At 38.6% G+C, this 58,711-nt stretch overlaps 3 protein-coding genes across 4 annotated transcripts; all 3 read left to right on the forward strand.

The window, feature by feature from the left end:
• Positions 1-1,087: 1,087 nt before the first annotated feature.
• On the forward strand, positions 1,088-16,459 carry LOC104084427 (golgin subfamily B member 1-like; the record flags this gene model as incomplete). Its single annotated transcript, XM_009588263.1, has 11 exons — positions 1,088-1,197; positions 1,483-1,651; positions 2,025-2,129; positions 2,407-3,218; positions 4,070-4,514; positions 4,674-5,375; positions 5,505-10,217; positions 10,311-13,292; positions 13,569-13,720; positions 15,191-15,486; positions 16,422-16,459. Coding segments are annotated over 11 exons (10,524 nt in total), but the record flags the coding sequence as incomplete, so codon positions are not given.
• A 1,402-nt stretch (positions 16,460-17,861) lies between these two features.
• Positions 17,862-24,003, forward strand: LOC104084425 (golgin subfamily B member 1-like). Its single transcript, XM_009588260.1, has 6 exons — positions 17,862-18,234; positions 19,373-19,540; positions 20,997-21,094; positions 21,445-21,579; positions 22,452-22,566; positions 23,381-24,003. The coding sequence occupies exons 1-6, from the start codon at positions 18,064-18,066 to the stop codon at positions 23,537-23,539; spliced, it is 846 nt and encodes a 281-aa protein (XP_009586555.1). The 5' UTR covers positions 17,862-18,063; the 3' UTR covers positions 23,540-24,003.
• A 4,438-nt stretch (positions 24,004-28,441) lies between these two features.
• On the forward strand, positions 28,442-42,720 carry LOC104084426 (actin, alpha skeletal muscle B-like). 2 transcript variants are annotated; one of them, XM_009588261.1, is made up of 8 exons: positions 28,442-28,600; positions 30,189-30,317; positions 34,739-34,849; positions 37,417-37,501; positions 38,742-38,903; positions 39,468-39,659; positions 41,088-41,269; positions 42,455-42,720. In XM_009588261.1, exons 1-8 carry the CDS (start codon positions 28,472-28,474, stop codon positions 42,596-42,598), a joined length of 1,134 nt encoding a protein of 377 aa, XP_009586556.1. In that variant the 5' UTR covers positions 28,442-28,471; the 3' UTR covers positions 42,599-42,720. The 2 variants fall into 2 exon arrangements, with proteins under 2 accessions (XP_009586556.1, XP_009586557.1); XM_009588262.1 differs by lacking the exon at positions 30,189-30,317 and having other exon boundaries at positions 28,472-28,600; positions 42,455-42,598.
• Positions 42,721-58,711: the final 15,991 nt, after the last annotated feature.

Consider the following 58,711-nt stretch of genomic DNA (forward strand, 5'->3'; position numbering starts at 1 on the left):
ATCTAAACCCCAGATACTAATTTGGTATATATTTATATTGTAAAATTATTCAATGAAGGCACCAAAAGGAACACTGAAGTAAATATTTATCAGAAAAGTTATTTCTAATATTTCCTGATTGACAAGTTACTATGTTTAATAATTTGTAAACCTTATTTTCACTAAATGACACAACTGATGTCTTACTCAAACTCCTTCAGGCTTGGTCCATTATTCATAATTCTTTATCTGTTAAGTTGCACATATATAAGAAAGAATTAATGTTTTAAGATGAAAGACAACCTTACAGTAATTATTACTTGAGAATCTTGTAACAAAGCCTTTCAATACAGGTAACGTTTGGTGTAGATGAAGAAGGGCAGCTATTGAGGGCGGTACAGGTGTGTTCTGCCTCCTCCAAAATGCTAGCTTATTTTCATTAGAGGTGACAAGTTTGCCATGTTTGTCCTATTTGCTCTTGATTCTGGATATGTGTTCTGCTTTTGGTCTTTGGTTGCTGTTGTCAGATTTTTTTTGTGGTTTTATTTTTGAATTGGTGCAGTGGATCTGGCTAGAGTAGGAGATTTGTACTGTGTTTAAAAAAAAAAAAAAAGCTGTGTGAATGAAGCTTGCTTCCTTTTTCTTTTCTCCACAATCCCCCATATGCAGGTTTTTGCATTCCTTCAACCTGAAAAAAAAAAGGCAAAAAAAAATTTGCAAGTTTGGTACTATCTTCAAACCAATGAGGAAAGTATTTTTTCAAAGCAGTAGCTTCCCCTGTTAAGATAAGTAAGCTGCCTTAACACAGTATAAGTGTGTGTGTTGTTTTGGGTATACAGCAATCATCCTTGAGTTCATGCTATCATAGCATTGCTGAAGGAGGTATTTCTGAAAGGTGGGTTGCATCTATTTGCACTAATATCACATCTGAACTTGTGATATTAGTGTTGTATTTTGCACTGATATCTGCTAAAGTGCTAGAATAATGGTCTCTATTACCATGTAGGATGTAAATCTCTTGAAGAGTCAGATTTTCATGACTCCAGTTATCTTACGCTGTTCTGGGTGTTTGTATGTGATAATCCTCTTCATTACTATTTTGTTGCAGAATGAAAATGAACGTTTGCAAACTCAACTCACGCAATTACGCAACCAACAAATGCGAGATGCGGAAAAGCATCAAATTCTGATCTCTGGCTTGAATGAGCAGCTTAAAGGGTAAAATAAAGGTTCTTTACAACTCCGTACAGGATTAGCTTTCTTTGCTTTAAGCTTAAACTTCTAATGAGAAGTATAATCTCTTAAAACACTTGGGGAAAAAAAAAAAAAAGAGTTGCTTGATTCCTGCTTCTGTTTGCTGTAATTTTATTTTTGTACTTGGAAGTTTAAATGGAAAGTGTAAAAATAATTATTCTTTTAGGAACATAGTTTGGGGCTAATAAATCTAGAAAGCTTAAAGCAAGCTTTGTTTTCAAAGTATCTAAATATGGATTTTCTTCTTAGATTAAGTGACAGAAATAGCTTCCTTGAAACTTCACTTGGAGAAAAAGAACAAAAACTGTTGAGCACGACAGAAAAACTGGAACAAATTGAAACTTTGAGGAAACTGCTTCAAGAAAAGGATCTTCTGAACAAAGAGCTTGGTGAAAAGTTTGTGCATACTGAGCAAAAAGTAAGTTAAAGTTATTGTTAAATAGTATTTAATTCATTAGAATTATGGCAAGCATTAGCCGTAATTTTCTATTTGTGTCCCAGCAGCAATATTGCTGTTTTCCATATATGAAGGTTTTTGCACTGTTCCTTTACAGTTTTGTTCACTTTATGTAATTGTTTTGCTTTAAGTTGGGTGTCAGGGTTTCTTAGACCCAACACAGAGCTTTGCATGAAAGTATTTATGTTTTATTGGGGTGATAAGTTATCCTCGTTTATTAATTTCAAAATATAGACTCCACTGTTATGTAAACTCAATATTCGAACTCTAACATCACAACTTTAATGTAATTCTATATGTTTCTATCACATTGACTTTTATTTTTAATACTAAGCTGAATGAAGCTGTAAAGAAGTGCAGTATTTATGAAGTGGAGAACACTGAGCAGAAAACAGTCATCAGTGATCTAACAGAAAAAGTTGCTACACTGAAGGAAAAGGTAACTCATTAAAACAAAATAAGAGAAGAGATTTTATGTTCTTTTGACATGGCCCATTTAAATGTCAGCAAAATAACATCATTAGCTGCTCAAAATTTCATACACTAAACTTTTTGTATGCTAAAACAATCTAAAGAATAACATGGCTATCTTGTGACTATACAGTTGAGTACAGATTGATTACCTTAGATACTCGTTCTACATGTGGAGTGTACTTCCATTCTCCCTCTAACATATGTTTGAAGTATTCTTGTAACATTATTTTCTTGATGTTTAGACTTTGAAACAAGATGGCGTGGTAGAGTCGATGCAGCTGGATCTGGACCAGACAAATGAAGAGCTTGACAAATTGAATACAAGCCATTTAGAGGAAAGATCTCAACTTATTCAAGATCTCCAGAAACGTGAAAGAGAAATTGATAATCTTAAAGAAACTCTGGCAGAAAGAGACAGGGAGATGTCTGTCCTGTCTTTGAATGTGACAGAATATTCTGAACAGGTTATCATCCTGAAGCGTCAAGTGCAATGTAAAGAGGAAGAAATACGAGGGATGGAAGAGGCTTTATCAAAGGCTGAAAGAGAAACTAATTTACTGAAAGAAGTACAAACAGCTGATGTAAGAGATGCAAGTGTGAAGATATCTGTCCTTTCTGAGCAAAGTAATACAATGAGACTAGAGCTAGAAAGAGTTAGAGTTGAGAATGAAGCTAAAACCAAAGAAAATGAGGAATTAATAAGACAAAGCAGTGAGAACAGCATTACAATTAAGGATCTCCATTCTGAAATCAAAGCCAACAATGTCGCATACCATAACAAACTTGCAGAGTGTGAGTCACAAATTACTTTGCTGAAAGAACAAATTAGTAAATCATCTGAAAAGCTACAAGAAACCGAGGATAAACAAAGAAAAGAAACTGAATATTTGAAATCTCAGCTTGAGGAAAACAATACTCTAAAGGAAAAATGGAACAATTTGCTTAAAGAGAAAGAGTCTAAAGCACAGACACTTGAAAATGAGTTAAAATCAATTAAAGATTCATACAACAAACTGGTTTTGGAAAATGCTAAAAAAGATGAAGAGTTGGCTGAGTTATCTAGGAAGCTTATAGAACATACTGAACATCAGGAAACAATTAAAAAAGAATTGCAAGAGAAACAAGAATTTATTATTTCATTAGAGCAGAAGCTTGGGGTTTTGGAGCAGCAAAATGAAGAGACTAAACTTAAATTAACAGGAGATCTGAAAGCCAAAGAGACATGTTGCAAAGAACTTAATAACCAATTAAATGAAATACATAAACAAATTAACAAGATGGAAATAGAGACACGGGAGAAAGCTTCAGCTAATAAGCAATTGCAGGCAGATCTTGAAGGGATAGAAGAAAAACTGGCAGAGCAAATAAAAGCAAATGAGTATCTGAAAAAAAGTATAGATATGGTGAAAAAAGAGAAGGAACAACTAATCAGTGAAAATGAGAATTTGTCCAAACTGCTGGATGTGAAAGAGAGAAAATCCAGGCTGTAGCAGAAATAGAGAATAAGTTATCCGTTAGCACTGCTGAGTATGAAAAAACTCTTTCAGTACTAAATTGTGATAAAAACACTCTGGCAAAAGAGATTGAACAACTTTCAATACTTGCCGAGCAAAAAGAAAATTCAGTTGCAGAACAGCTGCAGGAGAAAACAAAGGAATGTAATGTGCTAGCTGATCAGTTGTTTGAAACGAAGGAACAGACACAAAAGTTGCATGACCAAATGCAATCACTTCTCATTCAGCTGAAGGATACTAGAGAAAAAGAAATAAAGAAAGAAGAAATGTTAAATAATAAGTTATCTGAATGCAGTAGCCTAGTCCAAGAGCTCAGCCATAGTAAGGAAAAGAATTTACTACTGCAGGAACAAATTCAAAGCGTAACTTTGGATTTTGAAGCTGCAAACAGGTCTCTAGAGGAGAAGATCCTTCAAAATGATTCATTACATAAGGCAATGGAAGAGAGTAAGTTTTGTATTGTAGAGTTGCAGGATGAAATTAAAAATCTTAAAGATGAAAAAATAAAGTTATCTCAGTTGGTAGAGGAAAGAGACCTGACTGTAAAAAATCAGGATACAGAACTTGAGAAGTTTCATAGGCAAGTTTCTGAAAAAATGGAAGAAAGTACAGTGTTAAATAATCAGCTACAGATATTAAGCAAAGAAGTGGATGTGCTTCGGCATGAAAAGGAGGACTTTTCAAGCTTATTGAGCGAGAAGTCACGTGAATATGAAGTTCTTCAGTCACAGTTGGTACAGCAGCAGTCTGAAATTACTTCAGCAAGGCAACAAGCACATACAGCAGCTCTAGAAAATGAAAAATTGAAAGTAGACATTGAAACAGTTAATGTTATGGTAATGAAGAAGTCAGACGAAGTAGCTGCTTTAACTTCACACTTGTCCCAACAAAGTCATAATATTTTAGCTCTGAAGGACCAAATTGATGGCCTCTTGATTGAAAAAGAAAACTTAAAAATTGTCTTAGAAGAAAAAGAAACTCTCCTTTCTGAAAAGGAGGCTTTGATTCAGCAGATGAAAGATAATAAAATGGCAGGAGAAGGGCAATATATGCAAATAATTTCAGATCTGCAAAACCAAATACAAGCCCTAGGTTTTGAAACCAGCCAGCTTAGACACGCAATGCAGGAAAAAGAAAATGAATTTAAGAGGCAAGCCCAAGAATTAAAGTTATTAAAAGATAAATCTGAAGAGTCTGATGTACTTAGGGTTCAACTGTCTGAGAATATGGAGGTTATTTCTGACCTTCAATATCAGCTTAGAAAAGTGACAGAAAAATCATCCCAGTTGAATGATTCAATAATACAGAAGGATGAATGTTTAAAACAAAAGCTAGATGAATACATAGGTTTAAAAGCACAGCTTTCTGAGATACAGGAATCTTCCGTTTTGCAGCAGAAACAGTTGGAGCTTTTAGCTTCTGAAGCAGAACAATTAAAAGTACTTGTTTCAGAAAAAGAATTAACCATCAACAATATTTCATTATCTAGTGAGAATTTAAAGACACAACTTCAAGAGAAAGAGAATGAATGTGAGGTCTTAAAGAAACAGGTGGTAGAGCTGGAGGAAGTGAAAGTGAATTTACAAAAAGAAATACAACATCAGAAGAATGTAGTAATTGAGATGGACCAGTCCTTATCAGAAAAGGAGTCATCTCTTATGGAGAATAAAAGTCTCCTCAAAACTCTGAAGGAGAAAGCAAGGGAAGATGAAGAGAAGACAAATTTAATTTCTCAGCTCAAAAGTCAGGTACATGAACTAACACAAGAACTACAGAAATCTAAAGAACTACTCCATGAGAGAGAAAATGCCTTTTTATCCCTTCAGGAGAAAATTGAAGCACAGTATGAACTAAGAACTGAGTTGAATGCAGCTCTTGGGAAAAAAGAAGAAGTTATTGCTGGACTGCTTAATTCCTTAAAGGAGAAAGATACCAGTATACAGTTGGCAGATAGCAACATTAATGTTCTTTCTAGTGAGATTGAAGTTCTCAGAGGAAAATTAGAGAAAAGTGGTACAGCTGTGAAAAACCTTACTAAGGCATTTCAGGAAAAGAATGAGATGCTTGATATTAATCAGAAGAAAATTGATTCTTTGACAGTTGAACTTGACTCTCTTAAAAATGAACACCAAAAAGCACTAGACCAAATAAGTACATGGGAAGAACAACTACAGCAAAAAGAATTGGCTATGGAGTCTCTGCGTGTGAAGAGCACTGAACAGGCAGATAACATAGCATATTTGAAGTTAGAGTTGAACAATATAAATTCCAAATCATCTCAGGACTGCCATGACAATGCGCTTTTAATAGGTAGTCTGCAGTGCCAGGTAGAGTCTTTAGAGAAAGAAAAAAATCGGTTACAAGAAGATGCTGATAAGCTGATGGCTGAAAATGCACAACTTACTACATCTCAAAATCATTTGCAAAAGAAATTGGAAGAGCTCCGAGAAATCAATGAAAAACTAGAAACCAGTGAGAATTATTCAAGAATGCAGATAGATGCTGTCAAACTGCAGATGAAGACTGAAAAAGAGAAGTTACAGATGCAGGTTAGTGTGAAGGGTGAAGAACTTTCTAAATTAGAACTTAAATTTGAAACTCTTGAACAAAGTCTACTTGAGTCAGAAAACAAATGGGTGACAGAACTTGATAGGGCAACTTTACAAAACAATAATCTTGCTGAGCAATTGAGCAGTTTAGAAAGTGAAATGAAATCAAAGGACAGCAAAATCCAGTCTTTGCAGCAAGAGCTGGATCTTATAAAAGAGAAATTAACTCAGAGCTTATCTCCATTGCTTAGTAGTAGGCTTTCATGTAAAGAAAAGACGGCACAGACTTCAGATTCTGAACTGCAGCTAATTGATAGTAAAATTCAGTTGGAAAAATTCTCCACTCTGATAACCACTATTTTGAGCAAAGAAACAGAAGGAGAACAATTGCAACTGGTGCTTTTAGAAAAACAGAAAGAAATAGACACCATGAAAGATGAATTAAAAAGTATGCAATCACTTGAGAAGCAGAAGGAGTTGCTGAAGAATGAGATTGAAAAGATGAAGGGCAAATACAAATCTGAAATTGAACGTCTGTCAAAAGAAATGGTCACAGTCAAGGAAACAGTATGTAAACAACAGTCTCTCTTGCAAGAAAGGGAAGAATCTTTTGCAGAAATAAATAAGCAGGTTGAATTTCTTCAAGACAAGGTAAATAAATCAGAAGAAATAGTAAGAACCAGTCAAGAAAAACTGCACGTTGAAGGTAAAAAATTAGCGAGTCTCCTTGAAGAAATGGGAAAAAAAGATCAACTCATCGAAAACTTAACGTCCCAGGTAAATCAGCAGAAGGATTTAATTTCTGGTCTAAGCCAGCAACTGAAAGAAAAGGACTGTTCTGTTACCCAGCTCATGGAATCATTGTCTAATGAAATGCTGAAATTTTCTGAAGAGAGAAATACATTAAATACCAAACTGCAAGACCTTGAAGCTGTTCATAATAGTTCTGTAGGAGAACTAAAACGAGTATTGCAAGAACTTGAGGATTGTAAGAAAGAACTGGAACATAATCAGGGTACATTGAGCAGTAGAGAAGCTGTGTTTAAAGATTTAATGAATGAAAAAAAGGAGATGCAGTTTAATCTTGAGAAAATGGGCAAGGAGAAAGAGAATCTGAAAAAGAAACTTCAAGCAGCATTGATAATAAGAAGAGATCTAATGCAAAAAGTTGGAAAACTAGAAAAGAGTGGACAGGAAGAAATAGAAAAAGAGCAAAAAAAAGCAGAGGAGTTGTTGAAGAAAGTTAATGAGTTAACAGATAAGCTAAAACTACTTGAAGTACAAAATAAAGATTTTGAGTCTCATCTTGGAACTTTGAAGCAACAACTTTTAGAAAAAGATGCCAAAATAAGTGATTTGACTGAAATTTTGTCTTCAAAAGCCTCTTATTTAGAGGAACTTCAGGACAATATTGCAGAACTAAATGATGTCATTGCTGAAAAACAAAATATATGTGAGCAGAACCTAAAATCTTTAGAGGAAAAGGACTGCATGCTTGCTCACATGCAATCTGTGCTTGATGAAAAAGCCAGTGCATATGAAGAGGAACATTCTCAGCTGCTCTTAGCTCTTGAAAAAGTGAAGTCTGAACTTACGAAGAAGGAAAAATTGTTGAAAAATTCCAGTTCAGAAGAGCCTGGTTTAAGTGCTGGGGACAGGAAGAAGTGTCTGGACCCCAACAATGACATTAATGTCATGAATCAATTAAAAAAAGAAAAAGAAGCCTTACAGAGGGAGCTTTTGGTCACGAAAGAAGATATGAAAAAATTTCAGAAAGAAAGGGAAGAGCACACTAAACTTGCAGCAGATTTTGATGAACAAAAAAATCACCTTGAACAACTCAAACAAGAACATAAAGCACTCTGGGAAGTTCTTCAAACAAAATGTAAAGAACTTGACTTCAGTCAGTTAGAAGAGTACCCTCTAGGGAAAAAGCTGGCTTCACCTAAGGCAGTGCTGGGAGAAGAAGCAGCAGGCCTAAGGAATTTGGAATCAGACAAACCAAGAAGCAAGGTTCAGGTTGCATCCTTAAAAGAGTCAGAAGACATGATCACTTCAGTGGCAAGTAAAGACACTGAATTAAAAGAACTAAGAAGTAATTATGCAAAACTTCAGGAGGAAACAGAAATGTTAAAGAAGGAGTTGAGAAAAATATCAGTTGAATTTGGTGATGGAAGAGAAGAAACAGTCAACTTAAACTCTTTGAGACAGCAGGAGCAGTACCAGGAGCAATGTAAGGGCAGCTTGTTGGAGGACATAAAGCAGCTACAGAAAAAGCTGAAAGCATATGAAGCTGAAGCTGTAGACATTAAGACATCACTTGAACATGTGAATAATGAGAAAGAAGCACTTATTAAAAAAAGTGAAGAGGATTACAAGATGAGCCAGGAGAAACTGCAGAGGTTGAGAATTGAAGCTGAGAAGGAGGTTGCAGAAAAGAATGAGGAAATAGAAGCATTGCGTTGTTCTCTTACGGATTTCAAAGATAAACTTGTTCTGGAAAAGGAATTATTAAACGAAGCTATAAAGGAGGGCCAAGAAGAAGCCCACCATTACAAAACGGCATTTGAAGAAATGAAGAGTGAAAAAGAGAAACTTCTCAGTTGTTTAGAAAAGTCCAATTTGGAACTAATTAGTATGAAAAAGGAGGTAAAACATTTCAGTGAAGAAAACAAAAAACTTCTGACAGAGCTATGTAAGCTACATGAGAAGGCTGAGATGAGTAGACCTATGGTGTCATGCAAAGAGCTTAAGGAAGAAAATGATACTGAAAAAGAATTGGCAGAGTTTTGTTCGGACAGTAATTCCCTTCAAGGAAAGCTACAAGGTAAAGGCACCTGTTTTCAACTATCAGAGACTGATTACTCTGGGAAAACTAAGCTGAGAGAAGCAACAGAATGTCAAATCCAGAAACAAATGCAAATGATTGAAGAGACGCTGGCAAAAACTATGAATGTAAATGATTCTAAACCACAAGAGCAAAGAACTGTAGCAGAAGAGAAGTCTAGAGAGCGCCTTCAAAGAAAATTACAGGCGGCTTTAATATCACGTAAAGAAGCCCTGAGAGAAAATAAATGTCTGAAAGACCAGGTTGATAAGCTGATGTTGGAAAGAGAAGAACTGGTGAACAAGACAGGTATGCTTGAACACTTGTTAGAGCTTGGTAGAGAAAAACAAAGTTCAAGTACTGTTTCTCCATTGTCTGAAGAGGAGAGCCTTGTTTCTGAAAATGCTAGACTGTTGACTGAAAACGAAAACCTCACCGCGGCATGTGAAAGTCTTAAGTCCACCATGGAGACTATAGTTCAGGAAAAAGAGGCCTTTTCTTTCCAACTAAATACCTTAAAAGATTCTCAGACAGTTGAATTAACAGGATGGAAGGCTAAACATAGTGAATTAAAGCAGGAGTATGAATCACTTCTTCAGGCATATGAGAATATCAGTAGTAAAATAGCAGATATGAGGCAAGTTATTGATCTCAGTAGAAAAGAGAAGCAAGAGGCTATTCAGAGACTCAGGGAAGGAGAATCTGAGAAGGAGGCTCTTGAGAAGCATTTACAAAAACTCATTGATGAAAATGAGGTTATTAAGAATCAACTGAAACACCTCGGCGAATCCAAGAAAATGGAAGTTGATGAATTACAAAGTAAAGCAGAAAGGCAGATACGTGAGCAAGAGGCAAGGATGCAAGAACACCAGGATCGTCTTCATGAACTCACTGAACAGAATCATCAGCTAATGGAAGAAAACGAGCAGCTGAAACAAACTTCTGAAAATTTAAAGCAGGCTTTAGAGAAAATTCAGAATGAAAATGATATCCTTCATAATAACATCACTGTAACTAAAGCAGCTTTGGGAGAGCTCCAAGTTCAAATGGAAGTGTACCAAAATGATATGCAGTCTAAAATCAATGATGCATTATATGAGAATGAATCATTGTTAAAAGACATTGATGTGTTAAAGGATAAACTCTCTGAAAAAGAACAAGATGTGCTTGTCCTAGAACAAGAAAGAAAATTAATTTCAGAAAAAGCAAAAGAAACTGAGAAATCTTTGGACCATAAAAATCATTGTCTAACAAAGCTGGACATGGAATGTAAAAGTCTTACACAAGAAATTGTTAGTCTAAATGAAAAAGTTAAGATTTTAGAGGATGATAAATGTCTGTTACAGGAAGAATTAGAAAATGTACAAGAAAGTTCCTACAAAGTAAAGAATGAGAGAGAATTTCTTGAGACAGAATTGCTTAATCATGTTAAAAAAGTTGATCATCTTACTGATAGAGTGAAATCAGCGCAGGTACAGAATAACTTGCTGTTGCAGCAACTGGAAGAATTAAAGGCAGAAAAATGTAACATGATTAGAGAAAAAGAAGAACAGCAGTTACATCTTGTAAAAGTGTTTGAGGAGAAGGTGAAAAGTGCTCAGAGGGATAATAATGGAAGTAAAAATAAAACGAAAGAATTGCAAGAACTCTTAAAGGAGAAACAGCAGGAGATCAACCATTTGCAAAAGGATTCTATCAAGTTCCAGGAGCTGATCCTGGATTTGGAAAGATCTGTGAAACTGTCACAGTCAAAAAGCGAAAAATTTGAAAAGGACTTAAGTAATATGTCAGAAAAGCTTGCGAAGTCAAATGAAGAAGTATGTTGTCTCAAGGGAAAGCTTTCATCACAGATGAACTTGTTGGATCAGTTCAAGAATGAAGTGGACAGGCTTACAGATGAGAATCTGAATTGGAGAAAAGAACTTAAGAAGAAAGAGGACGAACTACAAATTCAAAAGAGAGAATATGAGAGAGAATTGGAATTTAATCTTCAACAATTAAAATTGGTTCACAAAAGAGAATTTTTGAACCTAGAGGAAAGACACGGTGCCCTTGAGAGAGAAAAAGATAGGGCAATTAGTGAGATTCATGGTTTGCAAGAGGAAGTTAGCATTAAGGACTCTCAAAACAAGAAACTTCAAGCAGATTTGAATGCAGCTTTGGCACGATTAGCTGCTTTTACAAAGTGTATGTCCTCTCTTCAGGATGACCGGGACAGGGTAATCACTGAAATGAAAACCTGGGAAATGCAGTTCAAAGAGGCCATCCAAAATAAAGAGAAACAGATAGAAGACGGTAATAAAAGAATAATGTCTTTACAAGATGAATTGAAAGACAAAATTACTCAGATTCAGGAATTGAATACCAAATATTCTGTGGTAGATGAGACAAAGGATGAACTGTATTTGAGGCAAAAATCTCTTGATATACAACGGTATGAAGAGCTCTGCAGAATAAAGGAGGAAAATACTTTTTTTTTTAACAGGCAGCAAGAATTGGAGAGTGTTCTTCAGTCCAAAGAAGAAGCTTTGCAAGCACTCCTTAAAGAAAATAATTCTCTTAATCATCTCATAGAGAATAGTAAAAGTGCAGGAAGAGAGATAAAAGCTCTGGAAAGTAATTTTACAAGACAGGAACAAGAATTGCAACAGCTGCTAGCTGAGAAGGAAAAAATTAATGCTGAGTTGCAAAAGCAGATTACCATTTCTGAGCAAATGAAGATCATGCTAAATAATAAAGACAAAGAAATTTCCTTACTCATTTCTTCAAAAGGTGATGAAATTTCTGACTATCTGATTCAGGTACAGACTCAACATAGAAAACAAATCAAAGAGTATGAACTTCAGTTAAGGTCTTTGCAGATAGAGAGACAACAATCTGAGGAGTCCTGCCAGAGGATGGAAAATGAATTGAGAAATCTCCAGATGAAAGCAGACAAAGCGGGTCAAGATAAGGCTGCAATTGCCAGTGAAATAGATGCTTTTAAAAAATCAATGTCATCTCTTCAGAATGATCGGGATGATCTTTTTTCTAAATACAAAGAGCTGGAACATCTTCACCAAGATGTCTTAAATCAGCGGGACAGTCTTATAGTTGGCAATGCAAGTGAGAATAATGCTTTGAAACAAGAATTAAGGATCCTTCTCAATCAGATAGATGATCTTCATTCTGAAAATGCAATGCTAAGTGCACAGCTGATAAAGTATAGGGAAGATCTTAACCAAGTTTTATCTCTGAAAGACCATCAGCTGAAAGACTTACTTAAGCAGAAATTGGATTGTATTAAAAGCCTTGAACAAGAAAAATACGGTCTTCAAAAACAAATGAAAGAAATGCAACTTTCCAAGGAACTGCAAAAGGATACTGCTGTATCTTTGGAACACGAAAATAAAAAATTAGCATCTAAAGTAAATGATTTAGAATCTTTAATTGCATCATTAAACAAAGAGAAACTTGTTTCTGAATCTGGAGAGAAACTAGTAACTAGTGATAGTGTTCAGAAAAAAGAATGTGTATCAAATGGACAGTTTGGAGAAAATCTTCAGAAGAAGATTCAAGAACTCCAGAAATCAAGAGGCAGAAATACTAAGGGTGCAGATGAGGAATACAGTAAGACTCTTTTGACACTTGAACATGGAGATGAACCTGATGCTTTTGCAGAGAAGATGATATTAGAAGTTCAGTCTCAAAATAGTGAGCTGAGGTCCCAAAATGAGGCCTTTGGGAAAGCAATGACTGCTCTGCAAAATGATAGAGATAGGATAATAGAGGACTTAAAGGTACTTCAGAGCAAATACACATCTGAACTCAAGACTGAAAAAAAGAAAGGAGATGAACTTGAAGCTGAATTGGATGGCTTTAAATTACATCTTATCAGTATGCTCAGAGAAAATTCTCTTCTGAATGGGGTTATTTTTGATGCTGCAGATAAGGTTACACTTGATCAGATTGCTGATGAAATTGAAAATCTCTGTAGGACATTAGTTAGTCGTGAGATGGAGATTAGCAGGCTCTCATCTGAGTGTGGGAATTATGTTCACCAGATTGAAGCGTTTTCCAAGGCTATGGCCAGTCTTCAGGATGACCGAGACAAATTGCTGCAGGAACTCAGCAATCAGAAGGTAACTTCTGAAACAAAACAGGGCACAACTTCATTTCCCATTGGTTGCAACAGCATCAATGAGATAAATTCTTTTAAAAGTAATTTGGATACACCTCAGAACGATAGGGAAGGATTGGTAAGTTTTCATCAGCTACATCACTTTGTATTTTTTTTTTTAATGCAGAGAATGCTTAGAGACATTATGGATTCTGAAGTTTAACTTTGTAAATTATGTGAGTGCTAAGAAAACATTGTGTGACTAGAGAAGGCATGCTTACAATTTTGGGAGTTTAGGTAATTATCCTGTTAAAATGGGGAAAAAACATTATTCTGTAATTAGAATTCTAGCACTAATAAGACTTCAACTATATCGTTTTCATTCCAGTTCACTAATCATGTTTATTAAACATAGGCTAAAGAAGGAGCCAGCCTTGCAGCTGTTGAAATATCAAAACTGAAGACCAAGGTTGATGATTTGGAGAAGGCATTGCATCAGACAAAAGCCTTCCAAGCAGAAACTGAGAGAGAGATTGCATCATACCAGAATGAGCTTGCTGGATTAAGGTATAAATAAATGTTAAAATTAACAAGTAGTACACGTGGCTCTTGTACAGAATTCTTCAGTGACTTCACAACCTGACATCAAACTGACACAAACCCAAAATTAGGTATAGTTTAGCAGGAAGTAGGATAAGAAGATTTCTGTAATGTGCTAAATCAACTTCCACAGAGTTGCCTTTGTTTGTCGTTATCCTTCTATCTTTATGTAATGGTCTCTTTGTTTATATAAAGTTTCAGGCAGTCTTAATTGAATGTTTTCTGTTCTGTTGGTGACTTGGATATATGGAACTACAGTTTAAGAATCTTATTTCAATGCTTGGTATTATATTCTCTTCTTAGAATATCGATTGATATGGCTGAACATTTCCCCCCAAATATCTTTTTTTTAAAAAATGTCTGAGGTGTTGCGCGTTTGGCTCAACTACATATTGAAAATCAACTTCATTTCACATTTGAGCATTATTTTTGTAGATTCAAGAGTCCACTTCAGCACTGTTCACATCTTGCATCATCTGTGACAAATGAATAATGTGACACCTTAGGCCTAATTCGGTGAATGCCTCATGAGGTCTGCTTCAAAGAAGGCAGTAGGCATTTTTAAGTGGCACTCAGTGGAGGCAGATCAAGATTTGGTCATTTTAGACTGCTGTTCTCGTTCAACCTTTTAAACTCGTACAGATGATTGAAGTGCGAAAGCACGTTATGATCAATTCAGTGAAGATAATTTTGTTTGAATTTGAGGCCAGTAGGCATTATCCTTGTGCCTTACAGCATTTTATTGTCCGTAGTGCAATTTCTAGATCTCTAACAAGTCTTTGTAAGATAATATCTGTTTTATATTAAAAGCTCTTGGGGAAGGGGATGTAGATCAAAAGGCCAGCCCCACATTTATGTTTGCAAATGTGAGCAAGTTAGCATGAAATATTCAAACCTCATTCTAACTTGTAGACTTAACCAGTGAACAGCATGAATAGTCTTCTTCCATTTTTTTTCCCCAAACTTTAAAAACATATATTAAATTGAATTCAAAAGGATTTAAATTACTTTTATGCCCTTTGTGATATTGCCTGTGTACGACAGCAGTTTCTGGAGGTGTGGCATGTTTGTTTATTTCAGTCTTCTGCGTCTAGGGTATTCCTTTTCAAACTTGTGTACTTGCAATAGGGTAGACTGGCTATCTTGAGCAGCACTCTGCACAACTGTGACCTAGAGTTGCTTTGCTGCGCAACCTTATCTTTTAGGTAGCTGAAGTTTTCTGGTTTTTTGGTTTTGTTTTTTTTTTTTTTTTAGCAGATGTCTTTAAACTGAAGTATGTATTGAGAATGTTCATATAGTGCTCCATATTTGCATATAACTATTCAAAAAATACCATTATTTATTTCAGAAATAACAGTGAGTACAGCTTTATCCTTTTCATTCACTTGTATGTAGTATATTATCATTTAACGTCTAGTCTTAACTTTTTATGTTCAGAATGGAAAACAACCTCCTCCTCTCAGAGTCCCAGGCACTCCGAAATCAGTATCAAATCACAGTTGCGGAGAAAGACCGACAGATTGCAGAACTACAGAAGGTGCAACAAGACATGATTGTTAAGAAATCAGTCTCCACTGGCAGCAATTACCCAGTCAAGGTAAAGAAAAGAAATGTATTAGGAGGCACGAATCTAATTCCATCAGTTTATTGTATTAAATTCGCAGCCTGCTTCCCCAATGAGAACTATACAGCATATGATAGTGAAGTATCAAAGGCTGATGAGTGCATTACCTGTATGTCAGTGTTGCCTGGGGTCAAATCAGCAAGTTACAACAATTCCAGGCAAATCAGTTGCAATTATTAAAACCACTTTTTAATGGAGTCTGATGTATTGGTCAACTTATTTTAAACAAAGAAAAATAATGAGTTTCTCATGTTGATAAAATAAGAGAGAAGACTCGCTGGTGTGGTGTATTTTAATAGTTAAAAACATGGAAAGCACCTTCATAAAGAAATGAAATGGTTGTGAAGCAAAAGGTGAAGGTCATGAACCAATAACAGTTACTGATTCTTAGTCAAAAAGGAGTAACAATTTGCTGTGGTTACATTGTAAAGTAATGGTATTTGCTTGTTGCTGAGTTGCTAATTTTAGTAGATTACTTTAATTACTTGTAAGTTACTATCTTAGGTTAGCTAAATCCAGAATATAATATGAAGACGTTTAAAAAAACCAAGCAAACAAACAACAAAAACCCCCCCAAAACAAACCCAAGGTTCAAACATGGTGCAACAGCAGACTGGATGCTGATAAATAAAGACACATACTGGAAAGGGAAAAAAGAACTAGTGCACTTTACAGGTTTCTCAGTTAATTCTTTCAAATCAAGAAGAGGATAGGGAACTTTCAGACAACTCAAGAAGGGATTCTTCTCCTGTAGTAGCTGAGATTAACCATGTTATGTCCACAAGTGGGAATATAATTCTGGCTTCTTGTGCCAATTTCATCTCTATCATGCGTCCTCTTACTGTTCAGACTATTATAACACCAGTGTCGTTACTTGTTCCTATAGCACACTTGTTCAGAAGAGAATAGGATGCTGTACTATTACTTGTAGGATGCCAACAATGAATTTATTGTCACTGAGCCCTTGCGTGCTGATTGACTTAATCACCTGCCTGACAGCCTGTACTACAGCTGTGTTCTACCTATTTCTTTTTCTCTCAATAGGTAATATCAAGTTGGATCTGTCTCCCCCAGTTCAGTGATTATTACACTAAGTATAGAAGCATCATAATTTTTTGAGACATGAACCTTCTTTTAAAATCCAGTTTTAGAATTGGCTAGCTGTTGCCAATATTATTGGGGCAACAGATAGACAAACAAGATGACTTGCATATATCTTATTTTTAGAAAACCAGTCTAAATCAAATAAGTTATTTGAATATTGAAGAAATGGTATGATATAGAAAAACTTTTAAGAAGAAAATTCAGAAAAAATTGGGATTGTTTATATTAAGAAAGAAAGAAATGAGAGGAAAAAACCCCAACCTAATAGTACTGTGGGATGTAAGTGAAATGAGAATCTATACTCTCACTTCTTGGAAACCCAGAATAAGGGACGTTCAGTGACAAATACAAAACTAGTAAAAGGATGTGCTCTTTCAGGTAACGTGAACATTTTTTCAGATATATTATAGCTACAACATGTTTTCAGGGACACAGTTTTTAAGAGAAAAAAAAGAACTTGGTAGTTTACATTGACAACAAGAGTTTTCGTAATTTGTATGCTTGATGCTAACAAATTTTAAAGCTCTAGTAAAGTTCATTCATCAGAGCCTAAATCAATCTCTAATTACTGCAGATTAGAATAGGACCAAATTGGGGGAGAAGGGAGAGATGTGCCTAATGGAAATGTTCTTACCCTTCCCCTGAAGCAGTTGGAGTTGGCTTCTGCCAGTAACAAAATACCAGATTTAGAAAGGTAGTAGCTGACACCCAGTCTGGCAATTGCTGTCAACTTTTGTAGACTATCATTAAAGGTTCAAGGAAAGTGTTATTTTGGAAAAATATTCTTATTTGCCTTTTCTGTGCCAAAGGAAGTAAACTGTGTTCCTTTTAATTTCATTAAAAACAACATTTTAGTTGGTCAAGTTTGTGTCTCATATGCTGTTCATTTTCTGTGATTAAAATCATGAATAAACACTATTGAACAGTAATGTCTGTTGGATTATGGAATATTTTATGTGGTAAAAGTCTTTATTTCATGATTTAATAGGAAAATAGATTCCATAAAGCATTAGAGAACACATAAAGCATTATGGAACACTTCCCTCCGTTATTGGAGATTAACATCAAAGTGTTGACCTGCCAGAGATAAAGAAGGCCAAAGTTGTGAATTGGTGATAAAGTTGGGTTGTTTTTTGTTTGTTTTTTGTTTTTTTTTTTCCCAAATGGACTTAAATGGACTTTCAGCTTTAAATTCATATTTACAGAATAGCTGTTTTACAAGTCATGAATACCATGCATTATTAGTTTGAAAATAATTTTTGAAAGGCGTTTTATATTCACCTGGCTTTTAATATTTTTCTTTTTTTTTTGCATGCTTCACACTATTTGCAAATTAAAAATTAAGTTGGGTTGCCTTTTCATGGTAATTTTTTATTGTTTTTTTTTTAATTGAAGTATTTAGGTTGAAAACACTAAATAGAAGATTTTTTTTTTTATATACAAAGTCTCTTGCAAATGCGGTATTAACTTGTGAGAAGGAAATGATCTTGTGAAAAGGAAATTACTGTTTAGTCCATGTGTATATTTAGTGTTCGAGTTATGTGTTATTTAGAAAACTCCTCCTATACCATTTACCCTGAATATGCTAATACTTTTTAAGGTTTTAGAAACTGCCTCCCTCGCTGGAAGTGCAGACATGCCGGAGGAAACCAGACATGTCTTAGCTGAGAAGAATCAGCTTCAGAATGAACTGCAGCGCTGCTTTCAGGAGATGCACCAGAAGGATCTGCATTTTCAGCAGATTAATTCAAAGGTAACTTAGAACAACAGCTGCGATCCCAAATAGCTCATGTGAATCTGAGCTGGTATCAACATAGAAATATTGCTAAATTGGCGGTGTCTTGTATAATGGAAAGTTGGAGTGCTTTAAAACTTAGATGCTTCAAAACAACCCTGTTGGCTCAGACTAGAAATTGCGTACTAAATGTCAGTATTATCTTTCTGTCAGGGTTTCCTGACTTGTTATTTGACAGAGAGGTTTATTTGAATTTGCATTCTGAAGAGGTTGATAGGGCACTGCTGAACTTCTACTCAAAGTAAAACATTTTTCATTATAGACAGAAACAGATGTCTGTCTGAGCCAGAACAAGATTTTAGCTATCTTGTACCAAATTTTAAGTACCTCAAGAATGTTTCCTTACAATTTCTTGATGAACCCTTTTGGGGCTCTTAAGACGGTAAGTGTGTGTCTGTCTGCATGCCTATGTGTGTTTGCGTTCAATTTTGTTTGCAAAAGTTTGTAAACGTTCTTGGAAATTCCCTTAATGCTTACCTCTCTGTGTGGCCTGGTGTTCGAAGCAAATTAGGTTTATGTTACCTTTCATCTGTCATTGTGTCTGTTTTCACTCCTTCACCCAAATATTTTATAAACCTAATAACACTTTTAACCAAACTGTGAAACAGATGTAGAAATCTCAAGCTCTTACAAGTAAAGATGACTGTTTGGGTAATGGGTGGAGACCCAAATTACAGTCTGTTTTTTGAAAAGATGAAAACTCAACTGCTGTGTGTTCCTGGACTGCCTGGTGAACATGTTTATATTATCAGGCTTATTTGGCTATATGAATTGTCCTGAAGTAGCAGCTATATATACTGTCTTTTGCCAGGTGGTGATATCATAGCAAACATGGGGAGGAAGGCATTGGGGTTTAAAACCCTAAGTTTCTAGTTTGGGCATATTGATGAAAAGGGAAATCAATCCTCAGGTTTCATTATTTCCACTGCTCATAAAACAACTAGTTAAATCTTACCAAACTGTGAGCTTGCCAAAAAGTTGATGCAATTTTGAGACTAGTACTCCGTTGTTTTCAACAGCAGGTCTCAAATCTGTAGTAATTTCCTGGAGGAGATAATTCCCAATTTTTATTTATTTAAATGTTAATTTCTTTTAGGTTGTGCAGTCAGCAGAAGAGAATGCCGTCTTGTCTGCCCAGTTGAAGACTCTTTCGCAGACTCTAAGGGATAACCAGCTTCGTTACAGTGACTTGCAAAATCGTTATTTAAGGCTGGAGAGGGAATATCAGACCATGCAAGTGACATCTTTCCAAGGCACTGTTCAGGTAAACAAATATATGGAAATGTTTTTAGTGTTTTTTTTTTTCTTCTGTGCTTACACTTTTCTGGTTTTCATGCTAAAAATAAAGTACTTTTTGTTGTACTGATTCAGTACTTTTGCTATCCCATGATGCACTGAAGATAACTGTCTTTATTGTTGTAAAGCTGTTTTTATTTGACTTTTCATTCAAGGAAGCTGTTCACACGCTTTTTTGTTGTTTTGAAGTATCATCTTGAATTGGTCTACTGCTGGCAGAGATAATTGGATGATCACTAATCATTGGATCAGCAAAGTTTAGTGGTAATTTCACAGCAGTCATGAATCATTTTGCAAGGTGTTTGAGTAATATTTTCAGAAGTGAGATCTGTATCACCAGTTCAGCATTTCAGTACCCTTTGCCAACCCCTCATATACATCTGTAAGCTTATTCCTTTGTGATCTTTTCATTTTTCGAAAGTTTTCCTGTACTGCCTTGGTTATTTAGTAATGATCAGTTAATATAAGACCCTAAAATAACGGAAATAAACACAAACAAGGAGAACTGTAAACTACAAAATAAATGAATCCCCTGCTGCTTATCTCACAGACGATTTGGATTCTACCTCTTTCACATATTGATTGCAAAGCATGGGGCTGCTTAACCACAGTTCCCAGTGCTTCCGCACTGCCTAGAGCTCACTAGCTCTGAATTTAAACATTGCTAATGGGTATGCTTTAAGCTTTATGTTAGGCATAGCGAAACTTCAGACTCTCGACATCACCTCTTCTTCACTTACATATAGCCATTACTCCGAAACAGTTAATCAGCGCCACCCTGACTGGTGATCCCAACTTGCTCATGATTTGTCTTAGTCCTACTGCATGTCCAGGAATTTCTGCTCTGCCATGCATGTTATGCTGTAGCAGTGACCTAGGCAGCTATAGCTGCAGTAATTAGTCCTGATAGTCAGAGGGTATTATGAGGACTGGAAATACAATGTGGAAATTATGTGCCTGGAACGAAGTCCACAAATGTGAGAAAAAAGAATGCAATCCTGTGCAAAATATTTCCGCTACCTCTGTGTGAACTGGCATATCTACATGGCATGGTGCGATACCACACAGGTATTTTGTCTCAGATTCTGTTAGTGGAATAGCTGCGTTACTTATGAAACTGTGGTCAGTGCTATATCACTATGTGTATGTGTAGATGCATTTCTTCCACTTACTGTTAGAGATTGCTGTGTTACACAGTGTACATGTATCCTTCAAGTCCTGCAGCACACACAGGCAGTATTCTTCATCAACTTTGTAGAAAACAGATTTGGAAAATTGCAGCTCCGGAAATTAAAAGACTAAATGGCACAAAGAGTGGTTTGTTCACTGCTTGGTGGTACTTACGGCTTCTTTAATTGAAATAAAGATTTTTTAGCAACTAGAAAAATGGTGACTGGCTTTTTTTCCCCTTTAATATTTTCTAGGATGAAACTAGAGCAGAAGTTCCCCCTGGAGCACCACAGGAAAGATCTGCAGTTATTGTTGAAATAGACAATATGGAGCTAAATGAACTCCGAAAAAGGTCAGGACTGAGAGCATGTATTAGCAATATTGTTTCCCTGATAGCTGTGTTGTAAGTGTGAAAGTAATGCTTTTCTATCCCTCTAAGGCATTTTGGGGAAAAAGAGAAAGAAGTGGATTTACAGTGGATTAAATGAATCGTAGTCATATTCTCGAATTGTTATTATCTGGTAGTATTTGTGGTTTGTTTTGTAAAGATACATACTTATTGGTGACTTTATTTCAATATCTAATCTAAAGCATCTCATTATAATTAAATCTTCATCACAAAAAAGAACATTCCTTAATAAGAGCAAGAAATTAACTCTTTAAGCGTGTAAAATATTGATTTCAGATTTCATTTTGTCATAGGCTTGCAGAGACTGAGCAACAATATGATTCAGTACAGCAGGCTCTCTCACAGCTGACAGAAACACTGTCAGAAGAGAAGAGGAGGAGAGAAGCAGCAGAAGAGGCTCTTGGACTCTCTGAGGAGCGAAGTAACAGGTAAAATACTTCTGTCTGGGTTTTTTTTCTTTTGAAATAAAAGTGTCTCTAAAACATTTCTTTTTCTTTTCTTACACTTTTGAAGTATGTGACAGTTAGATTGCTGCATTAAACCCTTATGTGGGCTTGCATGTTCAGAGAGACAAAGCTATCTGTCGCTTCTGCTTCCCTTCGGACAAATGCATGGTGAGGTTTTCATTTACACTATGCCTGGAGTAAATGCAAAGTGTAATACAGAACTGGAAAACGGCATGTCAGATTTTTTGTTTGCCTTTTATTTTTAGTGAGATTAGTGATAGGTTTTCCTATGGGTGTTAGATTTCTGAGCAAATAATAGAACAAACGAATAATGGAACCTGTTTGTGAGTCCACAGCAATGAAAATGCATGTGTAACTGTGTTAAAAACCTAGGTCTAACTCTGTGGATCAAGAAAATGTTATGGGCTTTGGGATTTTTTTTTTTGTTTATTTAATTTCTTGCTTCAGACGCTGGACTCAGTAGTGAGTGGTATTTCTTTTTTTCCAAGATAGAAAAAAATCTCACGTATAACAGCTTTAGAACAGCCACTGTTTAGATTTAAAATATCATTATCCATCTGCCTACATAAAGTGTCCATCACTACCATCATCTGAAAATTGCTCTTCAATCAGCTAGGGATGATGGGGGTTATTCTGAATAAATAAAACACCTTGAGAGTAGATTGCAAATTGAGACTGAAAAAGACCTGGCAACATAAAGTAAGCCTTACTGCTTTTTGTGGGACCTTCCCCCAGTAATGTAAGGATACAAAATAATGTTTCTTATGTGAATTCGGTACTTTAAAAGAGCAGATAATTCAGTGCTCGATTGTCTCCCTTTGATTTTTCTCTAGATTTGAAGTAAGCAGTTACAGGGCTGTACCTAGCGAATACACTGTTCAGATGGAAACTGAGGAGGAAAGAGAAGCCTTAATCATCAATCCTAGCGAACATGTTATTGTGCGAAAGGTAAGTAAATGAAAGCTTTTAAAACCCTGAATTACAAGCTACTTAAAAGTCGCGTGCATATTGTATACTGCTAGTTGCAGGCTGGCTTGAAGACAGCACAGCTCATTATCTCCTTCATGCTACCCCTTCCTTTTTCCTGTGTTCCCTCTACTATACCTTTCTTTCAACTGTCATTCGTTCTTGGAGTGCAGATTTCCCTTCTGAGTGACTGGGAGTCACTGGATTGTCCTCTTTATGTGTAAACACTGGCATGAAGTAGCTACTTGTCTAAGCCGCCTTGTCTCTGAAAAGCTGACTGTGAAGTACTCTTTTGTTGTGTTAGTGTCATGGGGATGGGTGGGCCATAGAGGCATCCATTCAAAGTAACAAACTACTATTGAAACTACATTTTACTGAAAAAAATGTCCTTGATTTCTTTCTGTTTGGGTTGTGGATGGTGAGTCAAATACAGGCAGCTGTGTAAACCATGCCATAGAACACGTTACATATGTCCAAATTAAAATATGAGTAATCATATTTATAGTACACACGTGGCCATTAAATAAAATGTGTATGCATATAATTGTGCATTTTCATCTCTAGTATGTATGTGTAATTACATAATACAAAAATACCTTGTATCCGTTCCTCTCCCCTTTTATTAATGCTGTTTTCTTTGGCCTTTAAATCACTTATGCTTACAGCCCGTGCTGTGGCATCCATTGCTGCATTAGAGGCAAAAGGTTTACAGTGCCTCAGAAATCTAAGTTGCGGTGGAACTTCTTCTCATTTGTGTTCATGATTACTTATTTGATGTTTTTTGTTTCCTAACCAGATGAAAGGAGGAGCTCTTTCCTTCCGAAGATGGCTTCGAGGGCGAAGTCTTTACTGTTCTAAGCTGCTGACCTCCAGAGCAAAATCCCGCTATTTATTCCTCACATACCTAGTTACACTACATCTTGTTGTTTTACTGTGCCTCACTGGTGTTCTCTGAATACACTGCATTTTATGGGTAAACTATTTCCCGGTAGGTAATGGTGTGCCAATTCAAGATAATAGACTTTTCACATGCTGCTGTTAAGCTATGCACTGGACACAGTTGTATATATTCTTGTTACACTACATGAATCTTAAGCTTCTTAAAAGAAATTTGTGTATATCACAGTTGCTCCAAAGTTGACTTGAATTGCTCTTTAACAGTGGAATATTATATTTGCTAAGGAAAAAATATTCCCTTCTGTCCTATAAAGAAACTGCTGCATACAAGTTATTTAATATTGTTTGTGAGTACATAATGATTGATTACTACTGAATGGGTTGTAAATGATATCTTTTCTATATAAATTTTATTTTAAGAGTTAAAATATAAATTTTAAAGGAATATTCAGCTATTACTGTTTATTGGCTTCTTGATTATAACAAGAAGTTTTACAGGGTGCAATAAAGGAAGAACTACTGGGTTTTTTTTTTGTTTGTTTGGGTTTTTTTGGCTGAAAATAAAAGAATTAAGAAGGTTTTTCTTTGGCCACACGATCTGTAATGGCTCTGACAAGGTGCACAGATATGTATGTGGTAATGAGGTAAGCCGATGATTAAATATTCAGTAAAGATTCAGAATTGAGATGACATGAAGAAATGTCTTCAACTTCTTTTATTCCTTTACTGTTGTTTAAAGGTGCAATTTCTGTAACTTGTATGGGTTTTTTTTTTAATTCACTTGCACTTCTTGTCTTGGTGGGTTTCGTTACTGCCTATCTTAGGGGTAAAATGTTACTCAGCTGCTCAACACATGAAATTCAAGCTTATAAAGACACAACCTTACGTATTTTATGTGTTTGGGCTTCAAGATACAAATGAATAAAGGGTACATTTCCAACTAAGAGCCTATAAGAAGGACGATTTGTGTTCCGTTTCTGTAGACACGTAATAGTGTTATGCGTTGCATGTTAATACATCCATGTTTTGTTACAATGTTCTCTGAAACTGCACAACTATTTCTCTGATTCAAAAAATAGCTTATTTTTGAAGACTGTGGCCACTGGAAGTTGGAATGTTGTTTTCACACCCTGTATTGTTGTTTGTTGGTGTTTGTTCTCTCTGTGTTTCTGCTCACATCTGTATAAAATGGAGATACAATCAAAACAAGCTGAGTCTAAAGGAGTAGACATAAAGTCACAAAAAAGGAGTAGCCATTTGATTTCCTGTTTGCTAGACTAAAATCCTGAAAATCTCGTGGGAAAAGAAAAACCCCATGAGCGTGGAAATGGAAGGATTCCATCAGTTTTACTGATGGGCAGATACAAGATTGACTTTGAAGAGATGTTAGCGAAGTGAATTATCTGCTTAGGGTCCAAGGATTCTTGTACGCGAGGTCTGCTGCGCGGTCGCGTGGCAGGTAAGGGAGAGAGTGGTTGGCATTTACATTTGCAGAGTTAACGTTTACCAAATTGTATCTGACGTTCTGCATCACTTGTTCTCGTCATGTGGAATGGGAAACGCTGCCAGCCGTAGTTACCACTGTAGGTCAATCCTGTAAACTTTCTTCTTCTGATGGTTCTTTAATATTTCTTAGTCTAGTAAAGGTCTGGATTTCTATATAAATCCAACATATTCCAATATAATTGATGTCTTTTTTTTTTGTCAAATGGCTCATCTCTCTTGAATGGCTGATTGCTGATTCAGTCCCCGTTTTCAGCCGTAGTGTCACCCACGTACTGAGATAAGTCAGCTATTTTCAGTCTTTGTGCCACACAAACACCAGGTAAGTTGAACCATGAGTACTGTACATGGTAAGACTTTTCCCTTTGCAACTTGAAGATGGGTGTTAACAGAATGATAATGAGCTATTCTTAGCTAATTGTGTTATAATGAAGCAGAATGCTTCTCAACTACAACAGTGAACCTACAAATCCTTCCAGTCATCTAGTCTGAGGGGTTTTTGTCTTGAGGGGAGAAAACAATCCTCTGTCATGAGGCATAGCAAGTTAGCGAGTGGGAAAGGATCCAGAGATGTTAGAAATTCTGCCCTAATTTATCCAGGCCTTTGTGCTGTCGCTGTGATAAGCACAAACTGAAAAAAAAGTTTCCAAAAATGGCTCGACACGTGTAGATATCCTGTGAACTCCATTCCAGAAGCTGATATAAATGTAATGGAAGGTGAGATCATGTCATTTACAAAGAGGCTTTTACAAATCATCACCATTTCCTGGGTAAGTATTGCCCTGAGAGTTTTTTCATGTTACAGTTCATTATTTTGATGCTTAGCTTCACTTGGTCTGAGATCTTCTGGGGATTTACACACTTCTTCCTGGACTTGGATGCTGTTTGCCTCTTTGGAGGAATTCCAGAGGGTCTCTTGGTGTAAGGTAATTCAGGTTTGACTGCATGGTTGCAGGGAGACGTGCAGACGTTCCTTATCGCTGGAAGGATCAGTGGTGTACGATGAAACCTTAGTCTAGCTGAAGCCTAGAACAACACTTCAACAGTGTTTGCTGTCTGGACATCAGGCCTTTTGCAGAAACCAAAAGGAAGTTCTCTGCTAATTTTACTTAATTTTGCGTTGGGAATTAGAAAAATAAAAATTGAAACTAAAAGTAAAGCAAATTTAGGAAATTTATTTAGGAACTTCATCTGGTGAAAAGATTTCCAAACAGCTGCTTTGTGAAAATGATTATTAAACCTATACATTCAGCAGCTGTAAAGCAGTAACATGGCTCAATCAACGAAAATTTTAAGTAGTGCTCTTTATCAGTTCATTCACCTTGTAATTGATGATAAGCAAAGCGAGATAATAAAAAAAAAAAAAGGAAATGAACAAATTCAGATGTTGGCTTTATTAGTAAGTGTCAGTGGCTTCTCTGGAATCTCATCAATAGTGATAGAAGTGTGAACAATTGCTGCCAGCACCCCAAAGTGTAACCGGTACAGATCAGCGGGGGTTTCCCTATGAATTTTGTTTCTCTGAGTATGGCTGTACTGACCTTAGTTTTACGTGTAAAGCTATATATGAAATGCTGTGTATGTGAATGAATGGGAATATTATTTCTTGCCATGGAGTATTAAATGTCTTGGTCCTATCCAGCCTTCTTTAGAGCCAAGGAGTGATGCTGAGCTCTCAGCTTTGTTGCGTTTCTCTGCTTTAAAATTATTCTTGAATTCTAGTATCTGATGTCATTTCTGATGTATTTAAGAAGTGAGTTTCCTTTTGTTTCACATTGGTGGAGTCAGTCTGGGTGTGCAATGCTGGATGCTGCTGGTAAATGGTTGGTTTATTGCATTCTAAAAGCCTTTTCCTGAGGGTTTTAGAAGAAAATAACAATTCATGGCAACATGAATGAATGTTCCAAAATACTGGCTGTTAGAACTACTGGTTAAACATTCCTCTATTAAAGCTGTTAGCAAATTTATGTGATAAAATTATTCTGCTTCCTCATGTGAAAAAGAATCTTCCAGTCACAGGCACGTCAAGAAGAATTAAAATTATTTTTCTTATTTAAAATAATGTCATATTTTTGAATTATGCTTCCTTTTCACCTGCGAGCCTTGGGATCAGTCATGTCACAGCCTTGCTTTGTAAAGCATATGGGAAGGGATTGAACACCAGGAACTTCATGCAGCTCAAACTTTAAAAACCAAAACTGTTCCTGTTTGTAAATCTCCAGGGACTTCGGTATTCTTGCAGGGATCCTCTGAAGAGCGTGAGATATTTTGAAGCCCACAAACAGGGCAGCATGAATTGGTTGCAGCGTGGACCCTAATGCTGGTGGTGGTTCTGCCACCGCTCCTGGCCTGTGCCCAGAGCACTCAGGTGGAACTGTGATGCCACCAGAAGTCAAATACATTTTTGCTTTAATCGCAGAAATGATGCTTAATACATTTTTGCATTGTTAGGGACCAGAACTTTGCTGGAGAAGTGCTGTTTTCCATTCCTTTCCCATTTCTGAAGTACCCCTCCTTACCAAGTGAAGTGCAAGAGAAGGAGAAAGAAAATCCTTCCCTCTCCTTGACTGCCTAAAGAGGCAATCGTACAGTCCTAAAAATAACCAAGGAATCCGAAACAGAAGTCTTGGTGAAATTCAGGCCCTCCCTCGGTGGGAGTTTTGCCATGAATTTCAATGAGTTCAGGACTTCGTCTGATGTGTTGGCCAACTGCTGAAGCCGAGTTGTTCCCGGCGGTTGTGCCAGCTGCCTCTTGTTCTGTTTCCCAGAATAACCACTTCAATAAGGTATTTACCACTTACAGATATGGAACAGGTCCTCTGGTGAGCACTTCACATTACAGAGGAGCTGTCCTTTAAAAACACACAGCAAACGCTTCCCTGAAACTTTTTGTGGGGGTTATTTTTAGTTGTTTGTTTAAGATTGACGATGACCCTCTAAGAAAAAGGCAAATTTAAACATGTCGCTAGGGAACAACTGCGGTCTTTGAAGTAATGAATGTTTGGTGATTCTTAGTTACCACCTAACCGCTAACATTATAACTGGGAGGTGCATATGATCAATTCATTTTTAACGAATGAAATTTCTAGAAGGTAATTCAGCCTTGGAAGAGATGGGGTTATGCTTGCGGAAGTCCAAGTAGAGCTGACTGTGTATCCTCTAGCTGAACATGTCCCATGGTCACGAGGCCAGTTAACAGGACCTCTTGAGGCTACAGCAGAGGGGATTTCCTTTTGCAAACAAGGGCTGAATGTCCTGATTAATTTGCTTCGGTAAAACCTATTCAAGCTGAAATTTATGTGGATGCTTAATGTGCTTTGCAAGATCGGGGCTTTAGCATAGACTTTGCTGTTTAGGTTTATTCTCTTCCAAAATTACTCTTTTTACAGTAGTTTGCTCTCTAAAGGATGGAGAGTTGCTTCTGTCCTATTCCCTTCTATCTCCTTCCCCCCAAATTACTGTTTTGCAGCCAAAATTGTGAGGCACTATGTGCGATGATGATGAAACCACCGCCCTTGTGTGTGACAACGGTTCTGGGCTTTGCAAAGCCGGGTTTGCAGGAGATGATGCCCCACGAGCTGTATTTCCATCCATCGTTGGACGTCCGCGACATCAGGTCGGTTGCTACCAAAATGGAAGTGCTGTCTGGTTTGTTTTGGGTGGTTGTTTTGGGTTGGTTTTGGGTTTTTGTGGGGTTTTTTGAGGCTTCAGACATGGCAGTGATAAAGCATCAGATTTATTCAGGCAAAACTCCCATCGGCCTTTGTGGTTTAGCTTGTAAGGTCTGGAGGATTGAGCTGCACATCTTTAATACTGTGAGGTAAACTTACTTATCCTTTGGAAAAGGTGTTCTTCAGCCATAAAATGTTGACTATAAGAGAACATGAGTATTTTAATGACATGAAGGTGTCTTATAGAAAAAAAAAACCAACCCAACTTGCTGGATTAATTAATACTTGCTGTATTAATACAAAGAAAAAAAGATAAGCAGAACATTTCCAGCATGAGAAACCAAATGAATAATAGTGATAAGTTACTCTTACTGTTTCACTAAGCAACAGTATAGCCCAATAAACTTCCAGAAAAGGTCTCTAGCACATCACTTTATCAACTCAAACAGGACTGGAAAGGATAAATGTGGCTTTTCTTGACCTCGGAAAGGGTCTTTCTGCTTAATTATTTTTTTAACAGTTCCTTTACAAATAGAAGGTGCAGATTTTTGTTCATTTTATTAATATCTGAGTCAGATTTTAATTTTCTGGACTATAAAAACCCTTCCCTGAAGTTCTATGTGGTCTTTTGCTGAGCTAAATAAGCCTGGTTTGACAGGCGTAAAATACTAAGCATTTTAAGGAATGCATTTTGAACACCTCTATGAATTGTTGAAGTTGAGTATCAGTTGTTGAAAATGTCCATTCTTTAACCTCTCAAGTTGTTCATTGTCTTTTGGCATGTAATTTTGCACAGTTAAGCAGCTCAGCAGCTGTATTAATGAACCCATGGAATTAATGAATCCATGAGAAAAATGAAATATTTCTATGCTAGTTGATGAATAATATTTTACCTCATATGTTGTTATATTATTTGGGGCAATCATGATAGGCTTCCTAATGCAAGCATGATAAACTTAGTAAAACTATTATTTAATAAGGGAGTTTTCTTTTAGAAAATCTGTCTCTGTTTTATATAAATTAATGCTTTTTTGCAAAATGTATATTTTTCAAAACCATTTCACTTCCAGCAAGGGGGAATCTCACTGTCCAGAGGCAATAGTGGAACTGCCTAGACAGAAAGGGCAACCAAATGTATAAAGTAAATCCAGGGAGATTATATCTTTTCCACCTATAATTCCTTCCTTTTACTCCGTTGTGCAATGATGAAGGACCCATCCCTTGTGGAGACCCATGAGTTTGCTGATGCCTGCCTTGGCTGGGCTCCTGCACGGGCATTAGTTGCACCCAGTGAGATACCTTCCTTCCTTTCCGAAGCTGCCTTGCCCTTCCTGGTGGGTTGATAAGGGGGAGTTGGTACAGAGTAGGTGGTTACCAATAAATTCACATTTTGGTTCCTTGCACATTTTGAGGGTACGTTCTGGAACGGCAGTAGCAGTAGTGGGTAAAATACTAAGTTTTAACTTAAAAATGCTATTCTATCTCTAATGTGCGTGATATACTGCACTAATATTAGAATAATATACTTTGCAGGGTGTTATGGTTGGAATGGGTCAAAAAGACAGCTATGTAGGGGATGAAGCACAAAGTAAAAGAGGAATCCTGACGCTGAAGTATCCCATTGAGCATGGAATCATCACTAACTGGGATGACATGGAAAAGGTGGGTGTTTATTTTTAATGTAATTTTGTTGAGGCATCATCTTATCCAAGACATACAACTTGCCATTAACCTTCTTGCAAACCAAAAGGAAAATCCTGGAAGAATTTGTAGTTGCAGGCCAGGTAACGGGATAGCACGATATGTTAGTGCAGGAGTTGATCAGGTCTTGGTACTTCTAGAGTGACTATCTTTGAAAAAGTAAATGCTTATTACTCATCAGATCTGGCAGTATGTTATAAAAATATTTTATGCTTTATACATACTGGTTTTGGTCTTGAAGTTCATACTGAGGCAGAATGGTTGACAGTGATAGAGAGTAGCTAAAGTGAAAAAAAAAACCAGGCTGCGATTCATCAGAGGTGAATCATTGGAATATTAAAGATACACTACTTAAGTTGGGAACAAAACCTCTGAGGTGGAGGGGTGATTTTCCCTCCTCACTACTTGCCTACATGAACAAGACGATGGGCGATGGCTGCATCTTGCATTGCATATGACATTCTCACTGTCAATTAAAGAGGAAAAGACAGATTGGGGCTTCTTGTCCCTATACTAGTTCTTTGAGAGTGGGATTTTTTTTTTTCCCTGAAGCATGTTTTTCTGTTGCCAATTCCAGTTAGCTTTTAACGTCTGGATGGCGAGAAGGCATCTTCATTCCCTATCAAGCCCGACTTTCTTGGCATGCGGTCAGTGCAATGACCTCTTTGTGAAATGCCCGCTTAAGGATGTCCCAGAGCAGGGACAGGGTGAGGTGTGCTCATGGGGGAGGCTGGAGAGGCAGGAGGAGTCCTAAGGGCTCTCTCACTCTGCCAAATATCCCTGATATCCCGTATGTCCTGGTCTGCTCAGGAAGCATCTGAGTCTGTATGTGGAAATATTGTACGTATCCTTTAAAGACAGGATTGCAATTCATAGAATCACAGAATCATTAAGGTTGGAAAAGACCTCTAAGATCATCAAGTCCAACCATAAGCCCAACCCCACCATACCCACTAAACCATGTCCCTAAGCACCTCATCTACCTGTCTTTTAAATACTTCCAGGGATGGTGACTCCACCACTTCCCTGGGCAGCCTGTTCCAAGGCCTGACCACTCTTTCAGTACAGAAATTTTTCCTAATGTGCAGTCTAAACCTCCCCTGGCGCAACGTGAGGCCATTTCCTCTCGTCCAGTCCCTTGTCATCTCCAGGTGGAATGGTATGAGAAGGAAACTCCACAAGCAAATGCTTCTAGTAATGTTTTCCTGTGGAAAATAGCACTGAAAGAGACACGGGGCCGGTGGTGTTCTGTACTCACACTTGCTGAGACAAGGTGTATACAATTATAATACGTATATCTAAAGTCAGTTATTGTGTCATATTCATGCACCCAAATTGATAAGCACAGAGTGTTCCAGATGAACAGACCAAAGTCGATACAGGAGCAATGAGAGTTCCTCAATTCATATTTGGAAATAAATTGCCCACCTACTCCTCTAGATGGAAGCACAGTATTTGCATTTCATTATTGCACTGCTTGCTGGGAGGACACCTTGCTCGTTTCTGCAGAGTAGAAAGTCTACCTCCTACATCCCGTTATGTTGTTCTTCCTGATAATTTTCCTGCTGTCTGCATTCAGCAAGAAATTATATTTCCCTGTAGGAAAAAAAAAAAAAAAAAAATTGGAGGTCCAATGTTCTTCCCTCAGCGATTGCTCTCTGCATCTGGAAATTGTCCTGCGTATAACGCATACTGGTGTGTGTTCTTTTTCTGCGTAATGCTGGATGCTAGAGCAGACTATCTAAAATGTAGCTAGGAAAAGAAATTAGAGAAGGTAAAAAAGGTGGCATGTGCTTTTCTGTAGTGTAAACTCACGGCTAGATTGATTGGGTTTAGGGTGTAACGTGGTGGGGGCTTCAGGCAGCGCTGTAATTCAAATAATGGTCAGATACTATACGGGCTCTTGTAGTTTGAACTTTTCTTCTCTTTGTCACTTAAACGGATGAAGGAATTTCTTGTGGAAGTGGGTCCCTAGCCCAAACTTACCTTCTTCTGACACACAGCTTGCAACACGCCGTGGCTGGCAAAGATGCCCCAACACTGAGCTGTGCTCGGACTTCTCGCTGAGCCCCGCAGCAGAGCGGGACAGAACGCGGAGGCGGCTTTCAAGTGAATGAGCAACAAATAGAAAAAAGAAGCATGAGAGAAAGGCAGCGGTGGGGCAGAGACAAGAAACAGCGTTGCTAACTTTTGTGATTATTGCAAATAAGAAAAAAAGCATGGGTGGTTTTTTTATATCAGGGCTTCCCTGATTCAGTCATATATGTCAACGTAACACACACACACGTACACACGTGTGCACACACTTATGGCTGAGAGAAGTTCCGAAATGCAATTCCTAAAGTTTTGATGCTAAGGGAATATCTTTTGAATATGCATATATATTTCCTGCCGCCCCCTCCCCCCCCCCCAAGATTTTTAAACCAGTTGCGTGATTTTGATCCAAACCACGGATTTCTTTCCAATGCTTGGAAATCACACTACTAAAAGCATCACGATGTAGAAGAAACAAGAGAACTACTGGGCAACGTGCCAAAAATGGGACAAAGGCATCGTGGTGCAGTGCCCAACCATCCATGCGTTACAAAAGGGGGGGGGGGGTCACCAAAATCTGAGGCTGAGCGTGCATGTGTGCGAGAGGGAGCGAGAGCAAGGATGCCGCAGGACCCACAGACGTTCGTGTGAATGGAGGAGGAGAACACGTCGGCGATGAAATGAAGCATTCTTCTTCTCCTGTGCTTCAATTCACAATATTCAAATTGGGACTGCTCTGTTTTCCGCTGGATAATAATACGGGGCATTGTACATCACTGTTCGTTTGTTCACAGCAACTGAGCTGACAACGTATGGCAGGGAAAGTGTTGGGATGGAGCGTTTTCTGGCTCTGGTGACTACATAAATGTTTAATACAAGTGTTGGAATAATTCTTCCTCAGTAATTTCTCTTTGCTATTGTGCTTGCTGCTTACATTTAATTCTCGTGACCTATAAAATCCAAGACTGAGCTATTTTTGTTTCTTGTAGAATATCATTATCCATTAACGTTACGGTTATCATTAGGTCGTATCTAATGGGCTGTACAGTGCCTAATCCAGCCTGGTTTTGAGGAGAAACCTGCAAACTGCCCAAGGTTTAGGCAGGGTCCTGCTTTATGAGTCCAGGTTTATTCCTCGCTGCTGAAATCACCAGTACTTTGTTAATTATGTAAGCACAGAGGTTTCCTTCTCTTCCTTTAGTTCTTTCCTATCTGAAATGCCAGTCGTTTTCTTCTTACATCTTTAACTTTCACATGATTACTTTCTGTTTTATTCGACTTCTCCCTGTATTTGTATTCTAAACCTTCAAACGGAAGATGGCCTGGCATCCCAAGCCCCAGTTCTGGAAACATCTGATAATTCTTTTTAGAGGACTGAGATGGAACTGAAATTTTTTTTAGGGCTGATAATTTTCTTAATAATTCCAGCTCTGAACAGCTATTGACTTTGTAGGTGCTTCGGATTTAGGTAAGATCTTTCTTCTACTTCAGTTCATTTTGGAGCATACCAGTACTTGCTTCCAGGATATTAATCGAATAAACTTACCCATAAAACTATCCTGATGTTTTGTGCTCAGAAGTAAACTTGTTGGGTCAGGCAAAGCTGGAATATGATTAAAAATAGAAAAAAAAAGAAATAAGGTAGGAAAGAATTGAACAAGAAGAAAAGAAATATTTCATCATGTTACTGAACAGTCTGTCTTTCAGCTGGCATCAAGAAAAAAAATCCCTTCAGTTCCTCACAGCCGTAGTCCTCAGACAATCAAAGCCCGCGTCGTCTGATACAGGTAGCACCTTCCAATGTGAAAAAATACGACAGTACTTTACAGACTGTGACTAAGAAATTTAGTTCCTCTATAGTAAGAGAGAGTTCGATTCAGGATTTACTGGATGAAATATCTGTGGCATGAAGGGCCTTTCGCTTCCCTGGAAATAATTAGGTTTCTAAAGAGCATCTTGGCAATGACTTGCAGCTGGATCGGTCTCCAAGCAGCTTGAAGTGGAGAAGCCTTTCCGGGTCTCACAACTCAGCGCTTGGCTCAGCTTCTATCTCAGAGCACTGGGGTGGGAACTGCCCAGAACTAACTGCTGAGAAAGGACGATCTATACTCTGTTTAGGGAATCCTCACTGGAAGGACTCCTTTGTGGAGGTTATATTCTGTTGTTACATACAGTAGAAACTCCATGGTTTTGGTTCTAATTTGGAGTTGAATTTGGCAGATTTGCTCTTGCATGCTTTCTGTCTATTTTAATATGTCTGTAAAAAAAATTGAAAAGCTTTCTGTGTGGTTCTGTGGACAGAAGAAATGATTTTCAGAACACTTTCCTAAAGCGATTTTCATTTTTAGATTTGGCATCATTCTTTCTACAACGAGCTCCGGGTTGCGCCGGAGGAACACCCCGTCCTGCTGACCGAGGCCCCCTTGAATCCCAAGGCCAACCGTGAAAAAATGACTCAGGTAATCGTCTGAATGTTGTGCCGCAGATCATTTCTGCACAGCAGCAGCTATAAATATAAATAGTCCTGGGTATTCAACTTTCTTCTTAATCTGGGAGATAATGCCTTAAGGGTTAGCGTGGGTTAGCATGCTGGCTGAGCCATGGTGAGAGAGCAAAGGTTTCTGCTGCTCGCGCAAGTTCTCTGGATGGCCCTGAAATGTTTTGTAGTTGTATGTGTCAGTGAGACGTATGGAACTAGCCTCTTAAAGCTTGAAGTAATTTCCTTTGTTCACGAGACTCTGTGTGTGCTCGGTTCTGGAACTGGGGAAGCTGGAGGCTAAGGTGGCTTCTGATGCCGAGTTTCGGTGTGTAGACAACGTCAACCCAGGATTCATGTAATTTTTTGGATGGAGTTACGAGTCATTGATGTATTTAAATCTGAGGTTTGCAAGCGCTGTAACATGGGTCATGTACAGCTGAATCACACTTCTGTGTGAGTTTTGGATCAATGATGCCTTTCACGAGCCTACCTCTGGCCACCAAGAGTGCTCAACTTGTAGTAGCCCAACTCCTCAGCTCGTGCTGTACCAGCTCCTGCTTTCTACCCTGAAGACTGTCACTTTATCAACACTTCTGCATCAGATAAAATTCTAGTTATTGTATCAGAATTGCGGGTTTTTTTGGAAGATTTGAATAAAGATGTTTGAAGGCCATCACGCAGATGACTTTGTGGAGCTCCCAACTGGAGCACCTCTTCAGGGACCAGGGGAAAAGGTTCAAAAACTGGAGCGTTTGTGCTGGCTTGGGAAAATGAGTCGTCTGAAGCATTCAAACTCAAATGATGCTTTGCTAAACGTTTCTGTCTGTGACATACCCAGTCTGATCTAGCAAGCTCAGGTCAGAACAGAAGTCAGCCTCTGAAGTTGGTATATTTTAGAGCAGCCTTCTGGCCAAAAGTCCACGTTACAAATTTAGCCAGTGATGTTACCAGACGTAATGGCGATTTAAATACAGATATAGGTATAAAATCACCTGGGAAAATTAGATGTGGCTCTGCACTTCCCTTTGTGCCCACTTTTGGCATATATTTAATAGGAAGATTATGCATCAATTTAGCAACAGTGTAAATAAACTAATTAAGTAGTGAGCTTGACAGCACGCATTACTGGGAGATAATACAACTGGGAGATAATAAACGATAACAGACCGTAAGAAAAGCCGAGTTTGTAACAACCAGGAACTGTGTGGTTCTTACAGTAGACATGTCCAGGACTGTTTCTCTGTCATTATACTGTAATGATAAATCCTGTTTTCAATTGTTTAAAGGCTTATTGTTTATTACTGATTGCATTAAATTCATTACATTAATTAACTACAAAATATCGGTAATTCGTGTATTCTTTAATTGAAAGCATACTTTTCATTAAAAGTAGACTTCATTGGCAAAGGTATTAGCTTATGAAATCCAAAGTTTAAGTTTAACCCCTTGATGTCAGTGGCTCTGACGAGTACAATGGTGATGGCTGAGTCACCATTCCTGGGGGTATTTAAAAGACGTGTAGACGTGGTGCTTAGGGACATGGTTTAGTGGTGGACTTGGCCCTGTGAGGTTTATGGTTGGACTTGATGATCTTAAAGGTCTTTTCCAACCTAAGTGATTCTATGATTCTATGAAACGTGGTCACAGCAGCACCGCTAGTGATGGGGTAGCGCTGCCTGGGGTGGGTGCCATTGGTTTAAGAAAGGATACAGCGCACGGGGCTGTCCAGAGCGTTAGTTCACTGTGTGTCCTTAATGGTTTTCCCTAACAGAGCTCCAGTGGAAGTCCAGCTGGAAACAAATGTTATTCCATCTGCTCGGATAAAATTGCAGTGTATCTGACACAGGAGATGGAAAGAACTGGAGCTTGTTAGAGTAGAGGAGGTGGGGGATGAGACAAGAGAATATGGCTAAGGTTGCCATAAAGAGAGAAAATAAACAGTTGTGTTTGCTGGATGAGTTTAAAACTAGACCAAGTGAGGTTTTAGCTAGACGCCAAAGAAACCCTGATAATAGTAAGTATAGTGTATCGCTAGATTTGTTTGCTGGAGGAATCTGTGGATGCTCCAGCAGAGGAATTTCTGAGAACCAAGGCTGTGTCAGGAATGGCTGATTCTTCCTTGAGATGGGAGTAGACAGATTATTCCTCGTGGCTTCTTCCAGCTGTGTCTTCTATAAATTTGTGTGTGTGTGTGTATAAACATATATACATATATATATATACACATACCTTAGACTGCTGCATTTTTGCAATCCTGCCCTCAGGGTATCAAAGTTATCGCAAGGTGTTGTCTTCAATTAATATTACCAGTAAAAATCTGACCTAGTCTGAGGTTAATGGAAAGATATCCACTGACTTCAGTGATATTTTTTTTTTTTTTAAATGAAATCCTAAAGAAAACATAGTGTGCTGTTCACAGAAGAACAACAGTTCAGGAGGGGACTTGGGAGTATAACTGGCAGTATTCATTAAAAAAAAAAAAAAATTACCGTCTCTTCAGATACTCTTAAGTGTAGATCATAAAGGTTTTCAAATTCTTCATTCCAGATTATGTTTGAGACGTTCAATGTGCCAGCCATGTATGTAGCAATTCAGGCAGTGCTGTCTCTGTACGCATCTGGAAGAACAACTGGTGAGTCTTTCTGGGAGTTGTACTTTCCACGTGTCCTTCTCTCGTGGATGTATATGCACATACGCAACACAGATACATGTCGATTATGATGCACCGGCCGTGTATTAGGGAGAACCGATAGCCATATGCAAACAGAATACTCCCACCACGCTGTGCAGGTGCCTCTTTGTTGTTTTCAGCTCCGTGGCAGGTATGGGTGTAGATTTATGGCTTTCTGCTTCAACAGCTCAAGGGACTATAGCTCAACTATATGAACAGATGAAAGACGGTACAGTTCGGTATGCCCTTAATTGCACAGCATAGAGAAGAGGCTGTATCTTAACTAGATTGTTCCAACCCCACGGTTCCTTCTTACTTTAGACCTACCTCTATTGTTAAGCTCCATTCCCAGTAGAAAAAACCCACAAACATTCAGTAGCTAAATGAAAATATTTCATTTAAATGTTGAATTTCAATCACCTAATGATGTCTGCTGTTAAGCGATCATTAGAATTAGCATGGAGGTCCCTTCTTATTGCCATTTGGAGTCTGACCAAGCATTGAGACGATAAATTACTTCTTAGCAACGCTTGAGTCTTCATATACTTTGAAAAAAATTAAAATACCATCTGTCTTTGTCGCCTGATGCCACAATAAAATTTTGTATAAAGATCGTCAGCTTACAGGAATTACAATTGTCATAAATACTTGTTTTATATTTAAAATTCAACTATTTGTATGCGTGTTTGGTATCAGAAATGCTTTATTCATTTTGAGGGGAAAACATGTACTTAATTTCCTATCCAAGGATGTAAATAACATGGCTGTGCACAGATGAACCGTTGTTATATTTTCCCTAATGGGGTAGTTTATTTTAATGGCAGATTCAAATTTTTAATTTTATAGATAGATTTTTATTTACAGTTTGTACATTATATCATGTCTGTAAAGTGCTAGGGGTCGTCTGAAATGAAAGCCTTTGCGTCCATGTAAGATCATTATTGCTAGCATCTGTTCAGCAAGAACAATACAATCAAATTGCTGAACGTTACATGTCTTTTTTCCCCAAACACAGTTGCTGCTTAGTTTGTGCTAGCCATTTCGTCTCACATGAGCAGCTCTTTAATTATAGAAATGACAGAAGCAGTTGCCACGTGAGCATCTTTATTTGTTGTTGCATGTTTCAGTTGAGAATATGGAGTATGTGGAGACCCCGTATCAGTGGGAAATAACCAGCTTCTCCTTTTCTTTCACTTTCCAGGAATCGTTTTGGATTCCGGGGATGGTGTCACACACAATGTGCCTATCTACGAGGGCTATGCCTTGCCTCACGCCATCATGAGACTCGATCTGGCAGGCAGAGACCTGACTGACTATCTCATGAAAATTCTTACGGAGAGAGGCTACTCTTTTGTCACCACTGGTAACGAGCTGTGCTTTGGATGCACTTTGCATACGTTTGCTCTCTTAGTTGTCTTATTATGCAGGAAGCGTGTACCTGGCGAGATGCATCAAAATCCCTATCGCTGGGTTGGCCTGGGCAAAACACTTCGTGTTAGCTAATGGGGTTTTCCTGACTTTGGCTCCCAGCATATATGTTGAGCATTAAGGACGAGGATGCCACCTCATTAGGAAATTTGGAGTCACTGACAAATATAACTGGTTGTTGTGTTTGATCATACCTCTTCCACAGACAAAGGAACAAAGTTAGGAGCTGGTAATGGATGAACCTCTGGAGATTTGATCAAGGTTTTGGGATGTAAACATGTAAACATTTATCTTTACAGTATTCTGTAGTACAATATATCTTTTATTTGCTGATGAGGGAAATTTGGCAACGCAAATGGGAAGTCATGCTGCTGAGACAACAGAGAGGTCAAAACCCAATGAACCATGACCGTCATGAACTTGGGGAAACGTGCATGAGAAAATCTGTGTCCTGGCTGTCATACTGTATGTTGATTAAAAACTTGTTGGCTGTCTGCAGCGGAACGGGAGATTGTGAGAGATGTCAAGGAGAAGCTTTGTTATGTGGCTTTGGATTTTGAAAATGAAATGGCAACTGCTGCGTCCTCCTCCTCTCTTGAGAAGAGCTACGAGCTTCCCGATGGACAAGTCATCACCATTGGGAATGAACGGTTCCGATGCCCAGAAACTCTCTTCCAGCCATCCTTCATAGGTGGGACAGAACTTTTCTTTCTAGGGACTTGACAGAGAATGAAAAGAAGAATTTCTTAGGAAGTATAGACAGCCTTCAGCTGTAGGAACTGAGGTATTTATCCTCAAATGTCCTTAGAAACATGCAGCTTCTAGTGACTGAATCAGTTTTTTAGAAGCTATGAACACTGCTGCTACAGCTGCTGGGCAAAAAGATGCCTGTCCGTTTAGAAATACCTGAATTGGAAGATGGTTTCAACCTCTTATAAATGCAGTAGAGTTTCTAAGATGATGTTTTAGAGTACGGTCAGAAGATCACGCTTTTCTTCTTGACTGGCTGATATATAACTGCCCAGCGCTTCTTATGTGGGTTTTTCATCTAGATGCTGCTTCCGTTTATAATTTTATTATATTAATCTGTAATTTAATCACACAAAATCAAATTGTACATTATTTTCCAGTAGTTTTATCTGTAGTGTTAAAATTCCCATTCTCTCCAGTGGAAGACTGACACTTTATGTGGTAACTCGTACTGCCCTCACAAATTTCCCACTTTCCACTTAAATTCCACTCTTGAGGACTGAGCAAAATGGCTGCAGGCAGTTTGGCACGATTTCCATTAAACTAAATGGTGAAGCTAGCTACGTTTGTATGTAGAAAGGAAACTATTCAAGCATTAATATAGCTCCAAGTTCTGTATTTGAACATCAGCAGGAGTGATGTTCAAATATTCTGTATTTGAACATCAGCAGGAGAAATTCTCTTTAGAAGATAGAGGGATTTGGCTGCCAGATGTGTGTCGGGGATCAGAGTTGGTGCTCAACAATGGTCAGTATCAGAAACGTAGCGATGGAAATCAGGGTTTCCTGGATCACAGATCTTTGTCAAAATGTGCATGTTAAGCTAGTTAAAAAGTCTAGTACTTAAAGGTCAAACTGTGTTCCCAGGACTGTATCTGTTCCTTTTCTTTAGCAAAAAATAGTACCATAAGTTAACTTCACTGTGCTGGCTTTCAAATTAAACCAACACCTCAAAAGCAAGGTAGCTCACTGAAATGCCAAGTGGGCTTCTATTTCTAGCTAACAGCATCATAGAAGATTATAAAAATGGCAAACTATTGCAGTAATGCCTCATTTTAAAATTTTCCTTCAATAATGTTAATTTTTTTTTTTTACTTGAGGAAGTAAAAAAGCCAGTATGAAATCATAATGAGGATCTTTTTTCCTCCCAAGAGTATTTTGCTTGTATAATTACTATACTGAGATTACAAAGAAGGTGAGGAGTATGTCCTGTCTTTCTCCTTCCTCTCCTAAGCATCACATAGCTTTTTTTTTCCCCTGGAGTTTTCTTGAGGGAGACATTCTGGACTAGTGAGCCTTCCTTTCATTTTAGCAGTAAGAAAAAGAAGGGGACAAAGAGAAATAACTTGTTGAAACTTCTTTTCACTCAGGGATGGAATCTGCAGGTATCCACGAAACCACTTACAACAGTATTATGAAATGCGATATCGACATCCGTAAGGATCTCTATGCTAATAACGTCCTCTCTGGAGGAACCACGATGTATCCTGGGATTGGCGATCGTATGCAGAAAGAGATTACAGCGTTGGCTCCAAGTACTATGAAGATTAAGGTAATTTTGCACACCTGCACTTACAAAAGAAGCTTTTGTTGGGAAGTTAGATCTTATAAACAAACCAAAATGTCCATAAGAGAATGTCCAGGTCTTGCATCCCAAGTCCTGATGTTAGGAGAGCCTCTGACAGCCTGCTTAATTACTACCTCTTTTCCTCCTTCCAAAGCAGAATTAAAAGAGGGATTTGAGAGGTACTGGAATAAAAATGGTTGCTGAAGCCATGGGAGTTGATGAGGTCATTTTGAGAAGATGCGAGACAACAGTTAAGGAAGAGAGTCCTGTGGAATTCCCAGTGAAATAGGGCTATGGGGGAGAAAAGGGCTACTTGAAAGACACCACAGAACAAGAAAGGAAGGGATGAACCTGAAGAAGATGGAGCTGTAAATACTAAAGGGGGCATGAACAACTTGAGAAGATACTGGGAATTTCATAGCTTCAAGCTATCAGTGAAAGTCATTAGTGAAAAGGGTGAAAGAATAAATCCAAAATCCAAGCAGCATGCAAAGTCTGCAGCTTGTTAGCTGTTTGAAAGGACCCTTTTGGCTTGGACTCAAGACAACGTACAGTGAAATAGAGAGGCCCTTTTTATCGGGCAGCAGACGGCATGACACGAGTGGTGGGAACGGAAACGGGAGCACGCGGAAGCAGGGGTGCATCCAGTGTATTTTAACATTTCAGTGGCCAAGAGGGGTATCGGTAGGAGGTCTTCTCGCTCGACATCTAGTGCTTGGCTAGATACACAATGCCAGTGTATCTCAACATTTTGGGTTGGGTTTTGTTTTTTTTTTTTTAACATAAAAGAATTCCTTTATCCTTAAAAAAATTGCTCAGATCATTCTGTGTAGTGTTGTCCCAGTGGTCTTCATCTACAACCGAATTAATATTTCAAAAATTCCATTTCCTTTCATATATGTTTAAAATTTTTTGGTAGCTGTGTTATGGGCCATCTGCAGATACCCCATGGGCTGCCATATTTGTCTGCTCATAGTAACATTACAGCATCTCTACCGACTTGAGGTGGAAGACAAAATATGGCAGCCTTTCTACCTCTTAGGTGCTTTACTTCATTGGAGTTGTGCTTCTGTGATGAAAAGACTTTCACCTAGTTATTTCATCCAAAGAGACGTTTACTGTGTTACCTGCTTGTCGCTTTATTTACAACAGATTGCACTTCTCTTCTAGATGATTGCACCACCAGAACGTAAATACTCTGTCTGGATTGGGGGCTCAATATTGGCATCTCTGTCCACTTTTCAGCAAATGTGGATCAGTAAAGATGAATATGAGGAAGCTGGCCCCTCTATTGTCCATCGCAAGTGCTTTTGAATACTTCCACCACGTGCTGTCAGTGATAAGTAGCGCGGTTTCTCCACACATCACCCGCCTTCATTTACCTCTGGGGGTGGTTTGGCTTTCTTCCACGTGTTAAAAAACCACACTGTATGGATGGCATACGAATTAGCAAATTACTTCTAATTTTTGATGCTAAAATGAGACTAATATTTCAGCGTGTGGGTGTTTTCTAAGATTAATGAGAGTAGTTATACTATACATTTTTATAGACCGCCCTTCTCCCACATCTGTAAGCGTTGCGCGGCCATCCAGGAGGGGACACACAACGCTGCTGTGTGTCAGCCTCTGCTGGCCGATGGTGAGTCTGAGGTAGGCACATAAGTGATTCTTTCCAACTCAGACATAACGCAAGAGTTAGGTACCCGAGAAGGCTTATTTTATGCAGTTAAGTGGTACGCAGGGTTGTTTGAAGGGGGGTTATTTTACTGAGGATACAGCAGATTTCTGTGGGTACCGATGTGCACGTGGGTACCGATTCTTTCAGTCGAGCTTGTGTGGATGTCTTTCCTTGGTATCCTGCAACTGTTCGACAGGAGACCTTTGTCTCCCTGTGACCACCGCTCCCCATCAGTAAGGAGCTTCAACAAGCTACAGTACTTCTGAACTTAACATGGAACAGGTTAATTTATTGGATGTATTACTATTGCTTTCTTCATCTCTCTTCCTAAGCAGTTAACTGAGGTTTCATTTACTTTTGCTATATATGTGCTATGCTAAGCTAAGCTAATGATTACAGAGTAAATAATAACCTTTTGAATATGTTATTGAAATACTGTGGGTTTAATGGATCAATAAAAGTATAATTATCCATGTGAGGCTGCTGTGGCTTACATCAATTTCATAGTGACTAGTTTATCTGTTAAAGATAAAACAATAATTACTAATTTATATTTTAATTTTATTATGAAAAAGGTTTCATTCCCTCTGAGTTTTCTAGCTAAGCAATTTTTAAATGAAAACAGAATTGTTTCATGGTTTCTATTAAAAAAAAAAAAATCTTCCTGGATGACAAGTTTTCATAATGTTCTGTATGAACCTTAGAGTCAGCTATGAAGATGTTACGGTTTCAGATACCAGGCAAGCGTGTTCTATATGATTCTGGATGCCGTAGACTTTGAATTGATGTCATGTCAGGCTTGATGTGCATTTCATGATTTAAATCAAACCTGTCAAGTTCTTGCCAGTAAACACAATACCCTCTTTCCAAAGATGGGGAAAAGATACGAGTTGGTTTTATGGACTTCTGAAAATGCATCTAAGGGATGTTTTAGAGAATCGTCTTACTACTGTGAGTTCCAGCTCAGGGTGATCTCATTTCCTTATCCGAATGATCTCTTAATGGTAAAAGCTGAAAGACCTGTAAGGGGAGGATTCTTCAAAGGTCTGCTGTAGCTAGCACTACCTGATAAGCAAAAGAGATTGAGCTTACCTTCATTCCCACTTTTGAACAGCAGTCAGTTCAAATTGCCAGTATCCATGTCTTCTCAAGCAAATGTAAATCACTGCAAATTTCTCAGCCTCTGGATGAACTTTATTATCTTGGTCTCAGCTTATATGATTGCTCACTGCTTAAGTTGATAATAAATCACCTTGCATATAGGAATAGCACTTTTAACTGGCCTTATTGCCTGCCTAAGAAACATAACTTACATTTTAATCGTGACCTCTTGTAGGTGTGATGTTTGAGAACATAAACCTAGGTACTCGGATCTCTGGAACTGAGTTACATTTGCAGTCCCCTGCAGTATCAAAGCAAAATTCCTTTCAGTTTGCCAATAATCTACTTGTCCTTGTTTCAATATTAAAAATGAAGGATCTTCTTTAGATTTTCAGGGTTTTTTTTAAAATATATCCTTTCAGTATATACTTCCAGCTTGTCAATCAGAAAAAAAAAAAAAAGAAAATGTGTATGTTTTTGTAAGTGGCAAGGGAGGTACACGTATACAGCATTTGCATATACCTGAAAGAGTTCTTTGGGCTTTTCTTCTTCCCTCCCTTCCCCAGGTCTCCTTCTCTCATTCTCCACAACAAAATTCTCTTCGGTCCTTGGTTGGCATCTCTAGCTCCTGGCACAGCTGGGGCTGAGACGTGAGCTCTCGATGGTTAGAATGTGAATCCTCATCCCGCAGCTGACTCCTTTTTCAGTGTGGAAGAGCACGATTATGCTCTGAATACCTCCCTAACAATCCGCATGTGGAATCTTATTCAAAATTAACATGCATTTTGAAAATAGGATTAATTATGTGCTAAGAGCAAATACAGATAAAAATAAGTAAAACTGTTTAGCTGTTTGTGTGATTTGGCAAACCTCTGCTTCTCTGAGAGGAAATTGCCTTAGCCACCATGCAAGTCCTGCTTTTCTATATGTGGTTGTACAGAACACTATAGCGGTTGGAACCGAGAGTAGGGAATACCCATAGCCAAGAAAATAGTTCACAGTTTTCTCCAAACACTCATCCGTTGTTCCCAACTACTCCTTGGTGACCGTTTCACTTTACGATTATCTTTAAGCCCTTGGAGGTGTTAATGTTTATACTCTGTCATACCTGTGCACGCCTTACTCTGTAATCTGATGTAGAAAATTAGTATGGCTGACGATAAGTACCCTAAATTTGAAAGAGCTTCTGCAGATCATGTCTGTGTAATATCAATAGTGCCACCAGTGCCAAACATTCAGAAGTCATCCGGTTCTGGAGAATGCCTTTCCGTTTCAGTTTTTTAATTCAGTAGGTTTTGTCTGTTCAATATTCACTCAGGTTGTCTTCCCTACAGCCATACAGGCTATAAATATCTTCTTTAAAAAACAAACAAAGCAAATTTCTCTCAACTCTAGAAGTTAGGACTCAGAAGACAACTCCCCACCGAACTAATGCATCTTGAGGTTCATGATAAATCATGGCTTTACCATATCATACCAAGTAGACCTCGTGGGCAGGGGTGGTCCAGAAATTTTTATCTTAAGAGCAGATGAACTCGATAGAGAAAGAAGAAAGATCGTCTTCTACAAAGAGACTTTTAGGTAAGAGCTATATGTATTTTTAATAGTCTATTGTTTCTGTAAGTAACGTCAGCTTGTGGATGAGACACTCCAAAGGCAGAACACTTATCTTCTCAGAAATGTAAGACAGCAAATCAAAGGCTACAAATAACTCTTTGTATGGCTGTGGGCGATCTACTTTATTCAGTCCATGACGATAATTTAATCACATTTTTCTAAAGAGCAGGTAGACTATTACCGAGCGAATTTGCGTCACTATTTTACTTCAAGGTAAGTGTATCGAGACCATCTAGCTAGAAGTTATCTTAAATCATTAAAATATTTGTATCTTCAGAGCAAAAAGTAAGAGTTACTGTTATAAACTGTCACAGTGAAAGGAAATTCAACAGCTTGCTCTGTACGGGCCAAGAACGTGTCACATCCTCACTACACACAAACTGATACGATGCAATGAAGCGTGTTGCATTGGTCAGAGTTTGTGGAAAATATAGCGTCTTGCAACAGAAATAGTAATGGTAATGACTGTTCTTCACCAGTTTTTTCTAATTTTGAAGACATAAACTGTTCTGCATCAAGAGCGTGTCTTTTTGGGCTGGCTAAAGCTGTCCGGTGGGGAGCATGAGGTCAAGGGCACGGACCTACTCCTGGTCCCAAAGGAGAATCCTCAGCTACTTTTGGATGGTTTGGGCAAAGAGTCTTCTTCAACAGTGAGCCATATTCAGTTGCGGATGCTATGTCTTTGTTTTCTGAAGGTACGATTTTTTTTCAGTATATTTGCAAGGTAAAATTCTTAAAATTCTCAACATATGTTTTGGTTAATGGCACATCCTTTTATTTGATCTTTACTAATGCAATTTTGTATCTTTTCAAAATGTGCTCCCTAAAAGATCATTTTCCTAGCCTGTGCCTTTCATTATTTTACCTCCTTCCTTTATCCGAGAAATGTATGTCTGCACGTTCAAGACTCTCTCAGCTTTAATCTGTTTCCTCTTTTTCCCTATCAAATGGTTGATTTATGCTTCTGATCAGCTTCTCTTGCAAATCAAGCATGCTGTTGCTTTTTTTTTCCCCTCCTGTGGAGCAGCTCCCTGTAAACATCTTCACAACTTCAGTCCTTCTAAATGCTTCTATAAAACTTTACGAGGCCTTGATGCCTCTGAATCCTAACCAGAATTAGAAGCTGAGATGGTTTTCTATCAATGTTGCCCTGCCTTTTGCCAGCCCAATGTTATCCCTTTTCTTAGATTAAAAAGTTCTCATGACCAGGAACCAATTTTGGGGGTTTGTCTTTGTACAGCACCTTTTGTAATCAGGTTTTTGGCCTGAGTTGGGCAGCTAGGCAGTGTAGGTGTATCAGAGTCACTCTGTGCTTCTAGGCTGTCCTTTCTGTGCTCCTTAACCTTATTGAAGTGGCCTGATCCTTTCACCTGCTCAATTTCTTGTATATAGTATAATAGTATAGTATAATAGCTATTATACTACAGTATAAAATAGCTCTGGGTGTGTGAAGCATTGTGTTTGAATACAATTCTTAAAAGTAAGGGTGCTCTTAAGTAAGAATAAGAGTATTTTTCAGACGGATATTTTTTCAGACTGGTGGTGTACTAGCTTATATGGTCCCCTTGTACAGCGTATGAGGTCCATCTCGGAACCCGGCTGCTTTCAGACTGTTCAAGAAGCTGTCTCCTATGTACTTTAAAATTTTCCAAGTTTTTCTGAGCTTTACAGTTGCTTCCTTTTAATTTAGTAATAGCTGTATAATAATAAGCTTTCATTAACATTCTCAAAATTGCTTTCCTGGAAACATGTTAAATAATGTGTCACTTCAAAGCAACCCCTTCTCCCGTATTCCCTTTAACAAAGAAAACTTTGTCACCATCATTTAAAGGTTATTTCTTCTAAAGGAAGGAAAATCTATCCAATGCAAGACTAAGCAGATATTCCCCCTCACACATTTTTCCAAGGGGAAATACCTTCTTTTCTTAGGAATAACTTGTAGGGGAAAAATATTCATTCACCTGAAGGTTACCGACTTCCATACATATAAACTAGCATAGCTGCAGTTGCTTCTGTGGACGTAATTTATTAAATCCACTGAATATTTGACATCTAGCTTCTAAATGTGAATGTTATCTTGCAAGTGATTTCTGAGACTTCAGTCTCCTGTAACACTACCTTTCAATTCTGCATTTCACATCGGCGATGCTTTCCTGTCAAATGATACGGGATCTGAGGTGAAACACTTGTCATCGGTTATGTCACAGATCTTGATCTTCACTTATAAAATACACACAGCATTTTGAAGGTTTCTTTTGGGGGCTTTTCCCTCCGTTTTTGCTTCAAAGTTAGATGTTGCATCTTTGGTGAAATAGTATTTTCTTGGAACTATAAACTAGGAAACTAGTGAACTAGGTATTAGGTCTTTGCTGACATTCTAAGAATCTCTAAATTCTTAGAGAGTTCAGAGTCAGAGGCACTTTTTTTTTTGAACAAGAAAATCTGTTTTAAAAAGCAGTAGCATGTTGGAGACACAAAATATGCGAGCACTTGGGCAGCTCCAAATTTCAAGGTAATACAAGGGAAATGGAAAATCCTGAAACTAATCGTTAAACTTTGATCAAAATAATTGTTGGTCATTTTAATTGGGGATGGTAGGCTTCAAAAAGCAAATGACATCTGCTTTACCTCACGTATGCAGAATAGGGAGGGAAGAGAGAAAAATGTATAATGATGAAAGTAAATCACCTTGGTAGAAAGCTTCTTGAAATCACCGGGGACAGCATACTTGGGATGAACTGACCCTTTTTTCTATCTGGAAAGCTTTTAATGAAAGAGGAGAAGGACCTGGTGATCTTTTACTGCAAAGGTTAATAACATATAATACTGATAAGCATTTTATGTACGAAGCAAAGCCTGCAGATCTCATTACCTGGGTCTCCTGATTCTGCATTCACGTCCAACAAGAGAAGTGGAAAATACATTTGACACATTTAGTGGACAGCGTTCCCATTTCTGATTCCATTCCCAGCGCACTTTTCTTGTTAATAGAAGTATAAAAGACCACTGAAGCCATGCAGGCTGTCTTCCAGCCCAGGCAAGCTTGTTCGCTCACCAGACGCTGACCGCCAAGAGACACGTGTCTGACTGCAGTGAACACCAAGGTGAGGGCAAGATTTGGGTCCCAATTCGTTGACTAGCAATTGCTGCAACTCATTGTCCATTTTGCTTGCAGCGGTTTTAGGTGAAGATCTTGATTTCTGTTGCAAATCTACAGCTAGAAAACCTGGGGAGAGGCGCCGAGTCATTGACCGTAGTAAGTGCGGCAGCGTGGCCGAGCCTGCGTCGCATCGAGGGCGGGGGGGGGCGGCAGGGACCAGTCTACGGCTAGAGGGAAGGGAACTGCCTATTCTGAAAAAAGTTATTTAAAATACGATTAAGGGCAGTTTGCAAAGCGTTGTACAGTGAAAACCACCCGAACTACGTATCGATTTTTAGCTGGGGATTTCAGAAAGCAGCAGTCCTGAGAGAAAGAAGACAAGGACTGTAACATAGCGACGGCAAGCAATGGAAATTGCAAGCTTTGACATGAATTAAATTTGCAAAGGTGGAAGCCATGCCCAACGACATGACAAGCTAATACAGAGGAGAATGAGATTAACGAGTTGAAATATCTCTTTCCTTTTTAAGGTTAACCTCGGGCAAGAATGAGTTTGTTGGTGTAATGTCTTGTTGAATTTTAATATGGAAATGTCTCCTGGCACGTATTCCAAACACCCTACAAATAGTGATATTGATCTGACCTTCAATTAATGTGAGAGGCCCTTTGCAAAAATCACATCTGGGTTTGAATGGCAAATAGCTTTAATATTCTGAGGCGAGTGGATCAGTTTGAGACTATAAATCACCAGGATTATGGCTTTTTTTAATTATCATTTTAATGTGGACTGCTTTCCCTGGAGCAAAGGACCAAAAGTGTGGTGTGTCATTAAAAAATCATGGAGAAGATGTCAGTAGGTACAGACAACAAGTAACGTATTTGTACAAAAAGGAGTTGTTTTAAGTCCAGTCCTGCTCCCTGTTGCCACGCTTTTCAGGTATCTGCTGTCCTTTTGGCAGTGGGCTAGAAAGAACACTCCCCATCTTTAGCCTTTGCACAATCCGTGGGTATCTCTCCCCTTCCAGTTCCCGCGGAGCATCCTTTCTAATGGCCAGCCTGTGCCTCCCTTTCTCCTTGATGTGGTATCCCATATCCCAGCCTACAGTAAGGGTCACGAGGCATTTGCACTCACAACTCGTTGCTACCAAGACTACATAGCAAGCTGAGTGGTCTTGATACAGCCGTATGGTTTTTAATTAAAAAAAAGCAATTTGTATTTTCGTTTGCTTGTGACAATAATAAAAATTTACAGACCTTCCTGTCTTACCTGTTCTTGAAGTCTTTTTATCATCTTTATATCACCAGAGTCTCAATTCTCACACAGTTTCATAAGTACAGTAACAGCTGGGAGTACTTCTGTGGCTGCCCACCTGTAGTTTAGGCAATACCTTAACTCAAGTGGGCATCAGTCCACTTTTCTTACAGGTAATTTTTTTTATAGCAGTGTTTTTCCATCTAGGATGTTAGCAAATAACCTTTCTTAGCCATGAAGTCATACATTGTTTCACTGAAGCTGATGCTGATATTGAGCAGTTTTCTACAGAACTGTTCATGATCCGGGTGTGAATTCCCAGCTGGCCCAAAATTATGTTCTTACAGGACTTCAAAGCCTCTAATTAAACCAGAGAAGAATTTCAGCCAGTCATAGCATCCACTGGTCTGTAATACCCAAGCTGAAAGATCAACTTGACCAACTGGACCCCATGATGTGACAATACTACCCATAGGGCTGGCGGTGACCTTATGCCTTAAGAACCGTCCTTCCCTGGCAGCTTGACCTTGGAAGCACCACTTCTATTTAATTAAAAAAAAAAAAAGAGAAGTGAAGATGGGCTCCAGTCTGCCTAAACTTGCCCAGTTGGTGCCACTCAGGTTCCAGACGACAATCCTGTCTGCCCACTTTCTGCTGTTGCTTAGCCTTACCTGTGTTATTGGATGAATCCACCTACTCCTCTGCCCAAAGGTGGAGCAGACGGATGAACTGGGTAGAGCGTTGCCATACTTTCAAGGTGAAAAAGCATTAAATAAGTGCTGAGGTCTGGGCTTGGAATTTTTTTTTTGCTAAGATTTTTCTTGTACAACAAAATATCAAAAATCCTCTTCTGATTTCTTATATAGACTTATTATACATAGCAGTCCAAAGGGGATGTATGGAGTTTGTCTTGAGAAAATATCACTACTCTGGGCCATATCCTACTCCCATTCCAGTTGCTGAATATTCCTTGGTAAGTACAAGAAGATGCAATTCTCTGAATATGTACGATTCTCTGAATATATGCAACTCCCTGTATAGCTAACTGCTGTTGGGGCTTGTGAGGAAGGCTTCCTTGTGGTGGCTCTTTCACTCTGGTGGTCTTGTAAAGAGCATTTTGCATTGCAGGTTGCACACTGAATCAGTTGCTTGGCTCTCACGCAGAGTCGCTGAATTAACATGATGTGACCCAGAGATGCAAAGGGATTTCTTTCATTAGCGGTGCCGGGATGCTCAGGAGAACACAAGCTGCGTTTCCTAGACAACAGCCGATGTAACTGTGTAACTGGAAGAAAGTACAAAGGCTGAAAAGGGAGTTTATGAAGAGTAGGGATCAATTTAGGGAAAAAATCTGAATAGCAAAATTAAAGTTCTTTGTTTGATGTGTTTTACATTTTGTAATAGAGACCTGCTTACAGAGTCTGTGAAACAGCTGTGATGCTCTCAGAAATAAAGCCCCACAAAAAACCAGCAAAGAAATGCACTTTAAAACACAAGCACATCACCTCCTTAAGTCTGTACATGCTGCCACCTTAAAGTCACAATCCTTATTCAACTTTTTTCCCCAAAATAAAACAATCAAGAATGATAATCCTGATGGAATTAACACAGGTGGCAGCTTGCACGTGACCTCACTCAGCTGAACTTTTACTTCAAATTCTGTGCAGAATAAATAAATGTCAGCTGAAGTACCACCTCTCCTCTGTTCTGGATGCTCGCGGTAGGAAGAGTGATGCAGACTTTCGGTTAATATTTAAGTGGCATAGAGCGGACTGTGCACCAGCTTGAGAAACCAGCTTGTATCTAGCCCTGTGGTTCATTTTTGAAAAATAGGTTAGAAGCTTGGATGCATCATTCATCTGCTTCAGAAGCTAGAAAAATATGACTTAAATTTCCCTCATCTGACCATTTTTAAATGATTGTAAAGAAGATTATTTTTCTGCGCTTACAACTATACCTACCTGGGCTAACCATTGCTCTAGAGAACTATTTTAGGATCCTAAAGGTATACGGTTCTTAGGTTGCAGTTTCACAGACATCCAAGCTGATCTGTTGGCTTGCTGCCATCAGAAAGGCACAGTCTTTCCCCCCTCCCATCTCTTACCCTCCTTTTCGCCTAGTCTGCGGTGATTTTTTTTCCATGATCTGATTCACTAACCTGACCAAAAAAAAAAAAACCAAAACCCAAGCCTCTTTTGTTTTGACTAGTTGGCTTTCAGATGGGTTAGTGAGTTGAATTGTTTTTTGGCTAGTCCTAGCAGCCGTCAAGGCTGACACAAAGCTCAGCCATGCAGTGGGAGACGAAGGGGGAGTGGGCTGCCCCTTCCGCGGGCAGGATGCTATTGCGTTGCCCGCCCGTTTCATGAAACTGCACCGTCGGGGGAGAGAATTTAGTGTTTGCTGAGAAACAGGAGTTCTCGTCTGTGTCCAAAATTCAGTAACAGCTCTTTCTACAGTCTTGGACCAGGGCCCTTGCATCCTATCATTCATCTGAGGATTTTATAAGCTTTTATAATTAATTCTCATGAATTAACTAATATGACAGGAAAAAGGAAATGCTACATCATCTTCAGGGCAGGCAAGGAGGAAGGGAACTATAGGCCAGTCCGCCTCACCTCGGTCCTTAGGAACATTATGGAGCCTTTCCTCATGGAAACTGTTTACTGGCACATGAAGAACAAAAATGTGAACAGCCAGCATGGATCTACCCAGAGCAACCCGTGCTTGGCCATCCTGATTGACTTTTATGATGAAAGGACAGGTTTTGTGGACAAAGGGAAAGGAATGAGTGATGTTCGCTTTGACTTGAGAAAGGCTTTTGGTACAGTCTTGTGTATTATTTTAGTAGACAAATTAAGGAGATGTGAACTGGATGGGTGGACAACAAAGTGAGGGAAAAACTGGTTGAGAGCAGTGGTCCACAATTCAAAGTCTGACCGGCATCTGCTTACTGGTGATGCTTCTCAAGGATCAGTACTGAGGCTGATCTTGTTTAACATTTTCTATAATGACCTGGATGATAGAATCACAGAATGGTTTGGGTTGGAAGGGACCTTTAAAGGTCATCTAGTCCAACCCTCCTGCTAGATCAGGTCACTCAAAGCCCTGACCAACCTGACCTCGAGTGTTTCCAGAGATGGGGCACCTACCACCTCTCTGGGCAACCTGCACCAGTGTTTCACACCCTCACCTGGATGATGGGCCGTAGTGCACCCCTCAGCAAGTTTCCAAATGATGCCAAATTAGGCCATCCGTCCACATTCGATGTGCTGGAAAGCGGTGTCACATTCAGAAGAGACTACAAATGGGGAGAGGCTGAGGGAACGGGGTTTGTTTAAAGTGAAGAGGAGGGAGGGAATCGCATTGTACTTTTCCACTGCCAAAAAGGTGGCGATGGGTGGGTAATAGAGAAGAAGGAAACCCTTCTCAGAAGTGCACAGCCAAAGGACAAGAAGCAATGGCCAAGGGCTGAAAAAGGGAACTTCCAGTTGGACTTAAGGAGAAAATTGTTATCCTGAGTGTGGTTAAGCACTGGCATAGGCTGCCCGGAGTGGTAGGGGGATCTTCATCCTTAGAGGTTTTTAAAACTTGACTGGATGATGCCACAAGCAACCTGATTTAATTTACAAGTTAGCTCTGCTTCAAGCAGGGGTTGGACCAGGTGAACTTCAAAGGCCTCTTCCAATCTAATTTTTTCTTCATCTGATTATTTTGTCTCTTTTACAAATGCAGGGTAATTTGTTCACTTGCCCAAACTCTCAGAAAAAAAAAAAATCAGCAAATATGAAAACAGACATCAGAACAACTGATGAGAGTTCTGTATTTTAACCATAAAACTGTTTCTGTGCGTGTGTCTCTTTTTCCACACCAGCATCTGGAAGACAATTGTTAAGCCGCTACTGTTGCTGCAAAACTTTATCCAACCAGTTATGCTTTCAGTTGTGTTTATTAAAAAAGGAGAATTTTTGGAGAAATAGTAGTAAACACCTCTGAGTTTATTGCTTGCTTTTAATTAAGAACTTTTTCTCTCTCCAAAGTATCTACTAGGCAAATATCACTCTATGAGGCTCATACTGGGCAAATATGTTGGTAAAGTTTGTTGGAATAAGAGCTCTGGGATGCTGCAGTTTATTGAGCTGCTTGCTTGATAGGTTTTGCTCTCCGCTACCTGCCAGTGGATGTCACACTTACACAAAAATGGCGTAACTAATGAGCCAAATTTCTACTTCTTCCGTTAAAAAAGTGTTCTTGCACTAAATCTTTACAATCTCCTCAAAGAAAGCTTTGACTTCAGCAGGGCTGTAGCCTGAGGAAAGACAACAAAATTCAACACAGACTATGTATTCAATGAGGATTTATTTCTATTGTATGAAACTAGACCGCTGACTTCCTAACAGATGCAAGCGATTGTACTGTGAAGAATTATCAAATTTCTCTGTGAGAAAAGCTTTCTCCCCAGTTTTATCAGTGAACTGTATCCGTGCAAGGGAATTCTGTTATAAATAGAGCTAAACCATATAGTTCAACCTCAGTAACGTTTTCATTGTTATTTCATTATCAGAGCACTGCGGTCCCAGCATCGTCTTCTAATTCTTTCCATTGTGACTTTACGTACTCTGTCTCAGCAAAACACCCTGGCGCAGGTATTGCAAGGCAATAAGGTGCTGCTGCTGTTAGTGAAAAAAGCAGCGTCAAGATCATCGCGTGAGTTTGTATTTAAATTGAGAAGCATTTAAAAATGAGCACTGCTTCAAATGGTACTCAACTCAGAAATTGAAGTATACAAAAGTATCTTTTAAAGACCGTTCTGGGTACTAGAGAAATTATTCCCAAACCCTGAGGCACGGGAAGCTTAAGAGGCTTTACTAAAAACTGCAGGAGTTCATTGTCAGGAGCCAGGTCTCCTGGGCTAGCACCAGAAATACAGAGCCATTTGTCTTTTTATATTTCATTGCTGAAATCTCAGGGATAAGAAACCAAACAAAACCCAAACCAGAATTAGCGGCGGAATGTTTTCTGTTGACTTCGCTGTCCAACACATTCACTTTGAAACTGATTCTTACAAGCTAAAATTAGATTGCTGTGATATTTAAAGCCCTTGGATTTGTCTTGGTCAGTAGAACTGAAATAAGTAAATGGTTGGCAGCAACCTTTCCTTCCTACAGAGGTATCCTGTTGAAGTCTACTCCATTATAGACCATGTATCAATCATAATGGCATCATAGTTATACTAATTACTATGTTTAGACTAAACTTTTTAGCTGGTAATATTTTAGATTATTTAAAGTATTTAAAAATATTTTTACAAAGGTTGAATGTGTGTAAAAAAAAGTCTTGTAACTGAATCTTATTTGATGGTGAAAATGCTGTCTCTTGCTTTGTATCTGTGTCTGGCAATTATCCACAGAGAAAACCAGTTTGAAAAGAGAGTCATAATTCAGAGATGTCGTAACTTGTTTACGCCAAACCCCCAGAGTCACGGGTCGCTTTTGAAACACCGCAAAGTGTTTCAGGACATGCTATCAGCATGGGTGCAGCTTTTCTCTTACCATATTCCCAATCTGTTAAAAAAGGACCCTTTACCTTTGTACATTCTTTACGTTTATACTGCAAACCTTCGGCTTTGACTTTTTCCTTTTAGGAGAATAGGATAGAGCCAAATGTGATTCCTGCTCTCTGATCTTTTACCTTGCCAAAGATAGACCAGGTCAGACACGATTTGTATCTAATGACTGTCTATCGGTATAATCATTTAAATTGTGGTTGTGTTATCGGTGCTAAATCGGTAAGAAAAAGATCCCAGATACAAAATCGGTGGGCTATACGGAGAAGACGCATACAGCTGAGATACGCTGCAACGTAAGTTTGCTGCGCGTAGCTTACAAGGTGAGCTCGGCCCCGTCTGCTCCCTGTGGCAAGGCTCCCGGCATGGCGGGGCAGAAGCTGGATCCATCCCCTTGAGCTGGGGGAGGCTACGTGTCCACACATGTCCTTCATGGTACCGCTGCGTGGAACCATGCCGTGATGATTATCGGCTGCCTGTACGTACCAACATTACTGTCCCTGTGATGAAAAGGGGTGGCCTGGGGTGCAACCTGAAGGGAACCTTTTCAGTTAGGCAAGAGGGGAGACCAAGAAATATCTGTGCGTCCCGTGCTGTCTGCTGTCACCGGTAAGTATTTCTTCCTGGCCAGAACGGCGTCTCCGGGGAAGGAGCCATCTCAGCTGCGTGCATCTTCTCCTCCACGCACCGCAATGGCAGAGCCTTTAATGGAAGGACTACGGATTATGTTCCTGGAGCCTCCTGCTTCGGCAATGCAGATATAGCTTCAAAACTGGGAGTATATAATACTAGATTTCTGACCTTTAGCAGGAGAAAGGATGCCAATTTGTATAGCGGTGCGTGGCCAAACTGCGCCGCTTTCCGAGGAGAGCGTCTGACCTTCTACTGACATAATCCTGTGTCAGAAGATGCCACAAAGGCTGTAGCATCAGCTGTTACAACTATGGGAGCTGAGGTGAAAAAGCCTCTTCTGTCTTGATAATTAGGTGGGGACTTGTCCAGCAGCACAGCCCTACAAAGAGGGGAATTTGGGAAGCGGAGTTTGACTGTAGGAGGGAGAGAGGAGGACGGTCAGCACCCGGAGTTCAGCACGAATTTAAATGAAACATTTCAAGCCACACTGGCAGTGACGATGAAAGCGATATTTCCTAGTGCTGGAAACTGCATGGTAACATAAATGACTTTTTCTTTTCTATTTGCTTCCCTTGCAAGTTTTGTAAGGGACTTGAATATACTTACGGTGGTGATCCTGGAGGCAGAATTTTTGTGTTTAGATCAAAATCTGTTCAGACCAGGTACAGGCAGTTCAACAACCACAGGTTCGTTGTGGGGGGAGGGATGGGGAGAGACTGAGCTATTTGGAGCCTATATTTTTGTTAGGCACATGTGTAATGTAATAATTCCACCTAAATGTGAGTGGGTAGCAGCTGGAGTTTGTATCAAAAGAGGATACATGCAGCAAGTTGTAGATATTGTGACACTACAAAGCATCTAATGTAATATAAATATAGTATTTCAAATAATATATTTACAATATAAAGCAATATATGCATTTACAATAGAAAGCTTCTAATGAGTTCTAGCCATTAATCTTGAAAATTGGTTAGCAAAACTATATTTATAAGCAATATGCTGAATTTCAGTGACTGAAAGGAAACCACCTGTTTCCAGCTGTTTATTTCATAATCAAAGGAGAAACAAAAGTAAGTTCCAAATATTTCTTTTAAACGGAGATTGATTTAAAAACAGTCCAAATCAAACAAGCAGACTTTAAGGAGATTATAGCTTCTGTTTGATACAAAACAGCCTCTTGCTTGAAAAATACATCTGTTTCAATAAGCTTTATGATAGTTATCGAGACCCACTAAAACACCTCAGAGACTGCAAAGTGTGAAATCGCTCCGGGCAAAAATACCCTTCAATTATTTGGTGCTTGGTTTTTGGTATTTAAATATCTCATGTTTTGGTAAATGTTCATGTTTTCCTTATCAATATAGCTTCTCTATTATTGAAGTTATAAAAGCTTCCTTTATATCGCAGCACCATAGGTCTGTTCGTGTTGGAAGGGGCTTTGGGGGGTCTCCAGCCCAACCTGCTGCTCCGAGCAGGGCCAAGCCTGAATTCACGTGAGGCCAGTTCAGGGCTTTGTCTAACCAGGTCTTAAAAACCTCCAAGGACAGAGATTTCACCACTCCCTGGGCAATCTGTTCCAATACATAGTTATCCTCAGAGGTTTTTTTTCCCTCTTCTAGAGTTGGAATATTTCCTGAGGACCAGTGAGAAGGTAACTGCCTTCTGTGATGAGAGTCTCGAAACTGAGTTAACTGGAAGATAGTTGCACTTATTTTGAAGGTAGAGATGGCAAAAATGAACTCTCCAAACAAAGAGCTCTTGTGTTATATCAAAAATTTCCCCTGGCCCCTTTCTCTCCTCCGGTGCCATGCCTGTGGTACGCCAGCCCAGATGCTTGCACAGCCTCCTGATACCTCCCTAGTAATTTTGTTAAACTTCTGCATTAAAAAGTATAAAGTTGTCTGCTGCTTTTATTTTTCTCATAATACTGCCCAGCAATAATACGGAGCTTTTCATCGTCATTAACGAATACAGATGTTAATTAATTAATCATGCTTGCATATCCCTCTATTAAATTGCTTGTCTACTAAAATTTATCCTTTCTATTCCCTAAAGGTATTTTATATATCAGCGAGGTCTTCTGTTAATCTTCTCTTTTCCACGGCACGTTTAACCTTCTTTCGCTTATCATTTAGGGTCATTAAGGCTTATTATCTCAGTTATCCTCTCTTGAACCTTCTGTGTTGTCCAGAACTGTGTAGTTGCCCCAGATTCTCTTCTGATTAAGTGTAAAAAATCAGGAAAAACCGAATCAGGGTTAACTCTACCAGAAGCCAGATTGTAGAGTCATTCTCAGGAATTCAGACCTGACTTTCTGGGCCATGCCAAGATGCAGTGCTATCTGCAATTGCTTTGATTTTTAGTTTCTTTTAATAAGATTTATCACTGTGTGCTGATTAGGCATTTACTAGTAAATTGTGTCCAGTTTATGTGGACACATGGTGCACACGCTTCAGAGAGAAAACTAGAAATTTGGAAAGAGT

Source organism: Fulmarus glacialis, unplaced genomic scaffold, assembly GCF_000690835.1.
Source record: "Fulmarus glacialis isolate BGI_N327 unplaced genomic scaffold, ASM69083v1 scaffold9642, whole genome shotgun sequence".
In the NCBI taxonomy this organism is placed as follows: domain Eukaryota; kingdom Metazoa; phylum Chordata; class Aves; order Procellariiformes; family Procellariidae; genus Fulmarus; species Fulmarus glacialis.

Coding starts and splice junctions, on each gene's coding strand:
- LOC104084425 (XM_009588260.1), top strand. CDS start 18,064: ATGCTAATACTTTTTAAGGTTTTAGAAACTGCCTCCCTCGCTGGAAGT. Junction 21,095..21,444: donor CTAAATGAACTCCGAAAAAG/GTCAGGACTGAG, acceptor ATTTTGTCATAG/GCTTGCAGAGACTGAGCAAC. Junction 21,580..22,451: donor TCTGAGGAGCGAAGTAACAG/GTAAAATACTTC, acceptor ATTTTTCTCTAG/ATTTGAAGTAAGCAGTTACA.
- LOC104084426 (XM_009588261.1), top strand. CDS start 28,472: ATGTGCGATGATGATGAAACCACCGCCCTTGTGTGTGACAACGGTTCT. Junction 37,502..38,741: donor CGCATCTGGAAGAACAACTG/GTGAGTCTTTCT, acceptor TTCACTTTCCAG/GAATCGTTTTGGATTCCGGG. Junction 39,660..41,087: donor CTTCCAGCCATCCTTCATAG/GTGGGACAGAAC, acceptor CTTTTCACTCAG/GGATGGAATCTGCAGGTATC.